This window comes from Hydra vulgaris, chromosome 07, assembly GCF_038396675.1.
Source record: "Hydra vulgaris chromosome 07, alternate assembly HydraT2T_AEP".
Lineage (NCBI taxonomy): Eukaryota > Metazoa > Cnidaria > Hydrozoa > Anthoathecata > Hydridae > Hydra > Hydra vulgaris.
In genome coordinates this window covers 17,976,114-18,048,202 of record NC_088926.1, presented here as the reverse complement: position 1 = coordinate 18,048,202, position 72,089 = coordinate 17,976,114, and the positions used below count along the sequence as shown (strand labels likewise).

The 72,089-nt window shown below is 28.0% G+C and overlaps 2 protein-coding genes and 1 long non-coding RNA gene across 6 annotated transcripts; all 3 read left to right on the top strand.

The window, feature by feature from the left end:
* The first annotated feature begins 19,866 nt into the window (after window positions 1–19,866).
* On the top strand, window positions 19,867–23,025 carry LOC136082329 (uncharacterized). Of its 4 annotated transcripts, XR_010639602.1 has the most exons (5): window positions 19,867–20,451; window positions 20,556–20,790; window positions 21,135–21,231; window positions 21,427–21,534; window positions 22,887–23,025. It is a non-coding gene; the product is annotated as an uncharacterized LOC136082329 (long non-coding RNA). The 4 variants fall into 4 exon arrangements; XR_010639601.1 differs by having other exon boundaries at window positions 19,878–20,790; XR_010639603.1 differs by lacking the exons at window positions 19,867–20,451; window positions 20,556–20,790 and adding an exon at window positions 20,797–20,932.
* Window positions 23,026–23,848: 823 nt separating this feature from the next.
* Window positions 23,849–49,686, top strand: LOC100210040 (calbindin-32). Its single transcript, XM_065801252.1, has 13 exons — window positions 23,849–23,974; window positions 28,029–28,086; window positions 28,292–28,499; window positions 34,733–34,794; window positions 35,441–35,521; window positions 40,388–40,471; window positions 40,954–41,010; window positions 41,450–41,527; window positions 43,424–43,479; window positions 43,595–43,634; window positions 44,802–44,849; window positions 48,672–48,752; window positions 49,572–49,686. Exons 3-13 carry the CDS (start codon window positions 28,403–28,405, stop codon window positions 49,680–49,682), a joined length of 795 nt encoding a protein of 264 aa, XP_065657324.1. The 5' UTR covers window positions 23,849–23,974; window positions 28,029–28,086; window positions 28,292–28,402; the 3' UTR covers window positions 49,683–49,686.
* A 3,803-nt stretch (window positions 49,687–53,489) lies between these two features.
* On the top strand, window positions 53,490–58,976 carry LOC100213553 (ras-related protein Rab-3C). Its single transcript, XM_065801250.1, has 3 exons — window positions 53,490–53,942; window positions 58,006–58,120; window positions 58,711–58,976. Exons 1-3 carry the CDS (start codon window positions 53,693–53,695, stop codon window positions 58,931–58,933), a joined length of 588 nt encoding a protein of 195 aa, XP_065657322.1. The 5' UTR covers window positions 53,490–53,692; the 3' UTR covers window positions 58,934–58,976.
* The last annotated feature ends 13,113 nt before the right edge of the window (window positions 58,977–72,089 follow it).

The following is a 72,089-nucleotide window of genomic DNA, read 5'->3' as shown; positions in this document are numbered from 1 at the left end:
CACCCTCCCCCCCCCCCCCACGTGACACCTTCTCGCGCCGGCCCGTGCTGTATTGTATTATGAGTTGTTGAAGTTGAGCCAGAAGATCACAGAAGACCTCTACCAAACACAATTGATCCGTTTAAAGAAAGTACATGCCGAAAATATCCAAAAAATGCGACCAGATATAAGGCCATAATTTTTCACCATGACAATATTCGGTCACACCTTGCAATACCGTTTAAAAGCTATTTTGAAAAATGGAAAAAAAGCTTGCAGTTAAATATAAGTCTTTCAAACAAAAAAAACCCAGAGATTTATTTGTAGTTCCAATATTAACCGATGTAAAACGAAATGATATATGTCAATATGTTATAAAAAGAATTAAAAAAAAATATATATATATATATTTACCTTACCTTACTCAATTATGTTAAAAATGTAAAGTGATATGCGTTGGTAATAGGATAGGGTCTATAGCATTTATCTAAATAGCATATAGCCAACCATTTTTGTATAAGATCTAAATTTGTTTGAAGGCCAGTTGAGCTCAGTAAAGTCAAAATCTTCCTGGTTAAGCTACACAGTCGTTTTTTTGTCAGAATTTAAAGACACAAATAAGTTCAGATTGACGTTGAGTAACTAAACGACGAAGTCAAATTTTTTGAACCTCATTTAATATTCCATTATTTATGAAAATTGTTTGTGTATTTTATTTTTATTTTTTTGTCATGCAAATATTTACATTTCGTAAGATATTAACAGTATATACTGATAGCAGGGGTCTTTTATATTTCTTATCGCTAAACCCCTAGTTAAATTTCGTTCATATAACTATCTAAACTGTTATCACTTAAGTGACTTCTTATTTTATTGCAAAACAGTCCTGCTGAGGAAAATCCTTTCTAACTCTACCCTTGATGGTTAACTGTCATTATAAAATTATAAACTTTCTGAAAACTTTTCCATGTTTTCATGGATAGCATCATAGGAAATATGACAAGAAAATTTCATTCAGAAAAAGAAGTAAATTTTTTATTTAATGTATTGTGGTTGTTCCGTGACTTAAATGATCAAAAAATACAAAATAAGTCTAAAAAGTTGCAAAAAATCATCAAACATCATTTTTTTGTTTTAATAAGTTTATGATTAAAAGTTACAACTTAATTTACAATATGCATTTTTATTTATGGAATATTTCTATAATACTTAAAAATTGATAAATATATTCGAAAGGTGGCCATTTTAAACAGTTTTTTTTTAATTGGATTTATGAATCGGTATCTGGAATATATTTTTGAAAAAATACCCAGGTATATTCGACTTTGACCGATACCGAGAGTATAAAAAGTATATTGCACAATTTATTTGCAGTATACTTGCAGTTTACTTGTATTATAAGATTCACTAATAACCTCTGTCTCAATTTTGCCTTAAATTCTTTAAACTTTGTTAGTATTTTTAGTTCATTTGTGAGTATTTTATTCTATAACTTCGGCTTCATTGATTCGATAATAGTACAATAAAGCCCGAAATTCGCACGAATTCTTTTTGTAAAGAATTTTGAATGCTATTGGACTTAAGAACTTGTACATTTTTTCAAAAGTTTGTCATATGAAAATTTTTTAGGAAAATCTTTTGTTAAGAAAGAGTGGGGTATTGGCGGAGAGTTGGTTATTGGCAAGCACCTAAGCGGGAATGCGAATTAAAGACACCAGTATAGGAAATTGATCATACTTATTGCTTATAATTTAGTCGAACTATTTTGTCACAAACCCTCAAAAACAATTTTTATAATTCTTATTTAAATTAAAAATTTAGGACTAAAATAAAACCATTGGTGTTCGGAATTACTCTACAATGAATAATTCTCAAAGTATTCTTTGATTGTGGGATGGTTTTCAACCAGTTTTTGAATATTTTCATGGTCAACATCAAGAAGATGTCCTGAAAAAATGGATGGAGGTAATATCTTAATGTAAATACAGGTAATTTACGGCCATTGTCTGGGAATCTTTTATTTAATTCTGATTATAAGTCCTCCAAAAATTTCACTACTAATTTGTTATTTCCCTGAGTAAGATGAATATTTTTTTCAGTTGAAGCATGACGTGCAGCATATCACAATGACTGTTCCATCTCGTGATTACTGTGGAGGTTATTTTGAGGTAATTTACATCTAATCTGGAACAAGTATCTTACAACAATGCACTGAAGGCTGTCGATTTATGAAGCCTGGTGGTGAGTGAGCTGGCTTTACGAATAGCATCTTTCAGTTCCAGGATAACCTCAACTATCCTTTGCAGTGCAGTGTTGAGTTTGTGATCATTGCATGTAACAGAGCCTTCTTCTTTAGTCATTAAAGACATACCGTTGTTTAGAGCACATAACATATTTGATGCCTGATCAATAAAATACAGGTTTTTTTTTAATAATTCAGGATATGAGAGTGTGTTATCAAGTGCTTTTGCAATATTGATACCAGTGTTAATCATTGTGTAATTTGTTAATCATTGTGTGACAAAGAACAAATGGACAAAAGCTCTACGACCAGCACGATATGAATCTTTTCCAAACACACCGTCAAGTAACCAAGAAATAATTTAATAACAATTGGTTTAGAACTTTTGAATATTTTTTTGACGTGTTACCTAAGGAAAAAATCGACAAACTTAGAATTCTAACTAATTTTCTTTCTAATCAGATTTTTGAATACATCAGTGAATGTAACACCTATGATTCTGTTAGAGAAACATTGAGTAATCTCTACATTAAACCATTAAACTCTATATTTGCTCGATATTGTTTGGCAACACGTTGACAGAAATCAGGTGAATCATTTGATGATTATATCCAAGCACTTAAAACACGTGCCAAAGATTGTAACTTTAAAACAATTACTGCATTACAATACTAAGAAGAAGCAATTCGTGACTCTTTTATCAGTGGTTCGATAAACAAAATTTTCTTCTTTTGTGGAAACACTGTGCATCCTAGATATAGATGTCCAGCAAAAGATGCTACCTGTAACAAGTGTGAAAAAAAAAGACATTTCTCTAAAGTACGTCTTTCAAAGCAAAATAGCAACAACTCAACAGCTGCATCTATCTTAAAACCAACATTAGCAAATACTACTAGTAGTATAAATCCAATTCTTCAAAAGTCTAGTTGCACTATCACAATCAATAAACATTTAATCAAAGCTCTGATAGTGGAACTCTGATAGCTTTATTCAACCTAAATTAATTAACCAACTCTCTCTCAAATTTCTTAAAATCAACTTCTTTGTCAACCCCTAATATTTAGGATTTGTTTAGTTGACATAAAAATTCATGACTTAAACTATCCCAATGTAAGACTATATATTATGGACAACTTGTTTGCTGATATTATTTTTGGTATTGATTTCTAGTCCAAGCACAAAAGTGTAACGCCTAATTTTGGTGGGCTGAGAGCACCTATTGTAGTTGAACTTATTACATAAAATGTAGAGCCTCTGAATCTGTTCGAAAATCTCACACATGCTGTAAACCAATAGCCTCAAAATCTGACCTTTACAGTACTGAGGACTAAAAGTTTGTTAGCTCTGAAGTACAACACCTTTACAAAGAAAGAATTATCGAACCTTCAACATCACTATGGAGATCACAAATTGTTGTAACAAGAAACGAGAGATCGAAAAAGTGCCTAGTCATAGACTATAGCTAAACTATCAATCGCTTTACATGTCTTGATGGCTTTGCTCTCCACGAGTAGACGTAGTATCGATACTTTAGCATCATTGATTTGAAATTAGCCTATAACCAGATCCCAATTAAACAAGAAGATCGCCCATATACTGCATTTGAAGCTGAGGTTTACATTATTTCACGCGTATGCCTTTTGGTGTGAAAAACAGAGTAGCTTAATTTCAAAGAACAATGGACAATTTTATTGCTGATAAGGAATTGAAAAATACTTTTGCTTATTCTGATAATTTGACAATATGTAGAAAGACGCAAGAGGAATATGACTACAACGCTTTCTTTTAGCTGCTAAAGCAAAGAATTTAACTAACAACAACAAAAAATGTGTTTTCTCTACTACATCTCTGAACCTTTCTCGGCTACGAAGTTCTTTAATCAACACCACTACTAATGAAACTCCTCATGAACGGCTCTTTACGTACCAAAGACTTACGTATCTTACACAACCTGGCAAGATGCTATTAAAAAGATATGTTAAAAATTCTAAGTATGAACCTGATGTAGATTAGGTATTCCTAATGGAAGTAAAACCACAGTATGCGCTTATTAAGTACGCCAACGGTCGTGAATCTACACGGTTTCTATTCGTCACCTCACTACGAAAGCGCACGGCTCCAATCCAGTTGGATCTTTGAACAACGGATTACTTAAAACTTAAAGATGTCGGGGAGAATGTGATGAAATTAGACATTATCATTATTGTTGTTATATTAATATTTCTCCTGATTGTTTTACTTAATAAAAATTTAAAAAATAATAACTCAGTTATTATCATATTATCCTTCGACTCCGTAACAAGCTAAAACAATCTTTTGAATAATTTTACGCAGTTTCAAATTTTTTTAATAAAATTGTTGATGGTTACAGATTGTAATACTTTTTTTTTTTTTTGCACTTGTTGAGCCCTTTTGTATTAGTGTGTATTAGTGGAAATGTGTCCATTACATCAGTAGAAACCAGGTAACGAAACCAGGTCATGAACGCATGAACACACGACGTTCTTTTTTTGTATGAGATTTGTTTTTAGCAAATTTAAACGAATAAAACTAATCAAGTTTTGTCATTAAATAAATATGTCATTAAATCATTAAATAAATATGTCATTAAATCATTAAATAAATATGTCATTAAATCATTAAAAAAATATTTCATTAAAATGTGTCAAAGATAGATATGTTATAAAATCATTAAATAAATTAAAAATAAAAAAATAACTCCGGCAAATAAATCAATGACTACATAAACGATAAATAATAGTTTTTTTTGCTGTTGCTTAAAAAATGATGAACAAGGAAAAGTTTTATTGTAATTGTGTCTCTGCAAGTCCCAGTAAAGTTAATGAAACTTTCTTAACGTTATATATTCGCTCAACTCATTAAAAATATTTTTTGCCTATAGCAATGACACTGTAAAAATTATATATTTTTTACAGTGTCACTATTATAGGCAGATGTAGCTGAAGCTGAATAATCAACCAATTAAAATCAACCAGTCCCTATTTCTTATTATACATTCTATGTTCAGATTTTACTAACTGGTTTTAAATAATTTCTAAACCACTTTTACATTTAATACTCGCTAGCTATTAAATTTAAGTTATATAAATTTTAGATATTTTAGTTAACCAATCAAAAACGACTAAAAAATGTTGTAGCTCATCAAGACTACTAAAGGTGGATATATCAAGTATTCACTTTTTGACCGAAGCTGAGGAGCAAGTGTTAGTTACATATACATTCAGCGCTTATGTCTTGTCTATTGAAAGATGAACGTTTGAAGGAGGAAGTGAACACGGATAGACCTTATCAATTTGTTAGATCAGAGTCGTTAAAATTGTTAAATTAGAGTTAATTAGTTAGTGAAAATTTTTAGTTTTATCGTTTCACTACTAATATTTTGGTTTACAAGCAAACCAAAAGTAATTACATCGGCAGCTACTTACCTAAATAATACTATTTTTAGGCTTATATAAGGCCTATAAAATATCAATTTATTTATAATAGTTTGAAGGTACGCTATCATATTATTTTTACCAATTTTTTTTATAGTATAATATTTCTTTTTAAATATATAATATTATAAGTATTATATATATAAATAAATAAATAAAATATATTACAGACAACAGGCATGTACAATTTAGGTGCCAGGTCCATTGTTTTTTTTGTTTTTTTTTAAAAAAAGAAAAGTATTATTTTAAACTTTGATTAACTGAATTCATAGAGTGATTCACCAAGGTACAAGCCATCAACTGTTTACGAAAAGCATGTCTAAGATAATTATATGAAATGTTTAAGATAATTATATGAAAAGATGGTAATCTGAACTCTAAAAGCATGTAAGATATACTATCATATTTGTTGTATCCGAAAAACATTTAAGCACATTTGTTGTAGCAATACTGAAGACGTGCCATTGTTTTATCATTATTATTTTTGCCACAAAGGAACACCATATAAACAAATGCAATATGCTTTAAACAGTTTAACCTTCACTCTGGTAGAGCATAAATGAAAGCGTCTAATTAAGATATTTGTACGTGTGTAAAGGCCCTTCACCTCTTTGATTATATCAAAATCATCGGTAAGGTCATTTTTAACTATATGACCAAGGTATTTAAAAGATTCAACAAAAGCAATTTCACATCCTGACACGCATAATTCTGGGAAGGAGTTTGATATAACATTTGATTTTTGAATTGGATTAAACACCATACATACAGTTTTCTTGGTATTAAAGGACATGTTAATTAAGGAAGATTCCTCATTTGTAAAGCTAATTAGTTTTTGAAGAGAAAACCAAGAAGGCGCAATTAGAACCATATCATCAGCATAGGCCAGCACATTCATGAATATACCACCTATATTACATCCAATACGAAGGTTTGATATTGATGAAATCAAATCTTGTATGTAAAAGTTAAATAGAAGTGGTGACAATATACTTCCTTGACGAACCCCATTCCCAATTCCAAAACTGTTTGATTTTATTTTCTGCCATTGAACAGACATTTGTTGATTACTGTACCAAAATGCAAGCAAACAAACAAGTTTTTTAAGCAGACCAGTATCTAATAATTTTTTGAACAACAGCCAGTAATTGACACTGTCAAATGCTTTATTAAAGTCTATGAAGCAAGCAAATACATGGCTTCCTCTAGATGTGTAGTACTGCACAGTCTTTTTAAAATAGTTTAAGCATGATGTTGTTGAGTGATTTTGTTTAAAGCCAAATTGGTAATCATCATTTTTATTAATGTTGTACAAATTGATTTTCTGCAATAAAAGACTCTCAAAAATTTTTGACATAGCAGAGGACACAGCTATGGCTCTATAGTTGTTCACATCTGTTAAATCAGCCATTTTAGATTTTACTAATGGAATAATCGTGGCCTCACAAAACGTGGATGGTAAATAACCGAATTTAATGCATAAATTAAAAAAAATACTAATAAAAAACTGCAATCTACTTCCACCATACATAAAAGATTCCATACAAAGGTTATCAGGTCCAGCTGCTTTTCCTAGTTTCTGAGTTTTTACTGCAGTGGATATGTCAACGCAACTCACAATAATATCAGAGTTTTCAGTGGAAAATTCCATTTCCTTTATGAAACTGAGGTAATATTTTTCATTGTTAGTTGAATTATACAAATTTTGAAAGTGCTCTTTCCACATATTAGCAATAAGACAATCACCTGTGGCACCTCCAACACTAGCAACAAAGTTCGCTGCATTACTGTTACTGATCTTTCGCACATTATTCCAGAACTTTCTTGAGCCTGTGTTGTTCATATTTTTTGCACATAAATCAGCTTGAATTTGTTCATTATGATGTCAATATCTAAGAGCTAATTTAAAAGTAGCACGACAGCGCTTCATGTTTTCAAAAATGTCACCCTGTTTCTTCTTTCCTTGAAAAATTCATTGCTTGAAGGCATCTCTTGCAATGTCGTGTTTATCTTTAACATAGTCATTCCAACCTGGAGTAATATATTCATGGTTTTTATGTTTAAAATTACAATGAGGTATGGTATCAGATACAGAAGATTGCATAGTATTTATGATGCTGTTATAGAATAAATCAATATCGTGAGTTGTATTGTAGCCGTTTGGAACATTTTTAGTAAGTAGATAGAGGGGTACATGTACGGATTTTAATAAAGAATCTACTTTTTCTGCATAACGTGTTAAGGTAGCTTTGTCACAAGTTTGCCAGTTAGGAGATCTAGTTGTCATATTAAAATAAGGTTTGTTATTATATATTTTGGACGAGTTTGCTAATGAGCAAAAGATTAGAAACGCTAATGGTTTATGGTCTGATGCAATAACATTGTTTAAAACCGAAATAGATATAATTAGATTATCAATAATTGGACTGCATAGAATGTGGTCCAACCACGAAGAAATATCACCATTGTCACTGATATGTACAGATATTGTCAAGGCCATTTAAATCAGATTTAATCAACTTATTTTTCTAAAGCAAGATTAGAAAATTCTTCATAGAATCTTGACCCATTATAACAATTAAAATCACCAGCAATAACTATGTTCACAGCATCAGTTTCCAGTATAAGTGATTTTATTTTTGAGCATATATCCAAATAGTTATGAAGACAATGTTTGTCATTATAATTCGTTGGCATGTACACACTTATTAGCAAAATCGGCCCTATATTGGCAGATACTTTTAAACAGGTGATTCTGGATTCTAAAGATTTAATGATTGTAATATTATTTGCCAAATTTTTTCGATAAAGGATAGCAGTCCCTCCAAAGGGTCTCACAATTAATATATCAGATGATATGTTTACTGCTGGTATACCAGTACCATAAAGGTCAGGATGTACATTGTTTAATAATTCAAGCTCATTAGGTAATAACCAATGCTCTTGTAATAAAACAAAATCGTATGTAAGACACAATTCTTTAATTGCAAAAATACTGTTTTTAAAAGAACGACAGTTAAATGTACAAAAAGATATGCTGTTGCTATTCGCCATTTTTGGGTTTAAAATATCTTCGTACCAGTAGACCTTTTGGCCGAGCTTTAGTAGACATTAAACAAACAACTTTATTTTTTAACTGGGAGGAATCTACAGATACAGATATATAATACGAGGAATAACCACTAAATTTGGATTTTAATTTTTCACACTTTACAGAGTCATCATTATCAATTTTTAAAATATCATAAGTGCAATCGATTACCTTATTTTCTGTTGTAGAAGGATCTAATCTTGAGACAAATATATCAATACTACGCTTGGGCAGTTTATCTAAAGAGATTGGTTTAAGTCTATTGTTGAAGTCTGATGTACTTAAAATGTGTTTTTTTGTATGGACAACTTTTTTGGTTACAGGTAGATTATGTACGCACTTCTTAACAATATCTGACATCAGTGGTCGCCCTGTAAATTTAATAGGTTTATCACTAGTAGAAGAAGGGCTTTCAGTATTATTAATTACATCAAGGCTAATAGAACTGCTGGGATCATTTTGGAATTTAGTACTAGAAGGTTCTTTATTGCTCATTGCGCTCATTAAATGTCTCATTTCATTCTGAAATATTGTAAATTGTTTTACTTCAGATCGGAGATAGGTAACCTCCTGAAGCAAAGCACTGATATCAATGTGCTCCGTACCAACAGGAGGAAGACGAGATAAATTGATAGCATAAAAATTTGGTAATTTATTTATTGGGTCTAGAAACAACTTTAGCATATCCTCAACAGTGTCGTCAAAACTTAAGACATCTGATTTATTCTTCAAGAAACATAGTAACTCATTTCGCACAGCAATTATTGCATTGGTTTCAGTATCATCTGCATTTGTCATAGTTGTACAAATTTTGGAAGGAGGGTTACCACGCTAAATAACAGTGGATTTCCTCTCTTCACTTCTGATGATTTTGTATATCTTATTACACAGGGACTTATTAACACAAATATTGTAAAAAGTTTAGATGTGTTTTTTTCCGTCATTATATATATATATATATATATATATATATATATATATATATATATATATATATATATATATATATATATATATATATATATATATATACATATATATATATCGTACACCCAGATTAAGGGTGCCACAAGCCAAAAAGTGTCAAACTGAGAAAATCAGGGTTGAAGTTTTAAGTTTTTAATATTTTTTCCAACTAAGAGTGCCATTTGTATCTGTCATTTTGTAAACATTAGTACATACATATATACATATATATATATATATATATATATATATATATATATATATATATATATATATATATATATATATATATATATATATATATATTATATATATATATATATATATATATATATTTATATATATATAGTATATTATATTATATATTTTATATATAATATATTTTATATTTTTTATATATAATATATTATATATTTTATATACATAATATTATATATATTTTATATATACAATATATTATATATATATAATATATTATATATTTTATATATACAACATTATGTATATTTTTGTTATATATGACATATTTTGATATATTTTGATATATGACATATATGACATATTTGACATATATGACATATATTATATATGACATATTTTGTTATATATGATCCTGTCAGATCAGGTTATCCTGCTACTGGTAACATGTAACCCAGTACAATCTGCTTATGTCCTGCTGCCTTGTAGGATACGCCTTTTTAGGCAAAGGCTAGGAGATGCCAACTCCGATTTAAAACACCCCCTGCCTTGGGGCTCTTGGTTGAGTAAAGGCTAGAGATGGTGTCTTGATAAAAATACTTATCTTGGGCAGATGTTAAATGCACCCAGCTACTGTCTTGTAGAAGGCCTCCTAGGCAAAGACTTAAGGGGTAAACAGATTCTATCTATTGACCAGCCTCGCACCCCTTCTTCATCTATTAGGCTGGCGCAGATGTATTTTAATACATTGTTTCCAGTTTAGGATGTTGAATGCTGGATCTTCTTGACTCAATGCATGGGTTTTGCTTGTGTCTCTGTTTTTATGACTAGGCAACTCATTCTATTATCTCCTTATGAGGGTACAGCTCTAAAACTCAGTTTTATGGTTCTGAGGCCGGCTGGTAGTCAGGTTTTCCGAACTCTGTGGTAGCTCTCAGAGAGGCTGATTCCATCAACAGCTGAAAAATATCAAAGTATTTAACAGTGCCATGTTGCGCATGGATGGTGTCCCTGTTTGTACTTTTGGTGTGCATTGCGGAGGCCACATTTGGAGCCCTTTGTTACGGCTTAGGGTTTATTAGTAGTAATGAGGCTTGGGCTATTAGGGTTTATTAGTAGTAATGATTGCTTATTAGGGTTTATTAGTAGTAATGATTGCTTGGGCTATTAAGCAGTGTTCTGAGTACTATCTATGCTTTGAGTCAAGTTCTTCAATCTAATTTAAAAAATGAATAAAGTACCAAAAACTATAAAATACAAAAAACCATCAGCATCACCAAGTTCTCTAAACCTATCATTCACTAATATTCGTGGTCTTCGAAGTAACTTTTCTTCTGTTGAGTCTTATCTCTAGCAAAGTTCACCAGACCTACTTGCTCTTTGTGAGACTAATTTGAGTTCGGCTGTCTCATCTTGTAATCTTAGTGTTGATGGTTATCTTCCTTTAATTCGTAAAGACTCCAATAGTCACATGCTTGGCCAGGGCATTTACATTCGTAAGAATTCACCCATTTGTCGTGAAACTAGGTTTGAATCCACAGACTATTCTTTTATGTGCTTTCATTTAGCACCACTTCACTCTATTGCCTTTCTCTTTGTTCTATATCGCTCTCCTTCATCTCAAGACTGCACACTTTTTGACGTTATTTCTGATCATATTGACCAAGCCCTCTCTCTTTATCCAACAGCTAACATAGTTGTTGTTGGTGACTTTAATGCTCACCACTCTGAATGGCTTGGCTCTTGCGTCAGTGATTCGGCAGGCATGAAAGCCCACAACTTTTGCTTTTCTCAATCCCTAACTCAAATAGTCAACTTTCCAACCCGCTTTTCAGACAACCCGAATCATTGACCTTCTCTACTTGACTTATGTCTTGTTTCTGATCCTAGTCAGTGCTCAGTTTCTCCACATTCACCCTTAGGTTCTTCTGATCACAGTTTGATCTCTCTAAAACTAATATCTCATTCTTCTTCATCACCTGAATCCCTCTATTATCGAACCTCTTACAACTACAGTAAAGCTGACTGGGATTCTTTCCGTGATTTTCTTTGTGATGGCCCTTGGGTAGAAATCTTTCGTCTTCCTGTCGACAAATGTGCTTCTTACATAACTTCGTGGATTCAGGCTGGCATGGAATCTTTTATTCCCTCTCGACGATTTCAGGTCAAGCCTCACTCTCCTCCATGGTTTTCCTCACACTGTGCTGCTGCGATTGCCAATCGAAACCGTTACTTCCATATTTATCAGCAAAACAGTTCTCCAGAAAACAGAAGTCTGTTTATTACTGCTAGAAACAATTGTAAAAAGGTTTTGTCTAACGCCAAAAGCCGCTATTCTCAGTTCATGAAATCTCGTATCTCATCTCAAAAATTAGTCTCTCGTGACTTCTGGAGAATCTTTAATAATATCAATAATAAGGGCAAATCTATAATTCCACCTCTCTTGTATGGTTCAGACTTCGTCACCTCACCTAAAGACAAAGCCGAATTGTTTGCTAAAAACTTTTCATCAATTTCATCTCTTGATTCCACTAGTTGCGTTCTACCTGATATTGCCAACAAACAGGTTGATCAATTGCTTGACATTCATATTACTCCAGCATCTGTATCTAAAGTGATTTCCTGCCTAGACTCTTCTACAGCTTGTGGCCCGGACAACATAACTGTTATTGTCTTGCAGAAGTGTTCTCCGGAGCTTTCATCTATACTCTCAAAACTATTCAACAAGTGCTTATCAGAGTCTTGCTTTCCAGCCTGCTGGAAAGCGGCATCTGTTATTCCTATCTTCAAAAATTCTGGAGAGCGATCCGATTTGTCTAACTACCGTCCCATAAGTCTTCTTCCTATCATATGCAAGGTTTTTGAATATTTAATCAACAAACACTTAATTTCTCATCTTGAATCTAATAACTTACTTTCTGACCATCAATATGGATTTCGATCTTCTCGTTCTACAGCTGATTTGCTAACAGTAATAACTGACAGGTTTTATCGTGCATTAGATAAAGGTGGAGAGGTTAAGGCCATCGCTCTTGATATTTCAAAAGCTTTTGATAAAGTTTGGCATGCTGGTCTTCTCCATAAGCTTTCTTCTTATGGTGTATCCGGCAACATCTTTAAGATCATTGAATCCTTCCTTTCCAATCGTAGCATAAAAGTTGTCCTCGATGGACAACACTCTTCTTCTTATTCTGTAAGTTCAGGGGTTCCTCAAGGTTCTATCCTTGGCCCTATACTCTTTTTAATTTACATTAACGATCTTCCAGATATTCTCACACCTAAGGTGGCATTGTTTGCTGATGATACTACCATTTATTCTTGTCGTGATAAGAAACCATCACCCTCTGATTGCTTGGAGGGGGCATTTGAGCTTGAAAAGGATCTCACTTCTGCTACAGAATGGGGCTCGCAGTGGCTGGTGAACTTTAATTCAGATAAAACTCAATTTTTTCAGCCAATCGTTATCGCAATAATTTAGATCTTCCTATATTTATGAACGGTGACTTACTCGATGAGTCACCTACTCTTCATCTTCTAGGATTAACTCTTACTTCCAATCTTTCTTGGAAACCATATATCAAATCAGTTGCAAAATTAGCTAAGGTTGTATCTCTTTATCGAGCTCGTCACTTTCTTACTTCGGATTCTATTCTCTATCTCTATAAATCTCAAATCCGGCCTTGTATGGAATACTGTTGCGATATCTGGGGCGGATCTTCTAATGATGCCCTTTCTCTTTTAGACAAGGTGCAAAAACGCATTGTAAACATTGTTGGACCTGCTCTCGCAGCCAACCTCCAACCATTATCACATCGTCGTAATGTTGCTTCTCTTTCTCTTTTCTACAAATACTATAATGGGCACTGCTCTAAAGAACTAGCGTCTCTTGTGCCATCTACTATAATTCATTCTCGTGTTACTCGTCATTCAATTAAGTGTCATCCTTTTTCTGTGACTGTTCCTAAGTGCTCCAAAAACGCTTATTTGTCTAGTTTTTTTCCTCGAACATCAGCTCTTTGGAATTCGCTTCCTTCATCTTGCTTTCCTGATTCATATAATTTGCAATCTTTTAAGTCGTCCGTCAATTGTTTTCTTGCTCTGCAATCTTCATCTTTTCTCTTTCAGTAACTTCCAACTTTAATTAGTGGCTGCTTGCAGCCTTGTTAGAAGCGAAGTTGTTTAAAAGAAAAAATATATATATATTTTTTAGCTATTTAGATGCCCTAAGAAGTCCTTACTTTCATGTCGCAGACCACCGCGGAATAGCAAGAAGTTTACGCCTTCCTTACTAATGATGCATAGAGCCAGAGCCAGCTTCAAACCATGGACCTCCAGTTCTAAAGGCATAACTTCAAACAAATAAATAAATATGGCGAGGAATATATGCCTCGCCATATTTAGCCATATTTGTTTATTTAAATTTAGTACTTAACTTGTTATAATATTTTTGATCAGTGAATTTCTAACTTTAATTATTATTTCATTATAACTTTTATTATTATTTAATTTCGTTAAATAAAAAATTAGTATGGCTATTACGATAGACAAAGTTTGTCGTAAAAAACTTAGGCTAGTTAAAGCAATATTAAATATGATTACAGAATTAACAGATGTTATGATGTACTTACAATTGTCTTCGGTTTGACGATTTTCGAACCACAAAACAAAAAAAAGGTTTCCATTTTATTTTTTAACAAAACAATCAAATTCTAGTCAAAAACGCTGAAACTTGTAATAGTTTGAATCAGCATTCCACTAGCATGGCGTCCAGAAGTTCATCTTTTTTTTCGTCCATCAATATGATGATACTATATGATCTAGCAGTTGTAAGAAAACCAAAAGAGAACAGCTATAAACCCTACTAAGCTTTACCAAAAATAGTTCTCTTCGTCTACAAAACCAACAGATTAGTTTTGAAAACTAGACTGTTTTATTCTATTTTTATATTTTTTATATTTTCATAAAATTTATTTTTTGAATACATAATCTATCTAATAGGTATGTATTCCATTAATAATTAACCAATATTGCGTTATCTACATTTTTCTTAAGAAAAGTTAGAACTGTCGTGCAAGAGCTGCACTCTACTTCAATGGTCACTAATTATAAGATACGGCCTAAAGAAGCTAAAAATGAAAAAATAAATAAACACTTGTTTGCAGCAGCAGCTATGAAAATCAAACTTGTGTTGACAAATAGGGAACTAATTTCATCAGCTAAAAAAGAAAAAACAGTTGTGCAAGACACATTTGATTCTGGTAAAAAAATCTTAAAATTAACTACCTATTTGTTTTAAGTCTAACTAACTATTTGTTCTAAAATCTAGATAAAGCTTTAGGCTTTATCTCAGAATTATTATCTAGATCTCAAAATTTCAAAACAACTCTGGCTCGAACTTGAACTCCCACAAGAATTTCTCCTAATTGACTACATATAGAGTAGATTAGGGTAATATGAACACCTTAGTAATATGAGCATACTTAAAGATTTCTTAAATGTAAGCAGTGAAGGTAAAGTTGCTTTGTATTTTTTGAATCAACTTTATGTAGTGATTACAGGAATCAGTGCAATTAGTGTTAGTTTATATGCAGTAATTAGCGGCTATCATCAAATTAAAACGTTTGTAAATTTTTTGCGTTGTTAAATAATATCATCACGTATGAATAAATTTGTTGCGCGAAATTTTGGTGCTAAAATAATAAATTAATTTTTTCATAAAGAAAAATGAAATGATATACCTAGTGTTTTTCATTGAAATTACCTAGTTTAAAGTCCTAAAATTCCAAAAAGTAGTTCTATTTGTCAAGTTGGTATTTTTTTACTTAATTAATGTTATTTTATTGAGCTAATTTAAATTGGTCATATTACCAAGTGGTCTGGGTAATATGAGCACTTTGGTTACTTTTTTAAAACCTCTGTGTTTTTAAGAAAAAATCTTGGGTGTCCAGATATCTAAGTGAATCATGGGTAAGGGATCCCTAAAAATTGTTTATTCGCAAAATTTTTAGATCCAGCATAACTATTTTTGAAAATATTCCAATTTTCGCTTAAGGTCCTCATAGTACCCTAATCTACCCTGTTGTCCACCTACCAAAAACGCTTCGGTCTTCGCCAAAATAGTGAAAACTCCCATGATAAAATCTCCCGTGCGAAATCAAATCTCACCAAATCTCCCACGCAAAAACGACCGTGGATAACAAAAATTTCAACGTTCTAATAATCACGGGTGACTTCAATTTTCAAGATATCAAATGACATGACGACTGAATCAATACCACTGGCGCCGAAACTAGTTTAGACCTTAAATTTATCGAAGTCCTTTTTGAACTACATCTACACCAGCACGTTTTCATCCTACCTTCATCCTAACCAATAGTGTGTTCAAAAATACAATAGACATAATTAGTAAAGAGACCAATTAAACAAGCCACATTAATATTTTAGTTTTGTAGCGCCCCACAAGGCCATTGCTCTCTGACATGGCAGCACCAATCAGCCAAAAATGCTTACAACTTTCCCCGTTTTAAATGCTTAAAATTCATTGATAATATATGTAACTACGCTAAACTAAGCGATAAACTTTTGCAAGTTGATTGGATAAACCCATTTATAGAACGATATGGCGAGAAATGCTACCAAACCTTCATCAACAACTACATTGAATGCTGCAACTAACTCATTTTGTGCACCTTCTTCACACTGATCAAACGCAGGCTGACCAGAGAACTTCTCTCGTTAACTTAAAAAAAACTTACCTCAACTACAACAGCAAATGGCAAATTATTCCTTCTTGTCAGAGAGTGCAATCTCACTCAAAGCCTCGTCAAAAATACTTCCTGCATTGTGATTAAAGAATTTGAACACAAAATAGCTAATGACAAACAGAAACCTAAACATCTATACGCTAATGTTAACAGCAAACGCGCCGTCAGCAACTAAATAACCTCTATCGGCTCACCCTCTGGGAAAATAAGCAACGACCGAGCATTCATTGCCAATATATTAAACAACCAGTTCCTGTCAGTATTCACGGTTTAACCGTCAGATCAACTTCTATCACCCACCATAAAGCGCACAATCACTTTAATTTTGCGTTATTTTCAACAATGATTCTGCTCACAAACACTTATCTGTTCTCGACGCCTACAAATCAACTGGAGGTAACCATACAGTTTCTCAGTAGGTATAGCAAACATGTTATCTCGTTTGAGTTTAAAGAATGTCCAAAAGTGGCGGCTGCCCTCTCTCGCCATTATTTTCTCAAGTCAACAAAATCCAAAAATACCTAGGCGTTCAAACTACCAACAACTTAAAGCACAAGAATCTAGCCAAAATTGCCGCTGCTAGAGCTAATAATGTCCTTGGAATCTTAAAGCACACGTTTAACAGCAGAGACACCATATTATGGAAAATGCTTTATACCACTTATATACGCTAACATCTTGAGTTCATAGTTATCACCTGGTGCTCGTACCTTGAAAAAGACATAAATGCCATAAAACATCCAGCATCGGGCTATTTAATACCGCACGAAATGAAGCGCTTTGACTACGAGACAAGATGTATCAAGCTCGGACTTACCTGTCTGTTCGATGGAAGTTTAACAACTTCATCTAAAAATACAAAATTGGTTAACTGGCATATTGTTCCACTTAACATTTTAAAAAGCTACGGTAATCTCAAGCGCTTTTATTGTGAAATAAAAATTATTTGTTTATTGGACAATAATTTCCTTACTTGTTCCAATTTTTTAAACAACCGCAGGTGTTAAAAAAAATGTAACAATCAAAGACATGTTCCGTAAACCCCATCAGCAGCTAACCCGGCTAGCTGTTGATGGGCTTACGAACACGTCCGTTCTGTGTAATTTATTTTAGTTGTTATGGTACCTAATTTTGCATAGCAACGACCTATTCTTACATCAACGTATTTTTAACAGTTTTTATTGGCGTAATGTACACTATATTAAGTGTGCGTATTATGAGTAAAATGAGTGTAAAATGAGGTTATAACTTTTAACTGCAGAACATTTGGATTTGCATACAAAAAGGTTGCAAAGTAATCTGCGCTCGGAGAAGATCAGATGTTTCACAATTACTTAAACAATCTTCAAAGGATATTATTGTTATATTTCAATATTCATAAGTTTTTTAATATTGTACTTTCAAATCATCAGTGTTTTCTTGTACTAATTATTTTTATTATTGATTTTTATTATTATAAAAGATTAATCAGCTAAACCTTTATTTGTTATTCTAAATAGGTGGGTTAAAAACCTGATAAAGTTTTTTTAAAAATCATATTGCCTCAATGTAACTAAGGAAAGTATCCGGTGGTTAAGCAATATGGTATCCGTAGCAATTAAATAAATAATGGACACTGGTGGAAGTTCAAAAACGGGGAAGAGGAAGATAGGAAACACGTCAGTTTTTGACTTTCGGGGCTTTAGCTCCTTCATTTATTATTAGAAGTAATTCGTCTTTAGGGCATCTTAAATTACAATCTTTTCTCGATACGATCAAACTTTGAGATCGATATCTTATTAAAATACGATAGGTCATTAATATGGACAAACACTGGGTGTTTTGCCTTACATTTTAAATGTAAAAAAATAATCTAAATCAAACAACTCTACATAACTTTTATTTCAATTTCGTCCGTATCTTAATGTCTATTTTTTAAAGGACGGTAAAGCTGAAAGAAAGTCACTTCTATACTTTACAATGTTATTTGAGTTTACAATTGTAAACTCAAATAACATTGTAGTTTGATCACAACTAGGTTATTTCAAGAAAAATTTTTCAGGAGTTTCCTATTAGCGAGTATTGATCGTGCAGTTATAGTCCATGTTTTCACTAAACTTAAAATAAATTCTAGAACTATGCCAAAATCTACATGATCTTTTTTTAATACATCTTCATAATCTTTTGGCGGAATTTCCTCCAATGGTTTAATCTGAAAATATTTATTATATGTCACAATTAAAAAACAATTTTTTTTACACTAGTACTCAAGTATAAAATAAAAAAACATCCATAACTCAAAACAACAAAACATTATTTCATTACAAGATAAATTAATTAAAAGTATTCTAAGATATTTTCAATAGAAAGAATGAACCCAGTCGGCATAACTAGTATTGTAAATACTCGGAGTATTGATCACGTATAACATACCGCTATTGATACCAGAAAAATGCGCATTTAGTTTTAAGTTTCGAACTCGAGTTCAATACCACTTATTTATCAAAAATACGTATTTATAATATTTGATCAAAATTGGATATGATATCGAACCCAATTTTGATCAAATATTAACAAAAAATGGAAAAACGAAAATCTTTGCTTTTAAAGCGCATGCTTAATCTGAAATTGCGAAAACAAAATCTAAATTAAAAAGGTCTCTCTCGAGAAATTTAGTAAATTATCTCTAGTACAGTTACAGTGCTTTATTGCACTAAAAGAGTTACTAAAACTTTATCATAAAAATATTTATTACTACTTTTAAATTTATTAATTTAGTTTAATGAAGTCCTAAATTAATATAGTTCAAATATATTTTAAATCCTATCATTTCATACCTTGCTTATGTTGATTATTATTTTATTGACATTTCTGTTATGCTATTATCTTTTTTTGTTCTGTTTTAGAAAATTTAGAAAAATAAGTTAAAATTTTGAGCCAACACTGACATTTTAATTGTTGCTAAACGTTAAATTTTGTTATTAGGATTGCAGTTCTTTTATCTGTTTTTTTGTTCTTTATTCAATAAGTATTTGACTTAAATTAAATATGATATATTTTATTACGAGATATATGTCTTTATATATAAATTAATATGAATCTTTTTAGATTTTTTAATGTTATTTTTAAATTTTTTGTTCACGCAATTCAATTTATATATGTTTATAGTTGGCATATTTGTTTATATTATGTTCAAAATTAAAACGTTTTTGATAAATATATGTATGTGGTAATATGTGTTATATAATTGTTTTCTAAATGTATTTTTAAAGTAGTATAAAATGTATCTATTGTGTATATAAATATTATAAGAGGTGTTTATATATGTTTCATAAATTTAAATAAATATATTGTGTTTAATAGTTCGTATATATGTTTATATTATGTTGTTTCCATGTTTTCAAAGTTTAAGTAAAGTCTTTGATTAGAAAAGATCACAATTTGTAAGATTCTTTTACATTCATTTATTCAGTTATAGTAATAGTAAGATTACTGGTAATATGTTTAATGGTAATAGTTAAATTGAAATAGATAGTATTAGGCTCAACGAAGTTATTAATGTAAATGCTTTTGCATTTACATTAATAACTTCGTTGAGCCTACTTGCAGGCAACTTGAAAATAGTAGTCAAATGAAAAAAAAATAGATCTAGGCAGGATGAAATTAATAATTGTTGAAATGCTAGAAATGTTGCTCGGCTAGCAGAAAACTTGACAGAATTCAGTGTCAAGCAGTGTTAATGTCTGTTAATTTGGGTTTACTTTAGAACAAAGCAAAGTATGAGTTTAACTATTTATAGTATCAATTAACACTTTTAAATTTAAATAATTTTAATTTTTTTATAATTTTTAACATAGTTATGTTCTTTTTTTCATTTTTAGTTTGTCTTCCCTTTGTCATACGACGATGTACCAACATGAATTGTTTTCTAAAAGCTAACATGAAATAACAATATTTAACAACTACTACTCTCTTATCATGACATCTTATCTCTATCTGATATTTTGATTTGCGATTCATATATGATGTTTTTCTTTATATTTACTTATCCATTACATTTTTTCATTTCAGATTTATCATATGATGGATTTATGCAATATAAAAGAACGAATATATGTAAATCTTTATGAATTTTTTAAAAACATCTTCTAATAATTAGTCCAGTCAACGTTCAAACTTCAATTTTGCATATGTCATCTTTAAGTAGTTTCTAGGCTTTTCTAAATGTGTTTCTTATTCACATGGTTTTCCAAGCAAGGTATGCAAGCAAATTTGAGCTGAAAATTTTTTTTTTTAGCCTTTAAGGAGAATTGGTGTTACACTTTTTTAAATTTAATTTGTTTAAATATAGTAGTTTTTTACAAATAAATGTTTGTTTGTTCTTTGTTTTTTTACTTATTTGTTTTCAGATTCTTAAGAACTTGGCAACTTATCTAAGTAAGTTTTTTTTTTCTTTTTAGTGCAATTGGAAAGAGCTGAAAGTTATTTTTTAGAGCAATTGAAAAGAACTGAAGTGTTTTTTAGTTACTTCACACGGTATAACTGATCCTGATTTGAGTAAGTTTACTATTTTGTTTTATTTTATATTGGATTTATTTGATATTTGATATATGTTATATTTGATATATATTTTATGTATTTAACATGGAAAACTGACTGTAATTTGTTGACACAAAAGTTTATAAACATAAATCTGCCTATATTTCAGTATATTTTATATTTCTCTGTATCTTTATAAATATTCTTTCTTAGAAAAAATAACAGACTGGAAAAAATAAATAAATTCGTTGAAAGTAGTTGAAAAAAATGATGATGTATTTCCATATTTCATTGTGTAAAGTGTAATACCACTTTTTAAAGGTATGTGAATAGATATATATAGGGTTGCCAGATGTCCCGATTTTACGAAGGAGAACTAAGTAAAAAAAATATTTTTACATATTTGGCGCAGAATTCTCCTTCGTAAAATCGGGACATCTGGCAACCCTAGACATATAGGGGAACATGGGGCAAGATGACAACTGTTTCGAAAAACGCCTGTATCTTAGTCTCTCCCAAAAATTAAAACTTACCTTTAGCTGGTGATGTAGCGATGTAATAAATCAAGTCAAACAAGGATAAAAAGTTTTTTTCTCAATGTCGGAAAAACTTTTTTAATACTTAGCTTTCGTCACAAAAATAATATTTAAAAAGAAACCATTGATAAATCTAGTAAAATTAATCTACTTCCCTTTCAGCTAAAGTCAACTGTTATATTTAGTTTTGCTTAAGAGATAACTGTAGGTCGTCATCTTGTTCCATTCGTCATCTTGCCCCATTTGTCATTTTGCCCCATTCGTCATTTTACCCCATGTTTCCCTATATATATATATATATATATATATATATATATATATATATATATATATATATATATATATATATATATATATATATATATTTAAATAATTAATTTAGAGTAAAATATATTGATTGACATTGCTTCATTTTTTTATACAAGATTGTGCATTTATTATTTTTGTGCATTAAGGTAAAAATAATTTTGTGCATTTTAGTCTAGATTCTTTTTTAATTAAAAATCATTGATGTAAATTAATGTTGTTTAATATTTTTAATAAACGACTAATGTATGTAAACATATAAAAAGATATGGATTTCAATAAATCTTTAGTTTAAATAAAGTCTTTGATTAGAAAAGATCACAATTTGTAAGATTCTTTTACGTTCATTTATTCAGTTGCAGCAATAGTAAGATTACTGGTAATATGTTTAATGATAATAGTTAAATTGAAATAGATAGTATTAGGCTCAACGAAGTTATTAATGTAAATGCTTATAGGCAACTTGAAAATAGTAGTCAAATGAAAAAAATAGATCATTTCTAAGAAATATTTTACGATTTGCTTGCTATTTTATGGTATAATTGTTTAAATTGTTTAACTATAATTGTCCCTCGATTGTTCAAATATTGTAATAAATAAAATCTTTTCAGTCCAAGTATTTAAGTTAATAAAATATTTTATTAAGTTGTGGTATTATTTGCCAGTGTTACTACATTGTATTGTCTAGCCTTTTTATAATCTTTTTTAATTATACTGTAGTTACAGAATATATACTTTCTGTTATTATTATCCTAATTCTACTAACAATAAAATGCAAATAGTACTTTTGTAATTAAAAATTGTAATTTTTTTTTTAATTTCATTTTTTAGGTATTTGCAGGCTTTACTTGACTTTCCGTTTCTGGTACCTGTGTTGTGACAGATTTTAAAAAGAACTCAACTGATGTTAATGCGGTCTTCGTCGTTAACTATAAGCAATGACGTTGCTGATATGGAGTCAAAGTTAAAATATTTATAGATAAATTTGTATTAAATTTTTTAGATAATATATCAAGTTATTAATGTGTTTTTATTGTTATTAAAGATATAATAACTCATAACCCGTATTACGGGTTGCTTACTGCTAGTCATTATCATTATGTTATGAATTCATATTAGTTAATAAAATTGTATTGAATATTTTCTGGTTATCGTGTTTTATACGTGTTCAAATGTGAGTTTGATACTCAATAGGCGTCGTATTGTATACCTGTCTTTATACGCATCTGATGTCTATTTTTAATGCGCGTTTGACACGATAAAATGGCTAACAAATATTCGTAAATAATGCGTATTCTGGAAAGTTTTAAATGCGCATGTAATACCAGGGAAATATCGTATTGAATATTCTCTGGTTATCGTGTTTTATACGTGTTTACAAGAGTTTCAAATGCGAGTTTGATACTCAGTAGGCGTCGTATTGTATACCCGTCTTTATACGCATCTAATGCGTATTTCTAATGCGTATTCGACACGATAAAATGGCTAACATACATACCACATCGATACGTATTTAAAAGAGTTTCTAATGCGCATTTATAACTAAATTTGCCGACTGGGAATCTTTTAATTTATTTTTAAAAACAGGATAAGTTAGGGGCAAGTCAAAATTAGACAAAACAATTTTGTTCCAAAGATAAGCTGCACGATAATTTACATACTTATTATTTCTCATGTTAAACTTGCTTAACAGTTTCAAAATAAAAAGGTCTTTAAAAATTAATGGAGATAAATCATACTTCCACAAATAAGCAAAAGATAAATTTTTATATACATTAAATTTATATATATCGAGGCTTTTCATTTTTTTTTAAAATTTTGAGAAATGTGCGAACTGATCCACATAATTAAATAAACGGATTGCATACTTCTAACGGCGATAAAGACATAGTAACTTGCTTTGATCGGTGCTTCCTCAGGTAATAACTCCATAGTTTATATAACTGTGAATAAAAGAGTAATAAAGTTTAGCTAATTTTTTTTGTCTAAATAAGCACGCGTCTTATATAAAATTCCAATACTTTTTGAAATTTATGAGCAGCCATAGTTAATATAATGTTTTCATGTGATGTTCTTGTCAATACAAATACCCAAGTATTTGGTAACACAATCTTTCTTAATTTCAATTTCGTTAATAAGAACTTTCGTAGACTAGAGGTTAGAAAAAGTTTTTTGGAGAGCGCGTAGAAAAGAATCCATGTTTTTTTGCTTACATTTGTTACATTTAAACCATTTAGATATACTTTTAAAGTTCTTTGTTCACCATGGAAAATAGTAAATAGATATTACTAATAGAGAGATATAAGTTTGTGTCATCAGCAAATATAATACTTGAAAGATTTGATGCAAGCCGTTGAAATATATCAAAAACAAAGAATCTCATTGCGGTAGTTGAAGTTTTGTGTATGATCGTTTACAAAATGTTTTTATGAAAAAAAAACTTGAAATTTTTTTATACCGAGAGTCATGTTAAAGCTAGTGTGCATACTAAATGCCAACAAAAGTAGTATGCGACTTGATCCAAGTATTATGTTACTTTTTCGCTGAAATCCGTTTTAAAAAACATTAAATTTTCAGTCATGACTTTAAAAAATCTTTTGTGCTAAATATCTTTATGATATTTAAGTTTAAGTGTGACAAATTCACTAAGAAAAGATCAAAATATTGGTGTTTTTTATTTCACAATAAAAATTTTACTGATTTTTGTTTCTTTTGGTAGTAATCACTAGTTAGCAGTTGGCTGATAATTTTGTAAGATTTGAAAAAGTCATTCAACTACAAAAAGTATTCTATGTTTAAAAGCATTGTTCGATAGTTACTGCAAAAGTCTTCTAAAAATTCCTATCATTAATAGATACCATTATCATTAATTGATACCATTATCATTAATAGATACCATTATCATTAATAGATACCATTATCATTAATAGATACCATTATCATTAATAGATACCATTATCATTAATAGATACCATTATCATTAATAGATACCATTATCATTAATAGATACCATTATCATTAATAGATACCATTATCATTAATAGATACCATTATCATTAATAGATACCATTATCTTGCAAAAAATGAGGTATAGCAAGAGCAGATTTTGTCTTTGTGGATCAAAAAATTAAATTTCTCTATTATAAAATTGAAGTCTCTGGTGATAAGATTAAAACATTTAATGCCTAAGCACGACACCTTTATACAGTGCTCTGGTCAAAAAGATTTAAAAGTAACTTGCTGGTATATTTGACATCACCAGTACAAATGGAGAGTGGCTTGGCGGGTAAGATAAGTAGTTAAATGAAAAGCAAGACTTTAGTGGCACGCCACGACGAAATGCGTAGCAGTGCATCCTTGTAAAACAATAAAAAAGTCCAGTCAGCCCACCATGTCGTTTACTGATTCTTCTACAAAACCTAACTAAAAATGATTATCACGGACACAACGGCTGCGAATACTGGCAGGAAAATGGATTATTATTCATTCTACAGCGTCAGCATATATAACTTAATTTAACTAAACGCATCTACACTGTTATAATTGTTGTAAAGCACATTTTATATATATTTACATATATATATATGTATATATATATATATATATATATATATATATATATATATATATATATATATATATATATATATATATATATATATATATATATATATATATATATAATGTTAATTCACCTCCCCATGGCCGAGTTGACCACTCAGACTACAGACGAAGAGGCTACTTAATTGTGGTTGTAATCCTTTCTCAACTCTATAACTCCGAAACACAGAACTTGACAAACAAGGCCACTGCGCGGAGAACTAAGTTGAGTGCAGTACTACCAGGGGTGTGATGAGGATTGAACTCGGAACCTCTCACTTATGAAGCGAGCGCTCTACCACTACACCACCACCGCTTAAAAATTATAAACGCATCTAAGCTGTTGTAGTCATGGTAATAAAGCAAGTTATACAAATATTGATTATTGACTAGTTTATTTTTATTAATATTTTGTGTGAGTGTTTGTGTGTGTGCGTGTGTGTGACAAAGATGTTTACGCCTTTTTCCGGCCAACATCGATTACCTGGTCAGAGCCAGCATTGAACATCGTTTCCTTGGTTCGGAAACAGAAATATAACCACTGGGAATCTTTTTGCCACTCTTTATTTGCCAGTTTTGAAAAGAAGCACAGTGTTTAAAAACCATATCACAATTTTAATTATTATGAATTATATTAAGTAAATAATAAATACTGCAATTATTTTGTAATGGCTTCTGAAAGCAACATTTTCAATTTAGTATTATTAGACTTAAAAATCTGTTTTTATAAAAGTATACAATACTTATCAAGTATCAAAATTTTCAAATATATTTTTTTATATTAAGTCAAAGCTTTCAGTTGATCAGCTTAACTCAATTAATAGTATCCAGAAGGTAACTTTATAGTTGATCAGTTTTGACTAAATCTAACAGATCTCATGAACGTTGCGTCAGATTTTCATAACTTTTTTACAATTTAACAGATAATTCAACTTGCTAAAAATTTGAAAAAAATATATTTGTTGATGTTTTTGAGAAGATATTGCCTAAATTTTGCAGAGCTGCTCAACCTGACCCAGCGGGGTAAGTTGAGCAATAGTGTTGGTAATGTTGAGAAATCAATAAATAAATGATTGGTACGATACTTGGGTGAACCATCAATAAAACTTTTACCAACATTAAGCGTGTGTATAATTTATAAACTTTTTATTTTATACACTTTAATGACGTAAGTAAAAGAAGTGAAAAGTTAAATAGTAAGAAAGTGTCATAACAGTATTAATTAACAGTAAGAAAGTGTCATAAAGTATTATTTTATACAACTATCTTGAACTTTAAAGCCCTATTATAAAATTATTAATTTTAAAAATGTTTATAAATAATAATGCGCTAAATTAATTTTTATCAAAGTTGTTTCCTTGTGTTCGATAGTTCAGTTTTGTTTATTTTTTTTCAAAGCTGCTTAACTTACCCCTACTAGACAAGGCGACACATTAGTTAAGTTTTAATAAGAACAGTAAGATTTAGGGAAAAACGGGAAAAACTGTAATCGAAAGTCCAATAAATTAATAAAATATCAACACTTAAGTGATGGCAGATAGAAAAGCTTATAAGCATCTAAGAGAAAAATAGCAAAAATATTTCTTTTTACTTCTTTAGTCAAAAATAGAAAAAGTGCACGTGTATCTTGTAACTCAACTCTTTCCAGTAATCTTTTAATGCGCATTGTCTTAACATTCTAATTCCTTAACTTTCATCCGTTAGATGTTTTTTTTATGTTATGCGTAGTTTTTGAGATAATTTAAAACTTTAATTGACCAAATATTTTAAAGTTATATTTAGATAATATATGTTTATTTAGATCATATATCTTTGTAGATTATATATGTTTATTTAGATTATATATGTTTATTTAAAATCTGATTTCTAGTAAATAATTGAAAGTTGTTTTTACATTTGTATCTCAGTACATCTCGGTATATTTGTGTTGCTCAATCGAATATAAAACTTTCTTCAAAATAAATCTTCCTAAACGTTTACTTAACTCGTTAGAAACGCTTCTTATAGAGCTATATAATTCGGTTTCACCTGCTTCGCTACACTTTGTACTCACTTTTAACATATATCTTGAACTCACCTCAAATGGGTTTAATTAACATAATTAGACTCACACGCGCGCTTCTAAACCAGCACACACACTCACGGTGATACGAAACCCCCGAGTAGCACATCTGTAAAATATATATATATATTTTTTTTTTGTATAGTTTGAGTTTATATAAATTTTATTTTGCAGAAAATAACATTAGGTTTTGTTTTTATTGAAATACAATTTAGCCTATTTTCTATTTTTATTTGTATGTATAATTAATGATTGATTTATAACTTTATTTATTGTTTTATTATTGATGCGCAGTGGAAATTTATTATTAGAGCTGCTTCTATATCAGTCTTTGAATTTTGGCTATGACCAGTTGGAGCTAAACGCAAGGTGGTAAAGATTTCGTGTCTTTTTTTATATAAAACCTTAAAATTTCAATTTTGAAAAACTCAAGATCTTATTGTTGCATTAATTATTTTTTAATAAATTATTTATAAAATCTTGGAATCTTTTGTTGAGATGTTCTGATTCATTTCCATATTTGATTTCTTTTTCAAAAGAAATTAAATATGGAATATTTTATTATCTTGTTTAGATCTTCAAAGCTTTCGTCGCAATTGCCGTGATAGCAACTTTTTTGTAGAAAAGAAAAATAGGAAAATTTTGTGTGTATCCTTTAAAGAAACTTTAGAGGTTTTTAAATAACATGTCTGCATTGCAACCGTTTGTTTCCGAATTTAAAGGAAAAACAAAAATATCGTCCGAAGAGTTTGTCAAAATCTTTAGCGAATTCGATAAAGATGGTATGAAAATTCGTTGTCACTTTCTTGATCTGTTCACAGATCTTTGATCTGTTTATAGATTAAATATATATATATATATATATATATATATATATATATATATATATATATATATATATATATATATATATATATATATATATATATATATATATGTATATATATATTATTTATTGGTAAAACATAGTAAAAAATCAATATTTTGTAATTAAAATTTTTACAGGAATTTGATACGAAACGCTTTACATGACGAAACATTATACATCCTTTTCAGTTTTGGTTAATTTACTGTTATAAGTGGAGTATATAAAATATTTCAATACTTAACAATATATATCAAAAATATATATAATGACAAATATATGAAAGTAGTATTTAAATTTTTTTTTTTTTTTTACTTCTAAGATACTATTTATAAATGAAATTTTATTCCAAATGAATTATTGATCCAGTGCTAATGACAAAACCCTTTTTGCTTTCGTATAATAAATTTTTTATCAATTTTCATGTTGTAGATTAATTGTTTCAAAAACACGTTGCTAATACTTTTACATTAACTTCTCTATTGGAATTTTTTATGCCAATCTATTTTTATTGCATATATATATATATATATATATATATATATATATATATATATATATATATATATATATATATATATATATATATATATATATATATATATATATATATATATATATATATATATATATGTATATGTGTATGTATATATATGTATATATATATATATATATATATATATATATATATATATATATATATATATATATATGTATATGTATATATATATATATTTATTTATATATATATATATATATATATATATATATATATATATATATATATATATATATATATATATATATATATATATATATATATATATGTATATATATTATTTTCTTTATGCATTTGCTATGCTAACTGCTATGTATTGAATAATTTAAATGTAATTATTATAGTGTTAAAAGCGACCCTTGTAGGGATCGTAACCAACAGACCAATAACAACTGTTATAAACCTTATTTTGATTAAAACAACTTTAAATTTAGTTTATTGTTAGGCAACTTAATATGTTGATAAATTATTGATAAATATAAGAATGTGAGAGATTGTATAACGAGTGTAAAAGTGTAAAAGATTATGTAATAGTTGGGAAGAAGTTGCGTAACAAGTTCTTATGTGTTTAAATTAATTTTGAACCAATATACGAATAATTCACATATCCGTATATTGGTTAAAAATAAAAAAATAAAAACGTTTAATCCACCCCCTCTGTCAGGGTGTTTGAACATTAATTGAATTTTTTATTTATGCTTATGCAAAGCAAAGGCTTGAAGTTGGTATATAAACGCTCTGTTCAATGGTTGTCAGTTTATTATGAGATTTTATTATAAAGGCCAAAAGTAAATAGTACATCAGATGTTTGATTTGTTAAATAACAGACGTAAATATATACAAAATCTGTTAAATATGTTATTCCTTTTTCTATAGATCGATAGACTAAACTAAAAAGAATAAATTTTATAAATAAAAGTCTTATTTCTTTGAAAATCTATAGACTTGTTTTTAACATAAGGAAACAGAGTGTTTACAAAGTTATTTTTAATTTGTGTTGCTTTTTTACTGAATTTTTCCGGAAATAGAAATTTTATTGAGAATATTTTAATTTTTCAACGTTATAAAGTTATTAAGATTATTCATAAACCTATTTATAGTAATTTTCCTGCAGTTCCGAAAATATTATAATATATTAAAAAAATAGTTAGGCGACTTTTTATTAATTACGTTTAAATATTTTTAACGTAATTAATTAAAACTCGCCTTATGTTTTTTTATATATTATAATATTTTTAGAACAGCAGGAAAATTACGATATTTAATTACTAACTTTTAAATCGCCATATGAAAATTATTAAATTACTATAATTAAATACTAACTTAGCTATATAGAATTATTTTTTGATTTATAATAGAATAGAATCAAATATAATAGAATTTAGAATAAAATTAGTTAGAAAATTACTATATTTAAATACAAAGTTTTTGATACGCTTGTTAAAAACTTATTTAAATAACATATCAACTTCGCTTTTAATAACATATCAACTTTGATCAACATTCTTGTGGAATTTATTTTTGTTTTGTTTAAAGATCTTATCGGAAAATGATATAAAAATCTTGAAAGAGGCAAACTTTTACTGATACGGTTTAATTTCTTTAACTCAAATTTTATAAGGGAAGATAAAAGTTTGAATAAAAAGTATTTTCGAACTATAGAAAGTTGATTCTTACGGCGGAATTTTACGGGTACTTTTAATCGAATTATGGAGGTTTTTGAAACTCGAAGACCTCCATAATTCAAAAAAACTCTTAATTCGAAATTAGGAAAATTCGAAATAGTGAAATTGTACTGTATGTTTTAAAAGTCTTATTTTATAGCATTGGTGTATATAGAGAAATTCAATGGCCAAATAACATTAAAAAACTCAAGAAAGGGCATTTTCAAAAAAAATCACGCACGGAAACTCGTATTGTTTTGTCTATTGATTTCTTAATTATAAAACTGGTAATCTCTAGTTTACTTTCATTTAATCTACAAAAAATATTTTGTAAACAAAAAGAGTATACATTAATAATGTTATCAAAGAATAAAAATAATGACAGAAAAATGCAAATTTTCGCTACTATATAAATAAATTTTAATTCCTCGGAAAATATAAGTTTTAGTAATATACTTTCCTTTTTTATTAAATAATATTTTATAAAGATTTCTAGAAAGTTACAGGATTGCACTATTTGTCTTAGAGTCATACCAATCATTTAAATGTAGTTCAAGCATAGACACGGAAGTTACGAATTTGTCGAGCTCGTGTAGTTATTTTTATGAAAATAAATTGCTTGTGAGTATTTCAAGTGAAATATTATATCAACAATCATATTTATAATATTTTAATAAAAAATAGCTGTCTCCAAATACTTCTTGCTAGTGTATAGCGTTTAGAAAATCATTGTATTTTTTTCAAGTTACTGCAGCATTAACACAAAAAAAAATTAAAATGAAAACAATATATATATTTAAACATTCAGGTACTTTAAAATAAGGTAAAAATATTTTTGTTATAATTGTTCTTTAAGATAATCATAATAGTATTCATATTGCTTTAAGCCCCAGCTTCTAAATGTAAAAACATTGAAAAAAATCACGCACAGAAATAAAAATTCCCTAAATTAACTGGCCCATTAAAATAAACTACATTACTTTGATTGAACAAAGCTCTTGTCAAGTCATATATTCATGTATATAAGTGCCATATATATTACCAAATATTTCTCAAAAGTCTAGTTGGGTCTCAAAAGAAGCGTAATTTCATAGAAAGTTTTAAAAAATGTAAAGCTTTTAAATTAAAACATTTTTTTAAATTCAATGTAAAAATAAAAACTAACATTTAAAAAAAAAATAATCGAAGAAAAGAGAATTAAAACTTTATTTTTCGCTCATTAAATGTCACATAAACCGTGCGAACATTGCGACGGGGTAGTTATAGTACTAATAAAAATAAACTTGAACCTCTTTATCGTCAACAGAAACATGTTGAATGCCTTACTAATTTTAAAGTTCAATTTAATAATACCAAGGCTTTATTAACTAAAATGATCCTTTTCATAATTTGTATACCATAAAAGAAAAAATTAAATGCAATTTACAAAATGACAATGACATTCGTCAATAAGCCTATCAAACTAATTTTTGAAAATATTTTATGGAAGACCGGAGAGAGAATGGACACTTAGGCCATTCTTTTAACGTGTCTTCGTGACTAACATTAAAATTTTTTTTTTTAAACATGGAAAATCAAAAAGTATAAAAAAATTGAAAATGTTAAAAGATACTTCTATTAATGTAGTTTGACAAAAAAAAGTTACTTAAAAAACTGTAATAGTTATTAAAAAAAGCCCAATTTGAGTAAGAACTGTCTTCCCGGTCTACTATTTCATTTAGAGGAGGTTTTCTTTTACAAATTTTTCTGAAAAATTTTGATTTTTCTTAAAAGTTTAGATATAACGAAGATGATATTCCTATATTCTTTTGAATCTTTTTTTTTTAACTTTATTTAAACACTGCATTTACAAAACTTGCTTTAACAATTTTGTAAATTGTTATATAAGACCAGAGGCGATTCTACAAATAAAATGAGGGGTGGAGGGGGAGGGGAGTGAATCCCTAAAAGTACTGACTCGCTCCTTAAAAAAAAAGGTCCTCAAAACGAAAATTTACCCGACTAGCCGACTTAATTCGTTTAAAAACCGACTTGAAAATCACCTTCTTTGGGAGGGCGGGGGGTGGGGGTGGGGTGGAGGGGTTCAACACCCTTCCGTAAAATTGCCTCTATATAAAACTTGTATTGATCAGTACAATAATTTAGCCCAAAGCAATTTGTAAACTGTATTGTAAGAGTTTTATTGGTCAGTAAGATGATTTAGTCCGTACTCGGTGCAGTTAAGCGATTTACAATTTATTCGAATTCTTTTATTTGAAATCAGCACGATTTTATCAGCGTATTATGTCCAAACAAGAGCTTTAAATGTAATAATTTTTTTTGATTCAGGTTTTTATAATATTTAAAGAAACTTATCTTTTTTTATATATAATTTTTAAAGCCTTTTTACTACCCTAATAGTGAATCTAAAGAACAGCATTTTCGAGTTTTTAGATCACTTTCCCTCATTAGCAATGACATGAATTTAGTTAAAATCTTTTGATAAAGTGCCTTAACCTACTATAAATACTAGTTCTAATCGATTCTGACGCATATTAACTATATATAGTTGTCAAAATACAATATCTCCATCAATTTTCACAAAAAATAAGAGAATTCCGATCAAGAAAGAGCATATGATTAAGAAAAATTGCCAATAAACAATCAGAACAGATCGCATTATTAAACTATGATGTTTCACCTGAGCAACGTATTTATTTAAAATCTTATTCAAATTTGGAAAAGCGATTGTGAAGTTTTAAAAAAAAAAAAATCTTTGGTCTGGGTTTTTTGCTACAAACATTTATATTTTATGATAGCGCAAAAAATTTATCACTTTAATATTGTTCGTCTTTTCATAATTTACAGTCCTGATCATTTAAAGGACTTATGTCGTCGTCAACAAAATATAATACAGACGCTATAATATTTAAATTAAACTTGTGGAAAATATAGCTTATGACTGTATGATGCTTCTTTATAAATTAAACTTTTTTTTTATATTTTACTTTTTTACTATAAATTAAACTTTTTTTTTTATATTTTTTAATTTTTTCATGTTTTTAATTCTAAATTATTTGTTATTTTTAAGTATAATACTATACTTAATTATTTATACCTATTATTAATAGGTTGAAAGCTTGAGTTCTATTTCTTATTGTAATTTGAGTTCTATTTCTTATTGTAATTTTTTTGAGTTTAATTTGTAAACTTTTTATTAGTATAAAATTTTAATGAGCAAACTTTTAGCAGTTCTCGATAGCGAGACCTTACTGATTGCTTTTTCAAAATGTAATAAAGAGCAAATAATAATAGAAATATTACATCTTTTACTGCACTTTAACTTCGATAATAATTAAGTTAATTTGATATACATTCGATTTCGACATATATTCGGTATCGATTCGATATATATTTAATAAATTATTGAATATATATCGAATAATTAAGTACTTTCAATATATATTATTGAATATATATTGAAAATACTTAATTAATATTGACAATAATAATTAAGTACTTTCAATAATTGTTTTCAATCGGGGAAGGAAAGGGAATGTAAAATTGTATTCATTTTACTTCTAAATCTTAAATAATTTTACATCATCTTATCTTCTTTTGTTTTTTATTACTGCAATATTACAAGTCATCAAGTCTTTTTCATTTTTTTTAAGTTTAATTTTTTTTTCCTTTTTAAGTTCTCCCTGTTAAAAGAAAAAGGTATTTTACTTAAGGTGCTGATGAACCAATGATTTGCAACTTATCTAGTTTTTTGTGATGATGATGTCAAAACATTTTTGTATTATTTTTATATTATTTGGTGTTTATATTGTACATTGGGTATGTGGATACATCATTAACTGCCATAGGCTTTTGTGTGTTAAATTTTCCAACAAATTTTAAACATTGATATATATTGTAAGTATTCTTTTTTTTTTTTCTTTATAGGAAATGGTTTTATTGAAGCTGGCGAGCTTGATAGTTTTCTTAAAGAAATTTGTGGAGATAACGTAGGTTTTTTTTTTGTTTCCTTTACAGAAATCATTTATTCAACCATAAAATCAAAAAAATTATAAACTTATTTATAGTTTTACAATATCAGGTATGGCCTCACTCTAATGATTAGACTATCATTAGACTAATCATTTAAAATTTGACACAGGAGTGACACTTGAATAAAATAACAGCAAAAAACAAACAAATTATTATATTATTACAATGTTTATTATTATTATTATAAATTATTATATTTATTATTAATATAGTTTTTAGTTATTATTATATTATATTATATTATTATAGTTTAAGTTATTATTATTATTATAAATTATATTATTACAAAGTAATGATAAAGATAGTAAACAACAACAACAACAACAAAAAAAATCAGTTGAATATTAACAACAAATATAATAAGCAACAAATCCACACAAAAAAATACACGACAGTACAAACAAAACACATAAACACTCTACAAAATAAGCAATGCAATATACTGTATGCAGTATATATGTATATACTGTTTTTTATTACTTTATATATATTTATATATATATATATATATATATATATATATATATATATATATATATATATATATATATATATACATATATACATATATGTATATATATGTATTTTTTTTTTCTTTTTTAGGAAAAGGATTTAAAAGAGTTCAAAGAAAATTTATTAAAAAAATATGATGAGAACTTTGATGGAAAAATTTCGATGAAGGAGGTATTATTTAAAAACTTTAGTGTTTTTCTTCATTTTTTTATCTGCAAATTTAAAGAAAAATTAGTTGTAAAAAACAAACATAATATAAATTAAAATAATAAAAGAAGAAAAGCTAGATAGATGGGTTATTGTATCATTAGTAGCCCCTTTTTTGTTTGAATCAAGTTAATTAAACAAAGAAATTACTTGAACTTCGTTTTATTTCAAAAGTCACGAAACTCCTGTTTTGTTAAAGAAAAATTATCATGCAGAAAAATGCATTATGCTTTCAGCAAAGTTTCCGAAAAATCTTGGGAAATTTGTATTTTATTTTGATTATATCTTGGCCATGAATAGAGTTTACAGGGCCGACGACATGGGTTTCAAAATGGGGGGAGGAGGACACAATTGTTAATTCTTAAAAAAAGTCTTTTATATGTAGAATTTTCTTACAAAAAAAGAAAAAGGTTCTTTAAAAAAAAGAAAAAAAAAAGGGGGTGGGGCATGTGCCCTTGATCCCCCCTCCCCCGGTGTTGTTGGCTCTTGTTAAAAGCATTGCACTTATTGGGTTAAGATGCACTTTTTATCAACATCAACAAGATTCTATGCGTGACTTAAAACTTATTAGCTTCTGATAGAATGTGGCTTTTAATTTGATAAATTAAAGGTGTTTTGATTTTTTACCTTGGAAAATACCATTTTGAAGGGCCAGTTTGACTTCAGAAATGTATATATATATATATATATATATATATATATATATATATATATATATATATATATATATGTATATATATATTATATATTATATATTTACATATATTATTATACTCGCAAAAGCAATTAATTGATAACGTGAATTGCTATTGCGAGTGTAACATTTTTGCTTTGTATAACTTCTAAAGTTGATTTGATTTCTTCCTATACATCAAATATTAATGCTAGGTTTTTAAGAAATAACAGGCTTACAAGTTTCTGTGCAAGGCTTTTAAATTTGGCTCTCTCCTTTGAGTCCTGTGTTGAATCAGTTGAAGCATTAATGAAATGCAAATGTAAAGCTTTAAACTTGTGAATTTTTGTGCAAAGTTCACGGCCTTTACAGTTCAAAATAATGAGGCAACCCACCGTGCAATAAGAACTTACTCAATCTTAAAAAGACAAACTTCCATAGCAACTGCTGCAGAAAGCTCTTTCTTCTTTTATGAAGACAGAGTGATGTACAAAGCATAAAGAGTATCAATAAAACACTTAAAACAATTAACCGCAGCGCATGCTTTAACTTTATCGTTTACAACTACCCAAGAAAGATTGTGGTTTTTATTTGATCTAGTCATAACGGAGGCATCGTCACTGCAAAATTCTAGTCAATTGTTATTTAAATAGGAATCCAAAACTCCATGTTGATTAAAAAAGTTTAGGATGTGAGTTACAATTTCTGCAGAATTAACTGCATTCAACTCTACAAATGTGTTAGTTTGAAAATCATCAAATGCACAACAAAGATATATAATTAAGCAAGCTTTCCCAAATGAGTTTGTGCTTTCATCAGTTAGGATACTGAGCAGACTGGGATATTTCTGAGTGTAGCAAAATACTTTTTTCTTCATTTGCTCACTTATAAAGTTAAGTCTCCACAAATAATGTTTGAATGTAACACTGGGTGTTGAGTGCAAATCCAAAAGAAATTTGATAACTTTAGCTGTTTATGTTTTGAAACCATTTCAATTTCATTTATGGAAATGGTGTTGTATTTTTTATGTAACAATTAATCAATCAAATGTACCCTGTAAAAGTTTTATTCATGGATAATTAAATAAAGAAAAAATAATAATAAAATGATATTCTTAATAATAATAACAATAAGAACAAAATATTTTTTAAGGAATATAGATGGTTAGTCTAGCATTTAAGACATTTCAGTCAGGTGATTTTTAATTTTGAGGATTTTTTTTTTTATGAAAAAGCAGTTGGTACTTTTTAAGAATTCCCCCTTCATTCCTAGAGTCACCCCTTAAGAGAAAGTATTCATTTATAATTGAAATTTGTTTTGTTTTATTTTATTACAAGATCTTTTATTAATCTATAAAATATGCAATTTTAAATTTAGTTGTAATAAAAAAAAGATCACAAGTGTTCCCTGGGGTCTTATGTTAAACCAAAAATCAAAGTAGCTGTTAAATTTCCATGAAAATCACCACATAAAAATAAAGATAATCTTCTAATTTTATAATTAAAATAAAGTAATTTATCGACGATGCTATTAAAAAAAAACACGATGATGGAACGGTTGCAAAAAATATATATTAATAGAAGCGTAGCGATTTTGTTATTTGTCTGCTTAGGAGAAATGTTCCCCCCTATATTTACCCCTAATATTTCTACTAAAGTTGGTTTTTATTTAAGCACTTGAAAAGTATGTTGTAAACAGATAATTACTTAAGTCTGTAAATGAAAGCATATTGAATCAATATGCTTTCATTTACAATATGCAAATCACCACATCAATGATATGGTGATTTGCATTTACCAGGTGATCATGCATATATATATATATATATATATATATATATATATATATATATATATATATATATATATATATATATAATAGTTTTTAAAAAAGTAAATATTTGTTATAAAAATCATATTTATATATTTATTATATATTCATACATCTGGCGGAACACAGATGCGCATTTTGCTAAACAAACAGTTCAATTCTGCATATAGCAAGTGTCTTCCTGGTGATCCTCCTATTATCCAGCCACCCACAGATGAGATTTTTAACATAAATGAAAACACCTTCTTTCAAACCGCTGTCAAGCTCGGTTTCTCCAAACAAAAACAAACCATCGTGTATTCCATCCGTAAACCACCATAGATTCTATCTTGAAATCTTCTCAAAAGCTTCATGCTTTTTTTTCTGATTCACAAAATTTCTCTCACTACTGGTGCTGTTACTGCTTACTGAAAGTAAACCAACATTATGCCTATTTTTAAGAAAGGTTGCAGGAAATTGCCAGCAACCTATCATTGCAATCTATCATCCAATTTTACTTACCTCTGTTCCCTGCAAGATAATAGAGTGCCTAATTTGTGAAACTATGCTCAAGAATATGATTGACCACAACCTGTATGACAACAATCAGCATGGAATTGTTATTACAAGATCTTGCTAGACAAATCTGATCAAGGTCTTCGATATAATCTCCAATGTGCTTGAATCTTGTCTTGGAATCATGATAAATCTCTTCTGGATTTTGCTAAAGATATCACTCACTTATATTATAATTAAATTACTACTTTAGCAACAAATGCAGCATTGGCAAGACTAGCTCTGAGCATGACCTCGGCATCATAAATCAATGACTCAAAAAGCAGGAATATAAAACACTTGCTTTTGCCTAAGCTATCACAGTGCAAGGTATTAATATTCAATCAATAAAGGATAGATGTGTGATCACATGTCTTTATTTGACCAGGCAAATTACATTTTGCTTTGACGATTTGACCGCGGCTATTTCAAAAAACATTTTAAAAATGCCCTGAATGAAAAATGTTCTGAATTATACCTTAAGTAAAATAAATTACATCAAAACTTTAAACAAATGTTTTTATATTAGCAAAAGGCTTTAATTGTTTCTTTAAGGCTAAAGGTTTAAAGAAACAATTTACTGATAATGGTTTTTTTTTAAAGTATAATTGGCAGTTGTATATATTTTTTTAATTTATAATATATAAATTGTTTAAATGTGCATTTTTTATAATAAATGTTATTTAAAACAAAAAATTGTTTTGTTTTTATAAACGATGACATTCTTCCACAACGAAAGTCTTTTTAACAAATTTTAATATAAGAATAGTTAAAGTTAATACATTTGAAAGATAAACAAAATTTGTGTTAAAAAATAAAAGACAAATGTTTTAGAAAGCCGTTACAATTAAATAAGTTTTTTTTTAAAGTTTTTTTTTTTAAATAAGTTTAAGTAAGTTTTTGTAACGCATTTTTAAATTTTGACAATATGTCAAAACCAGTGGTCAAATCGTTAAAACAAATTATTTTTTGCGTGGTCATATAATTGTGTGCAATCGCACGCCTTCCTGTGAAAGACTGCTAACTAGTTCCAGAAATAAGTGTTCAGGGACCAGGCAGAGGCTTCTGGGGGCAATGCCATTGACTTCAGCATCAAGCAGTAGCTAACTGTGTGCAAAGAGAATTCTTTGAACACAGTTACGCTAAAAGGTTTTTAGGTTTATTTGATTCAGTGAGTCTAAATAATGTAGTAAGAAAGGGGATAGACAATTTTTAGGGTTAATGGTTTGTGAGCAGGCAAGCCCAAAAGCCATGAAAATTTTTTAGTTTATTTTTCTTAAATATTAGTCTTATACTGTCTTTATACTCATTGTAACTATGAAATTACATCATATATTGGTATTAACTGTCCGATTAGGCATGGAACCTAATATAACTAACCCAAATATTTGGAGTTTTGCTGATCAGTTACTTAGTGGACCATTAGTGACAACCATTATAAATGGCCTTTTAAAATTTTATATCACTATTATTTCTCATTAAGATTTACTCATTAAAAAGCCTCCTTAATTTGTATCAGTTTTGAAACAACATGCTGTGTTATATACATAAGATGACAAAAAATCTTTCTGAAATATCAAAGGAAATGTAGAGGGAGAAGAGATTACCCCTATTGCCATGTCTTATGGTATCTTGCCTTAAACAATCATAACTTCTTGCCTTAAACAATCATAACAATAAATTCTTGTAAAATTATCAAATCAATATAATGTTTTTGCCATCGCATTATTAATTTTAAGTTGCTTCCAAAATACCGATAACAATATATAATATTTAAATAATTTTTCTTTCAGTTGGTGAAGGTTTTGCCTACAGATGAAAATTTTCTTCTTCAATTTCGTGAGTCACACAAACTTCACATTGCAGATTTTTTAAAGGTAAAAATTCCTTGTTTTAAATTTTTTGGAAATGAAAAAATAAAGACAAAAAGTTTTTTATTTTAAATGATTCAATTAATTCATTCTTAATTAATTAGTTTACAGTTAATTTATTTCTAATCAATGCATTCTCAATTAACTCATGAAACAAATGAATTAATTCATGCGCCTTATGTGTTAAAAATTGTTTACCCTCCTCTTCTTTACCCCAATCCCTAAATTTTTTATTTATTTTTTATTTATAAATTTAATTTTGATCATAATCTATGGTTATGCCATTGTAGTAGTGAGAAAATATGAAAAATTTGACCCACTCATCTTATAGAAAACGAGTGGGTCAAAATTTTATTGAAATCAACGTATTGTAAAAGTAAAGTTTAAGATAAGTAAATTTATTATTTATCCTCTTGATAAATTTATTTATGCTATCTTATTCATTTGCATTAAATAAAAATCAATTTTTTAATTTTTATTTATTGTAGCTTTGGTACCATTATGATACTGACAGAAGTGGATTTTTAGAAAGAAGTGAATTAAATGTAAAGACTTACTTTGTGTGCACCTTCTATATAGTATTATTAAAATGTAAAGTATCTATATTTGTACCATTGGTAGTTAATATAATATATTAGTGTATAAAATTACACTTTAATCAATATGAATTAGATTTTTAATGTAAGTTTTTCAATGTTTTATTTCTAGTAGACCTTTTGATTTAGATTTACAGTCCATCTATTCTAATAACTTTTGTTTTCTTTTAATTTTTAATAACTTATTTATAAGCTTTTTTTTATGCAATTTTTTTATACATTTCTGTTTATATAGGATAATAGACAATCACCTAAAATGTTATTGAAAATGTTTGAAAAGACACTACATTATTGCACAGATAGATCTAAATAAATTTGTAATTTTTTCTTAGTATAGACATAATTTATGATATGTTTGTATGTATCTTTATTACTTATTTATCAAAAGGGATTTCTTCATGATCTATTGAGTAAGCAAAATGAAAATGTTTCTCCACAACGTATTAATGATTATGCTGAGGCTATGGTTTGTCATTTTTTTAGATTTTTTTTATTTTATTGATGATAAATGTTTAATGTTGTATTGAATTAGATTGCTACATGACAAAATTGTAATGACAACAATAATTCTAAATTGCAGTTTATGAAGCTTATATATTATTTAAAAACTTATACACTTTTATTTTTATAGTCTTAAATTTTATATATATATATGTTTACATATATATATATATATATATATATATATATATATATATATATATATATATATATATATATATATATATATATATATATATATATATATATATATATATATATATACATATATATACATATATATATATATATATATATATATATATACATATATATACATATATATATATATATATATATATATATATATATATATATATATATATATATATATATATATATATATATATATATATATATATATATAAAATATATATAGGTATCAGATGTACTCTTTTCGAAGTAAAATCTTTTATACTCTCTGTTTTTCAGAAAGTCAATTAGCATAAATAAATAATAATTTATTAGCATAGATAAATAAAAAATTTTCACTTGAGTAATGAGTAGTTTAGGTTAATGTTTTAATGAGTTAATGAATAGTTTAATGAGTTAATGAGTAGTTTAGGAATTTGACATCAGTAAAAATTATTATTTTTGAAAATCGACTATAAAAAATAATTGAAAACTTGTTGAAGTCTGAAATTGTTTACAGCAGAAGCTTGTCAACTGTTTAAACAGTTACACAGTTGAGGAGGTGTTTTTGTTAATTGAAATTTTTCATAAATTAAAGTGCCTTAAATATAACATTTCTTTTTGCTAGATTAATACAAGAATACAAACAAATTTATGTTTCATAAATTAAACTATTTTAAATGTTTTTTGTTATTGATGATGATAAAATGAGAATTTTGACTCTTATTATTTCATTAAAACTAGTTTAAATATTATTTAGAAAGGTTTTTATTTATCTTTTATTATTTATCTGTTCTTTTAATTTTTATATGGAAAACCTGTTTTTAATATATAAACAATGCCAATGCAGTAGGAAAGCTTCAATTGCTGGGAATGCTTTTTGCATTTGTATCTACTGCAATATGAACTAATGCAAGATGTAAACATTTTTATAGCTTAGTCTGTCAATATTGGGCAGAAGACAAATGCCATTTTAAAATTAGTACATTTGAGAGTGTAATAAAAGTATTATTAAATGCATGTAAGACCATTGTTCTTACATACAATTAATTATATGAAGAAATTATAGAAAATAAAAGTTAGTTATAAAAAGCGTAAAAAATTCTGAATATCTAAATTTAATTTAAAAAATTCTGAATATATAAATATAATTTAAAAAATTCTGAATATCTAAATATAATTTAAAAAATTCTGAATATCTAAATATAATTTAAAAAATTCTGAATATCTAAATATAATTTAAAAAATTCTGAATATCTAAATATAATTTAAAAAATTCTGAATATCAGTATCATTAAAGTAGTTTCATATAATAAATATTAACAGATTTTATTGGCTTTATATAGTTTTAGTTGCTTTTTTAAATAACTTTTATATATTTACATTAAATACATTAATTTTCATCATACAAATCTGACTCTTTTTACGGCTCATGTTTGGGTTTAGGAAATATATTCTTTTTTTTTTTTGCAGTCTATAGTTTGCTATAAAAAAAAAGAAAATAGTTTTAAATTATTATAAATATTGTATAAAAATATAAAAATTATTATAAATAAATGCATAAAAATAAAGTTGTATAAAAAAAATAGCTTATTGCATTACCATTTATTTTTTAAAAGAAAGTTTATCATATTATAAAATTTTGAAGGTTTTGATATGGGTGTTACTGATTTTTTTAAATGTTTTTCAGATCGAACTGTTTGATTCAAATAATGATGGCAAGATTGAATTAAATGAACTTGCAAAGTAATTATTTATTAGTAGTTGGGAGTATCCACTTAATATCATGAAAGTTATAGTTTGTCTGTTGTATTTTTAAAAGTCTAACATAACATTTTAATTAAAATTTAATTATTTTCAGGATAATTAGTGTTGAAGAAAACTTCTTGAAGAATTTTGAGGTAAATATAAAATTCCAATATGAAAGCCAAAAATAAAAAAAATTATAGTTATTGACATTTTTTAATTTCATGCAAAGTATTTTTATTACAATGGATGATGTTGTTGTAGACATAACATAAATGTTTAGTGATTTTGTAAAAATAATGCTCCTTGCATTGTAATTAAACTATTAAAAAAATAACTAATTAATAAAAAAATGTTACATTAAAATTATGTATTATGTTAAATATTTATGTAATATAATGTGTATATAATATAATGTATATATTTTTTAATGTTAATTCTCCTTGCCAAGGCTGCAAAGGTCACTACTGTCAAAAAGGCTTATTTAATTGTGGTTACAAGTACTACCAGGGGCATGGTGCGGATCGAACCACACTGTATTATTATTGTACCCAATATGTATATTTAAAAAAATGACAAAAAATACTTCTTTGCAATCCAGTCAAAAACAATTCCTAGCTTTATTTATAACCACACTATTTATTTGCTACCAAGTACTTTTTCAAACATCAACTACTTTTTTGTCACCAAACTAAACAGAAAAAAGAAACGGAAAGTCTTTGCTTTAAAAAATTAAATTAAATGTAAAAAAAATAACAAAACATTAATTTTAGCACAAAAAAAATTCTTTAAATTCTTTAAAGAGTTCTTAGTTTAAGAGTTTAAAGTTTTCTTTGTGATTATTCTGTTTGTTTGTAATATGTCTTAAATATCATGTACATATATAATAAAAAAAGAAAGACATACAAACAAAAAAGGAGAAAAATCATTTTGATAAAGATATTAAACTGTTTTTGAAACATTTTTCAAATATATTAAACTATATCCGAAGAATGTTTTTAATTCTGATATCTGACATAAATTTTCATGTAATTTCTTGCTTTTGTTTTGGTTAATAAAACCAGGTTACAGAATCTTTAAACAATATCAACAAACAATACCTATATATAGTATACATAATAACTAATAAAATTTTAACTTTTACAATTTTGAAGTGTTTCTAAAGTAGTAATCGTTTTTCTACAAAAAAACTCATCACAATTTCATGAAAATAGTAAAACAATACTGTCTACTTTTTATTTAGTATGCACAAATATGTCGTTTTATAATGAAGATGGTTGTTTTGGCTTTTTTATTTTATGTTGTTTTTAATTATTTTATAGGAAGTCAGCATGGATGAGTTTGAAAAAATCTTTACTCACTATGATCAGGTTTTTTATTTAATTTTATTTACTTGACTTGGTTTTCTTCTTGTTGATTGTGTCTATTCTATTATCAATATTAAAAAATATAATCAAAGATCTACCTGATCTGCCTTGAAAAAATACAAAGCACTTAAATTAACTGTAATCTAAAAGTCATATTATGTTAATTGGGAATCTTTTAAAATCTTTTTTATGTTTGTTTTGCAGCTGTAGTAATGTATTACTACAAAAAAAAAAAAGTTATTAGTTGTAGCTGTAGTTAACTGTAGGCTAAGTTGTAGTAATGTTAAAATACTAAATCCTAAATATTGAAAATACTTTTATATCGAATTCTTATAAAAAAATACAATTTATTTAATCTTTTAGTTGCCAACATTTTTTTTTTTTCTTCTATTTATTTTAAGTTATTAAAATCTAAACTAAAATATTTGGTGTTTCTTCTTTAGGTATTATACACATGTCTGATTACTATATAAAAATCAAAATCATACTAATTGTTATACCAATTTTTTATATTAATAGTTTCTATTAATCATTTAATATATATTTATATTAGTTACAAACTAATGTATGCTTTATGTGAAGAGCCCATTTGCAAACACGTCAAGTTCAAGTCTGATTTTATGAAAACAACCAAAAGTTAAACTACTCTTAGTTGCACATCAACAGATATTGATATTTTCTTTGTCTATTTTTAGAACCGAAAATTTTTTAATTGATTCAATATTAAAATAGATGATAGATTTCAGTAAATAGAGGGCAAAAACTCTTCTAAAGTCCCCTTTTTTCAAAAACCTCTCCTAAAATCCTCTATTATCCTCTAAAAAAATTTGATCAAATCTTCTCTTTAACTCCTCTTTTTTATTTTTTTATTTCTTGATGGTAGTATAATGTTCAAAATTTCTGGTCTGCAAAACTAGTTAACGTTTAAAATGAGCAAAAATGACATTATTGACCCCTTTCCAACCCACAAATATGTGGAAACAAGGACATTAAACCTATAAAAAAAAATCCTCTAGAATCCTTTGTTTTTATTCAAAATTTTGTTGTTTTTTGAAAAAAATACTCTAATTTAAATGCAAAATCTCCTCTAAAATCCTTTATTATCCTCTTTTTATATGAAAATTTTATGTGGCCACCCTGATGTAGAATGTGAATTAACAAAAATTTTTTTTTTTTTTTTTTTTTTTTTTTTTTGTGGCTTAGCGCGTTTTGCAGATAATTTGCCTCAAATATTCTTTTATTTCATGGAAAAACAAAAGGTTTTTTATTTGGGTTTTTATGGGTAAGCTTTTTCAACACTTAAGAAATGAAATAAAGGTATTTAAATACCTGTCAGAGCCTAAAATGCTCAAATAAGAATTACCAAAGTACCCAAATGTATATAAATGTATTAGAATTTTTAACTTTCGATACACATCCAACAACGTTATCAAAAATTCACTTATTTATAACTTACGTTACGCAGAGAAACAAAGTAAAGAAATATTTTAACTTTTTAGTTGGATTTCTGCAAATCAGTATTGAAACTTTTAACAGGAAGTTTTTAAACCAATTCTAATTACCAAAATTAAAGAAATTAAAAATTATTGAAAAAGAAGTGCTTTGCAAAATAAACATGATATTTTGATACTATTCGCTTAACATAAGTTACCTCACTTGGTTACCTCACATGGTTACCTTATGTTACTATGTGATGTTTAACAAGAATTTTCCTCCAAAATCAGCTTATATCTCTGCAACAAATAATAACAGTGAGCTAATAATTCATAAAAAATTAGTTTAATAAGTGTAATTAAAATGTATTCAAATAATCCATATCAAGATTTGGGGTATTTAATTAGACATTTGAAGAGACATCTTGAACCCAACAAAATTTTGTTGTCTTTTTTTTTTATATTTTGATTAAAACTATTACGTGTCCTTTATTAATAAAAAACAATAATTTAGTCTTTAGTTCAGCACACTTTTTACATCTGTGGCAATTTTTTTGATCATTTTTCAGTTGTTGTTTTTTTTCCTGATCATTTTTTAGGTGCTTTGGGTCATTTTAACTTTGTTTAAAGTTGATTGAAAGTACTTACACAACAACGAATATAGTTTCGAAATCAAAGATTTTTTTACTTATGTGTATAAACATAGTTCTAAAGAAAGTCTTTAAAAAATGGCTGACCATGCTGATCAGTGCATAAGATGGCTACAAGAAAATGATTTTCATTTATGTGTTGCAGGAAGACATAGTCTCTCCAGATTTGAATGTTATAAAATGCGTTTCAAAAATATAAAAAAACTATGGACTACTTTTGTAAAAAAACTTACGTTAGAAGAACAATAAAATTTTGAACCCAGAGTTCTAATGTATAATGGCGGCATAGACTCTGTGCTAAAAAAACAAAATGTTTCAAGTCATTAAGTTTGATGAAAAAAATAGATTTAAAGAAGGAGTCTTTTGAAAATATACCATATCAGGGATTCAGAATCTTTTTGAGACACCGCATCCCTGATGTTGTGTATATTCAAAAGCAAGTTCTGTTTGTGAAATAAAAAATATAAACATCATATCAATAACCCATCCAACTTTAAGAATGATGAAGTTTTTATGTGATATAGACAGTCAGATGCAACAGTGAAAGATTTTTTTTTTTGCTGTAGTGAAAAAAATTTTTAGTTTTGTACATAGTGCACAGCTTGAGGTTGATTAAAATACACTTGAAGTTCAAAGCATAATTGAGCAGAATATTAGCAGCAGTTAATGTGTTTAAGGAGTTAATGTGTTTAAGGAATTAATTAATGATGTGTTTAAGGAGTTGGTAAGGCTTTTTTTAAATTATTTAGGTTGTTTTTATTTGATACTAGCATGCATTTTGAATATTTTTCACATAACCATAATGTGAATAATAAATTCCTTACCAAACCACTTTTCCATTTCCAAACATTTCAGCGTTTTAAATAGAATTGTTGTTCTTTTTATCTGGTTTCTACCATTGTTACCAATTTGTTAGTTAGTGTTTCAATAAAGGTCTAAAATTTCAGAACAAACATCAGACTTTCGCAGTTCTATACAAAACAAAATTTTGTTGTTTCCAATTTTAATGCTTGAAAATAGCTAACAACCTTTCTTTTACAGAATCTAAAGCAAATCAAATTTTTTTATGGTAGCTTCAAACTCATATGTTGTGATGCAAAGTTGAGATTCATTAAGTTTTATAGTTGACAAAACATGCTCATATTGAAAAGCTAGTGTGTTTCTTTAAGAGTTAAAAGAATATGATAAGTTTGAACCTTGACGTTTCTATTTATAATAATTTGAACATAGTTTTTAAGAAATGGAAACTTTTGACTAACGTCATCATCAAAGTAAATCTTTGTGTTTTTCCGTTTCAATCAATGCTCAATTATTTACAATAAATAATGAAGTTGCTTAAGGGGTCGTCCATAAATTATGTCATGTTCTAGATGGTTAAGTAGGAGGGTAAGTACACGGTAGTGGTGTAGTGGTAGAGCGCTTGGTTCATAAGAAAGATGTTCCAAGTTCGATCCCCACCATGTCTCTGGTAGTTGAGCAACTTGTTTGGTAATAAATTTAAACAAACAAATATATTTTGCGGTTAAAGATTTTTTACTGTCAATAAATTATCACTTTGCTTTTGTGTAATATATGTGCTGTCAAAACATTTAACTTAAGTGCGAAAGGTTTTTAATTTAACTGCACAACTTCTCATCCAGCATTAGCTTTATCATTTGTTTGAAAAGTAGAATTTTCTAGTTTTGTATTTCAGCTTCTTGAGATTGTTTGTTAAAGATTTCTTTAAATAATTTATTATTCAGGATGGAAATGGTTATGTAGAGGGAACAGAACTTCTTGGGTTTATTAGAGACTTAATGGCTTCGAAATCAGACATTATCAAGGTATTGCATAAGTTTTTTCTACAAATTATTTGTATATATATTTTTATATATTGCAGTAAATGTTTTGTCTATTTATATTTATAAATAGTTTTATTAAACAGTAAATAGTTAAGTAAAATAAATAGCAACATTATAAATATAAAAATTTTGAAGTGACAAGAAATAAATGATCTTAATTAAAATTCAAATCTTGCTAAATTGATTATTGATCTGTATTAGAATTCATATATTGGTAATCAGGTCGCAAAAATAAACTTATTTTGTTAATTTTTTTTTTTTAATTTTAAAACAATTTTTTTCTCATTACAATATTTTTACAATACCAGTTCTAAGTAATGTGTGTAAGTAATGTGTGTAAGCAATGAAAAGCTCTTGGCTATATGGATTGGTTAGTGAAGTGATGGCGAATGATTTGAGCGAGTTGTTGAACGCATATACAATAACTATAGACGCATATGTAAAAAATCTTTTTAAATCAATTGTTAATTTAAAGTACATAAAATATAAAGTACTATTTTTTATATTTCCGTTTTTATGTTTCGTTCCTAGTGTGAATGGTAGTTAACTGTAAATACACATTACATAAGGAATAGTATATGGGCAAAATTATTTGCTTTTTCTAAGAGAAAAAATCTTTACAAAAATTGCATTTATTCTAGTACATCCTAACTTTTTACTTCATTCTCATTTTCTACTGCATTCTAACTTTCTACTGCATCCTAACTTTCTACTACATCCTAACTTTTTCATGTGTTAATATGCTAACATTTTTAAGTATACCAAGCTTGTCTTGTTTCAAAGTATCTGCATGTATTTTAGAGTACATCCACTAAAGATTTAGAGTCGTACCAAAAAATAATTATGGAATGCATCGACGAAGACAATGATGGGAAAGTGTCAAAGGAAGAATTGAAATTGTTGTTTAAATGAAAAACTATTTAATCACTTCTGAAAATTTACTAACTTAATTTATAGCTTTTACTCCGAAAAATGTCGAATGTTTATTGGGTGATCTGATATTGTAAAAGGGTTTCATAGTTCATATTTCATCTTATATATTTAATATTACATATTATAAATATTACGCACAAATGTAAAAAATATATATATATATATATATATATATATATATATATATATATATATATATATATATATATATATATATATATATAATTACTAATATTATATATTAACATTATATATTTAATTTTGAAATTTTAGTACACATGTTTTTATACTTTTAGTTGTAATTTATTAAATTCGGCATTTTTATTTTTTTTATTTTGTGGTTCTGAACATAGTTTTAAATTAAATTTAAATGTAATAATTTCAATAAAATAGAAACTATGCCTTAGAAAAGGTTTTTTTTCTAGTTACAATCCTCTCTCAAAGTTTTAAATTCGACGCATGAGTCTCGACAAATAAAGTCGCTGTGTGGAGAAACAGGTTAAGGCGCGGTACTTTCATGACGTGGCGTGGATTGAACCCCGAACATCTCACTTTTACCACTACACTCATACCGCAGATGCCAGCTCTCGACATATTTGCAACATCGGTAAAGAAGAATGTTTTTCGCAGTCCCCTGTGACAAGACCGTTAGGTCTTTTAAGAGGACCTTAATTACTAGACTAAAAAGTCTTTTTCTTGTGCGGAGAAGTTATAACCTTAATAGCCACGCACACACAACAAAAAAATAAAAAAAGAATAAACTTTGTACAGGTAATTTCTGCAAAATATTCACTAATTTTTTTTCTGATAGAGTTTATTTTAAGTTGCGTTAACAAGAGGGTAAAAATAACTCAGTAGTTAAATTGAGGATCACTGTTTAATAAATACTTTAAACAGTTTAGCATTTACGATTGCTCTGTTGTAAGTAATACTCTCAACATACTTTAATATTACTTTTATGCATAATTTTTTAAATAATTTTCGCTTTGTACAAATCCAGATGCATCTCCAAGAACAGTCCATCTAAAATTACAATAATCATTGGATTTAATATTCATAATAACAATAGTAACAATAGTATTATTAGTAAAAAAATTTCAATACATTATAATGAATTTTATGCATAGTAAAAGTAAACACGCAAAAAATGTTTGGTCTTAAGTTTCTTTTTACCAAATTAAATATGATTTTGTCTTAGTAAATTGTAACGACCTTACCTTGATTTGAAGTTACTTAAATATCTTTGGTTTTTCACCTTGGTTTGAAATCAATTAAAATTTTTTTAAAAGTAAAGCTCGTATTTTTAATACTATTATTTTATTTTATTTTTAAAACAAGATTTTAAATTTTATATTAAAGAATTCTTATGTTAGGGGTAGAGTTAGCGCTTTGCTTTGAAAATTTTACGCTTTTAATATAGTTTAGTAATATAAGTTTATTCTTAGTATTATAAAACCAAAGTTTGTTTGGGCTTGAGTTTGTATTTTAGGTTAAAATTTTCATACGCTTGATATATTTTAGTAATATAAATTTATTCTTAGAAATATAAAATTAAAGTTAGTACAAAACATTGTTTACAAATTTATTGAACTTTTAAGGAAGAGAAATTTAATATATTTAACTATTCTTTAAGGAACACAAGCCTAAATATTTTTTATTTTTGCTTTTAAGAACTTGAAGAAGCTAAAAAGTAATAATGGTTTTTTAAAAGCTCCTTCGGGATCAAACCACTTACCATCAGATCATCACTATACAAAGTTTACACTCTAAACATTACGCTACAAAATCGTTGAAAAATTTATCAGCGTATCTGTTCTTACTAAATAAACTAAAAAAAAATATTTTTACTAAAACGTTTTAAATAAAAAAAGGCACTAAAGATCTCCTTACTGAAATGGACCCTGCATTACAATACAGTTTCTCAATTTAGTAGTCGTGGCGCAATGGTTAGAGTTTTGGCTCAGAACCAAGTATGAGGTTTGAACCCGGCTGCAGCCCAACAACATTGCTAAGGAAAAAGGCGTGAACTTTCTAGTTAATGCTTTTCAGCAATGCTCTGTGATATTATCATTTGTCTTCTAGAAGCATTTTAATAACCAAAAAATAAAAATAAAAAAAGAGAAAATTGAGAATATTGAGTATTCTCTAAGTATATTCCTAAACTGCTACAGTCGGTCATAAGGTTTGAAAATATTTTAGAATGTTTTAGAACTTTTAAAAAATCTATAGAAATTTAAAGAAACATCTAAAAATCATTCTCGAACTGTTCAAAAGTAGTTCTACATGTATAAAAACATGTGGCTTAAATTAATCTTTTAGTTTGTATCCCATCGAGAATGCGTCGTCCTGGGGACGTTTGTCAAACGCCTTACGAACGTCCCCCGGACAACGCGTGCTCACTGGAATTGCTGGTAAATAAAAGACATAAAAAATTGTATTTAATGACCAAACATCTTATTTGAATGGCATCTAGAGGTTGTTTGCCTCTTGTTTTATAGACATAATACGTGCAGACAAATTTAAAAATAAGATTGAAAAAGTATTCTATGGAAGTATTTGCTATATTTCAATTTGAGTTGTAACAGTAATAATAAAAAAATAGTTGATGCACTGGTGTAGCATTTACGTTTATAAAAAAAAACTTGTATTTAGGGATTTGTATTTTTAAAAGAGCACGTATTGTGTGTTTACAGAAAAAAAAAAAAAAAAAAAAAAAAATAGAAACAACACATAGTTAACATGTATTAATCCAAAATTAAAAACAATTCTAATTCTAGAACTAAGAATAAACTTATTAGAAGGTCTTTGATAATTAAAGTCTTTAAAAATTTTTTTTTAATTTTGATAGTGTATTGCAAATCTTTTCTTTTGCAATAAAACTTTCTCCTATTATTTACTATAATCTTTAGTTTTGTAAAAAATTAACCTTACCCGCATTCCCACCGGGAACAGACGTCAGTAGGACGTCTATACGACGTCTTATAGACGTCTCATGTCCATATGACGTGCTGGGATTATTGCAAAAATCTTATAGTAAATAATACTTTACTTTCGAACTGATAAAAGTATTGTAACATTGCCTGAATTAGTAAATAATAATACCGAAAATCTAGTGTCACAAAGTCTTGCAAACTCTTATTAAACTAAAATAAATTTAGTTTTTTTATATATTGTTTTATATGCGACAGTAAAAATTTTAAAAATATTTTTGTTATTTAAATGATCATTTCCAACACTGTTTAATATATTGAACTTTGATACAGTTAAATATGTAACACAGTTGTTACAGTTAAATATGTATCACAGTATAACAGTGTAATTTTGCCATGTAGTCAGTGCCGGCCTAGTGGGTTGGAGCCCCACAAAAAACCTGTCATTAAGACCCTAATTTTTAAAAAAATTTTCTTTAAGTATTACAAAAATATGTTTTATGTTTCTCAAAAAACCGACTATAACTTAAAAATTGCCATCTTAAGGGGATTTCGCACCTGTCCCAACATACCACCATCCCCGTAAAATCGCCTCTACCTGTAGTGAGAGCATTGCATTAAACTAAATTTCTCAAATAAAATCACACGTTAAAATCGTCGCATTTTCACACTCTTGCTAAAGTAGATTAATATTTTAAGAATAATAATATATGTTATAAATAGTCAGCACTGCCTTAAAAAATAAATCTCTGAATAATTAATTGCTTCATTTATTCAAAGTTTATCTACAGAATACACATTTTTAAATAATTAAACGCTCTTTACTTTACGTAATAAAACGTTTTCTACAACAAATTTTTTATGATGTTGTCTTATACAAAAGTATAGTGCTTTGATTTTCTGATTGAATTTAACTTTTAAATAACGAAGAAAAAAAAAATGTTTAAAATAAAATTTTTGTTATTGTTGAAGTAGTTTTAAAAACTAAAAGTTCAAAGTATAATGCTTGGCTGCAAGTTATTAATGTTTATTTTTGTGAGTCCTATGAGTCCGTAAATAATGAGCCAACGTCTTTCAAAAAATACTTTTAAAACAAGGAATCCAATCAAAGAGTCTAATAATACTTGTGTTACTAAAATCAATATTTTTCTCGTTGGAAGTAGGAAAGTTGGAAAAACAAGTTTAATCTTCCGCTATGCAACGAATATGTATTCAGAAACGTATTTCCCGACTATTGGAGTAGATACAAAAGTTGTGGAAGTAGAAACCCACGATAGAAAACGAGTAGCTGTTACTTTTTGGGACACACGTGAGCATTTTATAACAATTTTTATGAGTCATATCTTTTTAATGGTAAAAAAACGGTTTTTCAAAAACTTAATTAGAAAAATTGTTTTTTCTAATTAAGTCGTATTTCAGAATTTTGTATGTTTAAGTGTATAAAATCTTTTTTCAGTTTCGCCTTCAATAGCAAAATCTTTGTTTAAATCTTATATTTATTGTTAATTTTGTAATTAGTATTATATTATGATATTAGTATTATATTATGATTATGATATAGTATTATATTATGATTAGTACTCTTTTAAAAAAACTACTGGTACTGTGGTTTATCCTCTTCCGGCTAATTGCCATATAGAGGCCACAGAGACCCGCAAAGACGAGCTCAGCTCACTATAGAGCATTATAACCCGCTTCGATGGACTTAGAGTAAGTGAGTTTAAGAAAAACGAAGAATAGTAGAGTGACAGACAAAAGAAGTAGAGTTAAAAAGATAGTATATAGATAGCGCACAGATATTGCACTGGATGTTAGAACGTGCATTCATACAATTGGAGTTGTTGTATATATGTATGTATATATGTATGTATATATATAAATTTTTTTTGCCGACCAACTAGAGACACCTGCAACCGAAGCCAGAAATACACAGGGCCCTAGACGGCGGTGTTATTAACGAGCTGAGACTCCGCATTTGGCCCTTTACTAAGGGTTTAGTTGCCCTTCAGTCAAAGCCAAGCAGCGCCAAATTAAAAGTTTATCTCCAGTTAACGCCCGGAGTGGACGGATTGCTTTGAGATTTCCGGTTGTAAAAGGAGAAACGAATAAGCGACTACTCCAAGAACCTCCATCGACAGAAGCGGTTTCAATCTTATGCAGTTTATGCTTTTTAACAACACTGAAACCAACCAAAAGAAAGTCCGGGGCCGAAATAAAAACAGATATTGACAGTTGATCTTTAGCCTTTAGGCCGAGAAGCGATCTTATTAATGTATTTGATTTGAATGGAAAATGGTGCACAACTACTAATTTTCTAGCATTAGTAAAAAATTACTTGTGGTGCACTAATATAAAAAACTTATTTGGGACAAAATGTAAAAATGTTGCGTTTGATTTCATTTTATTTACAATATTAAAAAATTACATTTTTTTAAATCTTACTAACCTATTCTTGGTAGTTTTAACCATTAAACTAAAAACATTATTTAAAAGGGATGTAATGAATTTGGCGAATACAAACTACCTTATAAAAACAGATCAACAATACACCATGAATCACGACTGTAAAACCTCAGAAAAACAATTGCTAACAAAATTTTTGTTGAAAACTTATTCAAAAACTGAAATGCTTTTTTTTACACAAAAAAAAGAAAAATAGTTTTTCAGATTAAAATATCATATAAATTTTTTTTAATTTGAATACTACCCTTTTTTTAAAAAAACTTTTTTTCTAATTCTCACCTTGCATACCCTTGATACCCTTTTTATATATAAATGTATTAAATGTATTAAGGTGGTACATAGGTAAATAAACGAATTTGTTTATTATAGTATTTTTTTGATATTTTATGTTTCTAAATTGTTATTGGACATTTGAAATGATATAAAAAAAATAAAAAAATTAAAAAAATAAAAAATTAAGTACCTACTTAGGACTAATTAAAGCCAATTTTAGCTAAAATTGAACTATATTCTGGCAAAGATTACTAAAAAACAAAAAAGAGTTAGCATCTGAAATTTTCACAAAGTTAAGTCTATATGGTACTTTATGTGCTGAAATTAAAAATAAAAAGGTTCTCAAAATATTTACTTCACACTACTCCACCACAGATGTACACAATAAATACGACAAAAATTTTCATTGAATAATATAAAATTTAAGTCTTTAAAATAAAATATTAAACATTTTCTGAATTTCAGCACATTCTACATATATCAGGGAATACTTGGTCCAAATTTGATAGAAAAAGCTCAAGTACTTATTTCAGAATCCTTGTCAGAAGATCCAAAAACCTTGAGTGGAGAAAATCAAATGTAAAGTCAAAAAACAAATTATATTAAATTTAAAATTCTCCTTGTCCATAAACTTTGCCTTCTTTGTCCTTAATTTTGTCATTAAAACCTTTTCTAGTTGTTCTCAATCTTTTTCTTTGTTTTTTACCTTTGTCACTAGCTTTAATGTTCATTTTCTGAATGCGGGTTTTATTTTTCTGATTCAAACCGCGAGTTGAAAAAACTCATTATTGTTTTCTGAACAGTGATGGATTAGTGCTGCAATTGATTTTTTCATACCATAAAGATTACCTTTTGTTCTGTCTTATGCATATTCCATAATAATTTTGAAGACTGTTCATAACTTTGTCAGTCATTCTACCTTTACCTGTCAATTTCTTGCCATCACTCAACAACTTTCCTTTATATGAAACCTTAAGTGCTCTTAACCGTGCACCAACTCATTTTTGTACATGTCCGACACACTCAGTCTTTTCAATTTTATAACTTGGATTTGAATTAGCATCTACAATAGTATTATAGGATTTGCTATCTCCATCACCTCGATACTTTACATAGCGTAAATTGTATTTTGAAAGAGAATGATTAAACATTTCAAGCACTCCGACAGATTCCATTGCTCCAGAACTACCAAAATGATTAATTGGGCATGTATGAGATACAAACCATACACTGTACTCTGGGGATCCTTTCTTGGACTCCCAATATTTACAAGATTTACAATTTTTAGCTAAGGTTTGTGTATCAATGCATTTATAGTTAGAAATTAAAGTAATGACTCCATTTAATGAAGAGTATCCGCGACGCTGCCAAGTTCCATCAACACTAACAGTTACATTTTTTATTTCATTCCCTTCATTGTTAAATGATGCATCACCTGCAAAACCATTGTCAACACATTGCAGAGATGCCACAGACATTGATTCAGAACAAGCTTTTAAATAAGCAGTGTGCATTTTTTCTACAATATCATTATATGTTGGTAAACTCATTGGTGGTGGAATATTCGTGACATTATAAAATGTCTCTATGGCACTATGTCCTTTACCAATCTCTCGAAAAGCTACAATTGATCTAATATTAACATCAAAGGTTTTTCTTCTTCTCTTTGAATCAGGATTAGCAATCTCTTTAAAGCTATACAAGTTTTTTGACCATTTACATACAACACAATGCAAAACAAATAATTGTGGCAACCCTTTTTTAGATTCAATTTCATGAGCAAGATACACTTTTGATTGACAACTGGGACATATTCCAACCAAATTAACAATTGTTCGCAATACATCTGTGATAATTAAAACATAACATTCAATGTCATCTACAGTTTCAGTTTCTTTTATAATTGACGAATCTGAATGCAGCTTCCTGGCTGATGCTGAAGCGGATATGATGAGTGGTGCTGTTATTTGTGTTGATGTTTTGTTTACATCAAGAGACGATCCTGTTTCTGAAGAAGATATATCTATTGATTTTTTACGTCCCCAATACTTTCGAACAGACGATCTTTTTTTTTCTCTTCTTTTAGAAGAACCCATATAAAAATATTATACCAAGAAAAAATAGTTCTTAAGAAATTCTGTTTCTCTAAAACTAACAAACGTGATTAGTGGTTTGAAATTATATCGTTTAGTCATTATGTAATAACTTTATATAAAGCTACATACACACTACGTTTTATAAAGGATAATAAATACAGAATCAATAAAATAAACTACTTTTTATAAGGTTTTTGTAAGGGTAAAATGTTGTTGCTAAGGGCGTTGCTATGATTTTAAAATAAAGTACTAGTATAAAATTCAAATTTTTGAGCCTTTACAGAGGGTTTTATTAAAAGATATTACGATAAATAGAATCTAGAGTAAATTTTTAATAGAATAAGTATAGTTTCCAAAAATTGATTTTTTCAGTTTTATATACCTATGTACCACCTTAAATGAGTTGCAAAAGTAGTTGTTACCATGGTATTATTTTAACATTTTTAATAAAAAAAGTAATAAAATTTTTTTTTAAAATCTACAAAATTTTTTAAAATTTAAAAAAAACTAATTATACAAATGAATGTTGAACAATTTTAGCTGGAGATGATGCAGTTCGACAAAGTTCAAACAAAGAGTTGTACAGCCGAGCATCAGGATTTCTTGTGCTTTACGACGTTAACAACGTGGAGTCATACAACGCAGTATATGATTGGTAAATTAAATTTGTCTGCTTTATTTATTTTTTCTTATTAATTTAGTACTGAAATTGTTGCTTTGATTTTGTTTATTTTTTATAATTTCATTAACATACCTTTTGGGTAGTAATAAAACTTTTCAATAAAATGACTCTTTAATTGTCTGAAAAGGTTATAGAATCTTTTGATATAATAGTTTTAGAACTGTTTTATAAAAATGATTGTAGATAAACTGATTTTATATTCAGCATGGTGTAACTTTTTTTTTTTTCACTCTAAAATTCATATTATTGAAAGGCTTATTGTTAGGAATCTTCAAAAGCTAAAAACTTTAAATTATTATTAGGAATATGCTTCAAAAGTTAAAAATTTTAAATTTACAAAGCGCTTATTGAATTACACATTAAATTGACTTTTTAACTTATTTTAATTTTTTTCAGTTTTTAAACTAGATTGTCTTATTTTAGTGAAATTTTTACCCAGTTTTTAAACTGAAATTTTTTAAACTGAATTTGACAGTTTTTAAACTGAAATTGTTTTATTTTAGTGAAATTTTTACCCAACAGCTTCGCACTTTAAAAAAATGTTTTATTTTTAATTTTCATAGGATGAGATTAATTGAAAATAATGCGTTGGAAAACGCACAAGTGGTTGTCATTGGAAACAAAACAGATTTGAGGGATCCCAATAATCCAGTTATTACAAAAGATGATGGCGTTCACATGGCATCCTGTTACAACGCAAAGTTCATGGAAACTAGCGTTTGCACACAAAAAAATGTGAATAAAACGATCAAAAGAATGGTCACAAATATTTGTAACGAAAAATAATTTCGTGTACAAAGTTGAGAACAAAAAAAAGAATGTTAAAATAGTTTTTCTTTTTTTTTTAAACAACCGTGGTAATATTATTCGATTAAGTTATTTTAGTTTTTAATGTGCAATAGGTATCTTCAATAATTAATGACTGCGTAAAGCGTCAGTTTACCATTTTATTAATATAAGTTTTAAATTTTCACGGCTTTCTTTTTGAAATAAGCTTTTATGTTATCAAAAGATTGACTTTTTTTTAGCTCCGATGCACAATACCCTTGTAGTAAAAAAAAAACAACCAAAAGTATTAAACCGTTAAATTAACACATCTTACAAGTATTGTTTATTTTATGGAGTGAGGGAGTTCACTTTTAGATTAAAGTAACATTGGACACTTTGAACAACATTCTATTATCTGACTAGTAAATATTTAGGTCAAACCACATGTTTTTACAACGTATTTTGTCTATTTTTAGGCTATTAAGGTTAAGAAATGCATTTTGAAGTTAAAAATAATATATAACCGCTTAGGCCTGTAAACTACTATTTCGATGATAAATATATGAGCCATTATATTTTTCACGCGCAAAATATTTAATTTATAACCTATAAAATCAGAAAACAAATTTTTACTATTAGCGATTTGAACAATTTAACCACCATGCAACTAGCTGATTGTGCATAATAATGTCAAATTAGATAATTAGTAGACGAAATGTGTCGATATTATGTTTGTTTTACAAATTGTAGAGTTTTGTTTATTATTAAACTACTTTCTGCACCTAAAATTTAAACTTCCTTTAAAAGTTGAATATTTTAAATAAAAATTAAATTCCGAATAAATCTCATTTTACAAATACTCGTTACACAATATAAATTATAAAAAATAAGTTAAAATTGAAAAATCGTTGTACAATTACAATAATAATACATAGGTTTAAATAGAATAACCTTTATACAATATATGGCTTTAAAAGTAACAAGTAAAAAATTAACATAAATGTACAAATTAAAATATATACATATTTATTAAATTTATAAAATAATATTAATTTATAAAAATAAGAACTCAGAGTCACATAAATCACAAAAAAGTTTTCTAGTATAGAAGGTACAGACTTCATCTAAAAGAGGTTTTCCAACTATTCTTTGTACTTGATGAAACTAATATTTGAGATAACTGGATACGTTCTGATCAGAAGGTGGCGTTTCATCGTCACGTTTAGTATACTGGTTTTGCAATTTAATGGAGTCACCAACTATGTATTAATTTTAAGTTTCCTTGGCTTCCTTTAAGCCAACTTTCAAAGTTAACTCAAACTTTGCTGTTATACTTTAGCATCTTGTGTACGGAAGGGGATATTGTATACTATAATTTGTGGTTGATTAAAAACTTTGAAGACTTAAAGCAAAAAGAAAGAAATTTTTTAATTAAACCTTAAACTAAAAGCTAAGAGTATAGGATTTTAATTTTGTTTTAAAAATTCAATAATTTTTAAAAATATTTTAGCATTCTGAAAAGCTCTCTAATCAATGTTCCATCTTTTGTATTTCCATGTCCAACCTAAGCAACATCCCCTAAACATGTCCTGGAAAAACATTCCTCGTGTTCACCTTACTGAAAATATCTAAAGAATTTAACAATTGTTTTGAGCTTTTATTTCAAAAGATTATATTATACGTCAATTTTCAATTTAACAATTTTATATTTATATTTATTATTATTATTTTATTAAACACACTCTGTAAATGTGTTTACAAGGTAAAAATGCATAAAAATAGTTTAAGATATATAAAGAGAGAATAAAGTATATCACTTGGGAATGTTTTCTTCAAGAGTATTTTTAAAAATCGTTCGCTGTTGCTTTGCATTCCAACATTGAATTGCTTGTACTAAAATTTGATAAGTATCTTCAGGAATTATATTTTCTGAAATAATAATTTTCACTTTCTTTTTATCCTAAATTAAGTTTTTCATATTTATTTTATGGATCTTACATAATTCCTTTATATCATCTAAAAATGAATATTTTAATGAACAATAGTTAAGCTGAGAATTGATGATTTCAAAAGTTACTTTATTATTTAATAGACGGATAAATAGGTTTATTTTATTTTGTTGTATGTAAGTCAATATCTCCCGAACTTTAAATAGAGAGTTTATATAGTTTTTGCTATACTTAGAGATATTAAAAAATGACTTAACTGCATTTCTGCGGTAGTGGTGTAGTGGTAGAGCGCTCGCTTCATAAGCGAGAGGTTCCGAGTTCGATTCCCACCACGTCCCTGGTAGTACCGCGTTCAACTTGTTTCTCCGCGCAGCGGCCTTGTTCGTCAAGGTTCGTGTTTCGGAGTTATAAAGTTGAGAGAGGGTGATAACACAAGTAGCCGCCTCATCTGGCCTTCTCGGCTTTGGGGAGGTGAATCATATAAAAAAAAAAAAAAAAAAAAATTTCTTCCAAGTTTTGTTTTGAGCGTTTATATCAAAAGATTATATTTTACGTCAAAATTTGATTTTGCACTTAATTGGAAAAAATAGATTTATTTATGAAAATGTGCTCAAAAAAAAATTTTTTTTGAAATGAAATGAAAACATTTTTAAAAATGCTAAACCAAGAGTTGTTCACAAAAAAATCTGTTCAACTGGAAATTGCGCTAAGAAATTTTCAAAATGTTATAAAAATCATAAAAATAGAATTTGTCTCAAATAAAAATTAGTATTGAACGTAAAGGAAGCACTCAAGTGAAATCCATATCTATTGCTACAAAATTTAGCTAAAAGATTCAACACAAGTAAAACTACGGTTAAAAGAATTAAGAAACCGCAATGTTATAGATACTACCGAAAGAAAAAAAATCCCAAGACGTGAAGAAAACTAAAAAATAAAAAGCAACTTGTCGATCAAACTTGTTTTATAAATTGTTGACGATAGAAAAATTATGCATTGTAGTTGACAACAAAACTTAGTGCGCTATTATTTTTAAAGCATTGCCTGGACATCATTTCTGATCTGCAATTAATGGAGCCAACGTTCACTTAAAATTTAAGATATTGGGTCTTGAAAATTCAAGAAAAAATGTTTTGTTTGTGACTCTGTTTAACAAAGCACACTTTTTTTCACTACAGGCACTTGTAAATACAAGCTTACATAGAAGAGTGCTTGCAAAAAAGACTTTTTCCTTTTTTCAAAATCTCATAGACAAAAAACTTTATTTTGATTGGATCTAGCAACTTGTCATTATACTAAAGATATAAATGTTTTGTTTGTGACTCTGTTTAACAAAGCACACTTTTTTTCACTACAGGCACTTGTAAATACAAGCTTACATAGAAGAGTGCTTGCAAAAAAGACTTTTACCTTTTTCAAAATCTCATAGACAAAAAACTTTAATTTGATTGGATCTAGCAACTTGTCATTATACTAAAGATATAATTTTATAGTATCAATAGAAGCCAATTTTGTGGCCAAGGACATAAATTGCCCTGTATTACGTCATATTGGGTAATATTCAAAGAGATATTGGGAAACACATCGCAAGTAGCCAAAAACATCAATAATTTCAACAAAAAAACCCGGAAATGAGTTGACTTCGCTAGTCAGAGGTAAAGTTGTGCCAGCGTTGATGGCGAGGTTAAACGCAAAGTTGCTTGTTTTAGCTTCAACTAATCAAGAATTCTTTTTAAATTTTTTTCTTGAAATCATTGATTTATATATATATATTCATTATTTATATATTATTCATTAATATATTATTAAAAAAAGTTAATACAAAATAAAATAAAAAAATAAAATTTGTATGCTCTTTTCCATGTTCAAAATCTTTCCTTGAAACCTTGTTGAGTGTTGTTTAAGTTGTTTTTTAGTTTATAACTCAAATACAGGATATATTAAAAAGATCCAACCCAGCAGTGAAGCATTGACAATCTAACTTTAAAAGCTCTTGATTTACTGTTTATTTTTTCTAAGAATAGCTTGGTCGTTTATTTTTGATGATTTAGTTTTTACAAATGTTTCTGGGCGGTTTAAATTTGGTGTCAATTGATTATTTTGGAGTAATTTGATTACTTTGCCATTAACTCAAAATCAATATTAAGACAACTTTTATGCTTACTTGATCAAACGTAAATATTATACACATAGAATATTTGTAATATCGTAATGTTTTAAATATATTTAACATAACTTGTATTATTCGTACCGTATCGTAGAAACGAGTTAGTCGTAATATTCTTGACAAAGTCTTGTAAATTTACTACTTTTAACGTGATACTGTTTTCTTTTTCCTTATTAAAATCTAAATGTTTTGTTTTTACATTTTTAATTTAGAAACAATAACCAATCATCAATAACCAATACCACTGGAACTACTCTTATTTTAAATGAAGTTTCCTTGTTTTTCAGAGCATAAAAGTTCGGGAGGGAAGATCAGGACCTCTGTAAGGTGAACACTTTCCATCTCCGTAAATGAGAGTTCTACTCTATGTTCTAGAATTCTAGATATATTAGTCGTAAGATGAACTCTACTTTTGCCACAAAAAGCAAAAATAGATTTTATCATATCTTTATCAAAGTATTGGGGTTTTGTTTCTTAAAAACTCTTAAGAAAAACTTATCAGAAGGTTTTTGCATATTTTTTATGTGCTCTACACACTAAAAAAAAAAGGTAGAAATTTCTACCTTAGGGTAGGATATGTGATATACCCTTAGTAAGGTATAATTTTCTACCTTATAAGGTAGAAAATTATACCTTACTAAGGGTATATCACATATCCTACCTTAACTAGAAATTTCTACCTTTAATTTTTAGTGTGTATATAATAAAACAACGCTGGATATAAAAATATTTTAAAAACATATATTTATTTATGGGTTGATAAAAATCCTTAAGTACTAAAAGTGTCCCTAATGTTATTTAAAAAATTTTTCCCAAAGTATGTCGCATTGGATCTCAATCGAAGAAAATTAAATTAAATTTTCTTGGATAATAATCAAATTTTTGGATAATAAACTTTTAAATGTTTATTATCCAAAAATTTGGTAAAAATGCTCTTTTTTATTAATTTTTTTAATTATTTATTTTTTTCTCAAAAATTGTTATTTTTTATGCAATAAAATCTAAAATAACAGTTTTTTTTATAAATGATAATTATTTAAAAGATTTTTTTAACAATTTTCTTTCATTTTTTTATCAATTTTTATTTGGGAGCCAACATAATACACTTTTATATTTTAATAAACTATTTTTCATAATATTAGGGATTAGAGATTCGAAAAAAATCCATACACTATAACGCAAATTTAATATTTATTGAGGAGTATTGTTGTAACCAGGGCCGCCCCAAAGGGGGGCGGGTGTAGAGTCCCTCCCTCCAAAGCTGTTATATAAGCATTTGAGTTGGCATATTGAATAAGTTTTGAACTATAATTGGTAAATAGCAAATATTGAGAACTTTTTTTTTTTTTGGTGTTTTGCAGTTGGCAAAAAATGCATACAACACCATCTCCCCCATGGAAAACTTCTTCAGGACGGCCCTGGCTGTAACAATCTTACCTAGTAGTAAATTCTGTATTTTTAAATTCTTTTGAAAAAGTGATTATAACACCAAAGTTTAATAACTTTGTTTAATAACTTAACAAAGTTTAATAACTTAAGTTTATTTTCAAAATTAGTATACTAACTTTGAAAATAAACTTAAGTTATTAAACATTTCTGTGGATTCAGATTGGATTTCAGTGTGTCTATTTTTGCTATTGTTTCGCAGTGGAAGCTATTAAAGTTTCACCACTTTTATGGAGCCATCAGGCCATAATAGTCTTAAGAGAAGGAAGAAGTGTTTCATATAAGTACAAGGGAGTGCTAGATAAATTATAATACTTGGACAGATGTCTAGTATTGAGAGGTGCTGTTTAAGAGGGGAGCATTATTCAGTGATCAAGTTAGAGTTAATTGAGCGTTGTTTAAGTTAGATTTAAGTAAATGTTATTTCAGTATTGTTTAAGTTTGTGTTAATTATTGTGTTTGTAGTGTTCTAAATGTTAAATTTTTATATGTCATTTAATGTCTTTATTTGTATGAATCCGTATGTTCGTAAAACTTTGATTTTCCGTCTTATTTAGTTTTGATGTTAGCATGTTCTTTGTGATCGTAATCTTTCCTATTTACTTGTATCGTCTCATCTGTTATTTAGGTTTTATTTTCCTTCCTTTTTCCGTATCTAGCCTATTTTGTTTTTCTTTGTCTTGCTTATTCTGTTTTTTATTATTTTGTCGTCTTTCATTTTTTACGCCTTTACCGTCCTATGTAATTTCGTATTTTCTGCTGTTGTTATAAGTTGTTTGTCGTATCCCCAGTTTATATTTTATAATTTATACCGTTTTAGTGAATATATTTGTTTTACCCATAGTTTCTATTTCATAACTGATACCTTTTTGGTATCCATATTTGTTTTACAGCCCGTTTATATTTTATAATTCATATTGCTTCAGTGGAAAAATTCATTTTACCCGCAGTTGATATTCCAAAAAATTGGGTTAAGGGATGTGAAATTTAGTGCCCCTTCATGAAATTATGTGGGGTAAGTATCTATATGGGTGGTCCTTGTGTAATTTATGTAAATTTTAGTTGGGTTTTAAGGGGTTGTATTCTTATGTAGTTTTACGCGGGGATTCCAAAAGTTATGTTAATTTTAGTTGGGTTTCAAGGGGTTGTATATTTGTATGGGTGGGTCTTGTGAAAATTATGTTGATTTTAGTTGTGGTTTAGGGGATTGTATTCTTATATGGCTTAGGGTGGGTTTTAAATTCTAAAGATTGAGTTGTGGGATGTTAATTATTTTATAAGATATGTTTTACAACACATGTTTATAAGATATCTGAGAGTGTGGAGTTTGTTGCTATTTTTGTTAGCACTATTTTGAGAGTGCAATACAGTTATACCGACAGAGTTTGGCTCAGTGGTGTTAGGGTTGGGACAATGTGATGCTTGTTAGGTAATCCAATAAGTTCATTATATTACACAAGCCAACAAAAAAAAATTTTTTTTCTGGTGCCGAGCAAACAATTTGTTTTTTGTATAGCATTTCTCATTTTGATTTCAAATATGCAACTCTTTTTTTACCATCACAGATTTTAAAAATGTTATTCATTTGTAATAAAAATAAGTATTTTTTTTATTATTGCTGAATATCATTCTGTTGAAATTTTTTTAAGAGTCTTTATCATTTTTTCACATATTTTTTTTGTTAATAAATTTTAAGAAAAAATATTTATGTTTTCTATAATCTCTATGAAAATACGCTTCTTTTGAGACCCAGGTTGACATACTTTTGAATATCTTTTTTTTCGACAATATTAGGGACTTTACCCTAAATACTTAAGATTTGAACCTAAATAACTTTACAACTTGAGCTGATGGTAAAAAAAGAGTTGCATATTTGAAATCAAAATGAGAACTGCTATACAAAAAACATATTGTTTGCTCGGCACCAGAAAAAAATTTTTTTTTTGTTGACCTGTGTTATTTATAGAGAGATTTATGTATATCTAGAATATTATATATATCGTGTATAATATATCTGATATGTATGATATGTATGTTATAAAGCTATAGTGATTAAAATAGTAAATTAGTAGTAAATTAGTAGTAGAAATCATTGTAATATAAAAGTAAACAAATCGCGGGGAAGGTTCCGCGCGAGTGAAGTTTGGGGTTGAGGTCATCATAATGGTCGAAAGTTGTGGTATGTGACAAATCTTCATATCATCAGGGCCATGTCGGAATGTCTAAGCTTGTTTCGAAGAAGTTAAAGTACTTAAACAACAACATGGCTAAAAAATATTCCTCTTTTTTTAAATTTTAACTTCAACACATCTAGAGTAGGTGAATTCATTAAAAGTCCTAAAGAAAAGCTTGATAGCATAACATCCCACTCTTATACTGCTAAAGCACAAGGTAAATATTTGAATACACTAAAGTCATCTATACCCATTAATGAAACTATTGTTTGCTATTGTTTTGCAGTAAAAGCTATTAAAGTTCCAACACTTGTATGGAACCATCAGGCCGTAATAGTCTCAAGAGAAGGAAGAAATATTTTATATAAGTGCAAGGGAGTGCTTGATAAATTATAATATTTGGACAGATGTCCAGTATTGAGAGGTGGTGTTTGATAGGGGAATATTATTCAGTGATTTAGTTAGATTTGAGTGTTGTTTAAGTTAGATTTAAGTAAGTGTTGTTTCAGTGTTCTGTAAGTTGGGCCAGTAACTGCGTTATGTGTTTGCACTGTTCCAAATGTTAAAGTTTTACATGTCACCCAATGTCTTTGTTTGTATGAATCTGTGTGTTTGCAAACAACCCAATTCTACGTTCAGTTCCGGTGTTATTATGTTCTCTCTCTTACAAAAGTCAAAACAATTATTAACAATTGCCATCGTTGTGGTAGGCATAATGTGATAAACCAATTAACATAATATAACAAAATAACTCAATTCATTAGACAAATAAAGTACAACTATAAAGCAGAAGTGTTACAACAAGGAAAACAAAAAAACATATATTATAATATATTATAATAGGGAAGTGTGCAAATAATTACTTAAAAAAAGAGAAGAAAAATATATCAGTGATAAAATAAAAATGGAAGTTATGTAAAATAATACCAGATTCTCGTCAGGAAATGGATATAGTATTGACCCTTATAAGAATTTAATACTCTGGTATTTGACGTTTCGAATGTTTTAATGCACATCCCTAGAAACCCCCGTCGGGGTATCATCTTCAAAACAAGCAAGTAAAACCCACTTATGGAAGCTATTAAAGCTCCTCTGTGGAAAGTTGATTGTAAACAACTTTATAAAGTTGTTTCCTTAAACTGTTTATCACCAATATAAAGCGTTTTTTAGATCATAGTGCATCACTACACACTGTTCAAAGTTTAATTCAATTAACCAACTAAATGTCATTAACATATTAAATGTCATTAACATATTAAATGTTAATATTAAATCAATTAAATTTCATCAACGCATTTTTGTTCTATTTAAAAGCAGAACCCAATTTACGATACAGAATATCTGCACTATTATCTTTAACAATTTTTCATAAAATCATGATATCTTCCATATCTAGTTTAGAAACATTTATTAATCTTTAAAGTTCGTTAAAATAAAAATAAATTAAAATAAATTAAAATAAATTAAAATAAATTAAAATAATTGACAAAAATCAACAAGCTACTTATTGAACACTTGAAACTAAAAAAATAACTTTTTTGATTGAACAATTCTTGGCCTCCTGTTTTAATTAATAATTCCAGTTTACTACTAAATTGTTAATTGCCTCAAGATACAAATTTTGTACAACAATATCAAATGTCAGTAAAAAATATATGTGTTTGAATTACCACATTCAAGACTGGATGAAATAAAGTTAAAACATTTATTAAGTTACTTTTGCAAGACTAGTTTTGAAATCCATGTTGTTAGTGAGAGTGTTTATTTTTGTTTTTGTTTTATGTTCTTTAACATTTGGTTTTATAATGGCATAAAAAATGCCTCGGGCGCTTACCACCGTCGTTACGCTACTGTATGCCATATTCTACAAGCATTATTGATAAATACGTATATAATAAATACTATATATTTTTTACATTTCGGCCATGCGTCATGTAAGAAAACTAAATCTTCAAAGTTTTCAAGAAATAATCTTGTTCAATCATTTGCAAAGGTGTTACCTGACGTGAAAATTAAGAGTTCTACTTGAGCTATGGAATATGGTTGGACTGGAGCTAATGTTGCGGTAATTCATGTCTTCTTTTCCGTACGAGCTAGTATGGGGAAGCGAGTATCTCTTTGGGATCACAATTGCAATGAACTAAATAAAATTGGATTGCCATTATACTAAACTTACAACAATTCTATTCAATTTCTTTTCTGATTGATGTTGTGATATCTCTTCATCAACTAGCCGCTGAACATTATTAACCTCAGCAACTATAGAACGAGGAATATCGGCATTATTATTATCATCATCGTCTATATCCATCATTGCTAATATACTATAGCTATCTACTTTTATAATAGCACCAGAATGTGTTTTGGGTACTAGAATAGGTCTAATTTAAATTTCATTTTTGGTTCTTGGATAAAGTGCAAACTTTATCCAAGAACACATTCTAGTGCTATTATAAAAAGAGATAGCTATTAAAGCATATTAGCAATGATGGATATAGACGATGATGATAATAATAATGCCGATATTCCTCGTTCTATAATAAGAGTGTATCAATACTAAAACTTATTGGGCAAACGTATGAAGCTACTCATAAATGCTCACCAACTACTACATCAACTATTTTACTATTATATATTATATTTTACTACATTAACTATTCAACCATCTACACCTTAACCAAATCTTGTATTTAAATCACGATGAAATACATGGCACAGCGCAAAGTTTAATGAAAGAATTGAATTATTTTCTTTTTCGCTCATTAAATTTTTTCTGATAGATGATATTACTAATGGTATACAGCTATTAGTAACATTTTAGACTTTCCAAGATCTCTTGAGCTAACTTCAAAGAATGTAGTATATATTTAGTGTGTTTTAATACTTTCCACTCTTTATTGGTTAGGTCAAAGACATCTTGAATTGTTGCAATATAATAAAAGTCAGCTTCAAACTAAAGCTGATCAGTCTAAAGCTGAAGCTGAAATATCAGCCGAAATCTACCTGGTCGGATTTTAATGCTGTTATTATCATTTTTATTGCACGGCTAGACTAAATTATAAATAAACTAGTATTTTAAAAAAATGTTTCATCGAACAATTTTTTTAGATATAAAACAAACCTTATCAATATTTTTTCGTCGATAGAAGTGTTAAATGATAACTGTTAAAAAAGCGTATATACAATTTAAAATTAAATATGTTATTTAGGTGATGCTGTTTTTTTAACCACATAAAGCTACTACTTCTAAAATAAATCTTATTAGAAGGTCAGAAAAGATCAATGATGAAGCTTCAACAAGATCACATGACAAAAAAGTTTCTAACATTTTGGATTTGTATTCTAATGAAATATTATATATTATATTATTATATATTTTATGGAGCTTCAAATTCGAATAAAACTAATAAAATATTTTATGTAGAATTAAAAGTTGATTAAAAATTGATAGTAAAAATGCAGAGGCTAGAAGTGTCAAAAACCTTTTATCTACAGCTACTCAAGGTAATCAGCTTCTCTGCAACAATGCTTAAAAAATAGACCCATCTAATTACTCAACATACTATGCTTTGAAGAGTGAGAAAAATAGATGTTACGAAGTTCCATTGCAGTTTTTACTTAAGCACACAGCACAGCGGCTATGAAAAGCTTAGATAGTGGTGTTAACTGCTGTTATTAAAATATTGAAAAATCTTACAATTAGATAATAAAAAAAAAAGAGATTTGATAGAGTAATTGATTAGTCAGTGTATAAACTGACAATTGCAGGAATTTAGCCACAGAAGCAAGTTTACTTATAATATGCTTTTTTCATTAGACTTGTACTTTTTTAAAGATGCCAAGCGACAGGTTGTCTGAAGGAATCACAAACCTGCATTGCTCCAAACCTCTAAAGTGGTAATTAATGGACAAAAAAATAGAGTAGATCATATTATAGAAGTTACTATGATTGATAGGAAGGTGCACGCCATTATTTACTCAACTATAACTACCACTAAATGCTGCAGTGCTTTTGGCATCTCATAAAAATTGATGAATGTTCAACCAGAGGTTTTAAGACAAGTGAAAAACAAGAATCTGCGTCAGACCAGGTTGTTTGATTATGCCTAGATCAGGTTGTTTGAGTGTGTACTACATATTTCAGAAATGAAAAGTAAGAGGTGCAGATGGTAAAGCTATCGCAGGAAATTAAAGTTGCGCTCCGAAATGAGACGAGTCTTGTTGCCCATTCACCAGTCACTCTCTGAAGGTGCAGCTACTTCAAATGATGGGAACACTGCGCTTCGTGTATTTCAGCAAGCTAAATAATTTGCTTAAATAATGGGTGTGAATATTGTCAGTGATGTTATCTGGATTTGATATTGACTCTAAAAAATTTTTAAAAAATGTTATTTGAGGCTGCGAAAGCTCATACACAGATCTATCAACAGATCAACTGCAGATGCAATTGCTCTGTTGATGGAGCCCAGAATCTTGAACTCTTTATGACTTTTTGGTGATTTTGTAACAAATGTTTTTGCAAGTGACGTATATATATACCAATATATGCTTAATTACCTAAAGGCCTATTACAAAGCCTATTACATTATTGTTTATGTCAAAACTAATTTGCTAACTTTTAAAGTATATTTTGAGTTTATTTTATAGTTTTTGATTATAGTTTTTACGTTTTAATTTATTATGAGGTTTTGGCTAGAAATTGGCCATTCTGCGCGCGGATAGGAGATTTTTCACAAACTATAAATTATGTTTTTTAATGCGTATAAAGCATATAATACATATAATTGAGTCGAAAAATGTTAAAAAGTTTTTACTTTTTATTTTCTTATTTGTTTTAAGACAAATAAGAAAATAAAAACATTAGAAACAAGACATTTAAAATCACTCTTGAGTTGAAAGCAAAGTTTGTATAATTTATATAAGTTTGTGAGCCTGCTTAAGTTTTTAAATATTTATATAAGTTTGTAAGCCTGCATAAATTTTTTAGTAAAAATCTTTTATAAAAAAAATCGTGCACGTCTATCTTTTTTATCTTTTTTATCGCGCCTTATCATTTTTAAGCCGTAAAAATCAAATCTAAGGTATTTGACGCAGTTAATTATACTCAAATATATAACAATGCAATACAATGTTAGCTCAAAAGCTAGTTGTGTAATAACCAACTATGCGTTATTTCAGACAATAATCCCAACGATCCATTCTTGACTCCAGCTTTTTTTAAATAATATCAATGATCATTTAAAAGCCTTAAAAAACCTTATGTAATAATATTTTCTGATGATATAAATTTTATTCATTATCATCCACTAAAGAGCTTAATGAACCTATGAGTACCAATCTTGAAAACCAAAATATCTGGTTTAAATTAAACAAGTTATTTTTAAATAAGGTAAAGACAAAAAAATTTTTGTTTTATACCAAACAGCTGAAAGATAACC

Excerpts from the sequence above, each read along its gene's own strand:
- LOC100210040 (XM_065801252.1), top strand. The coding sequence starts at position 28,403 with ATGTCTGCATTGCAACCGTTTGTTTCCGAATTTAAAGGAAAAACAAAA. Across the intron at positions 43,480-43,594 it reads GAATTAAATGAACTTGCAAA|GATAATTAGTGTTGAAGAAA; the intron begins GTAATTATTTAT and ends AATTATTTTCAG. Across the intron at positions 43,635-44,801 it reads ACTTCTTGAAGAATTTTGAG|GAAGTCAGCATGGATGAGTT; the intron begins GTAAATATAAAA and ends ATTATTTTATAG.
- LOC100213553 (XM_065801250.1), top strand. The coding sequence starts at position 53,693 with ATGAGCCAACGTCTTTCAAAAAATACTTTTAAAACAAGGAATCCAATC. Across the intron at positions 53,943-58,005 it reads TGTTACTTTTTGGGACACAC|CTGGAGATGATGCAGTTCGA; the intron begins GTGAGCATTTTA and ends GAACAATTTTAG. Across the intron at positions 58,121-58,710 it reads TACAACGCAGTATATGATTG|GATGAGATTAATTGAAAATA; the intron begins GTAAATTAAATT and ends TAATTTTCATAG.